At 43.6% G+C, this 71448-nt stretch overlaps 2 protein-coding genes, 1 long non-coding RNA gene, 1 other non-coding gene and 3 pseudogenes across 17 annotated transcripts; 4 read left to right on the forward strand and 3 right to left on the reverse strand.

Moving 5' to 3' along the window:
- Positions 1-19407: 19407 nt before the first annotated feature.
- LOC103649323 (guanine nucleotide exchange factor pseudogene) lies at positions 19408-20478 on the forward strand (annotated as a pseudogene). The gene is made up of 5 exons (NR_161406.1): positions 19408-19437; positions 19687-19799; positions 19918-19973; positions 20093-20190; positions 20332-20478. The product of NR_161406.1 is annotated as a guanine nucleotide exchange factor pseudogene (transcript).
- An 81-nt stretch (positions 20479-20559) lies between these two features.
- On the forward strand, positions 20560-21677 carry LOC103649324 (alaS superfamily - Chromosome segregation ATPase superfamily pseudogene; annotated as a pseudogene). Its single transcript, NR_161407.1, has 3 exons — positions 20560-20881; positions 20993-21210; positions 21299-21677. The product of NR_161407.1 is annotated as an alaS superfamily - Chromosome segregation ATPase superfamily pseudogene (transcript).
- A 4306-nt stretch (positions 21678-25983) lies between these two features.
- LOC101202712 (small RNA degrading nuclease pseudogene) lies at positions 25984-27787 on the forward strand (annotated as a pseudogene). Of its 2 annotated transcripts, NR_159654.1 has the most exons (4): positions 26614-26786; positions 26858-26927; positions 27064-27164; positions 27444-27787. The product of NR_159654.1 is annotated as a small RNA degrading nuclease pseudogene, transcript variant 2 (transcript). The 2 variants fall into 2 exon arrangements; NR_159653.1 differs by having other exon boundaries at positions 25984-26927.
- A 1059-nt stretch (positions 27788-28846) lies between these two features.
- On the reverse strand, positions 28847-29635 carry LOC100285280 (ubiquitin-protein ligase CIP8). The gene has a single exon (NM_001372204.1). It carries the CDS (start codon positions 29557-29559, stop codon positions 28984-28986), a length of 576 nt encoding a protein of 191 aa, NP_001359133.1. The 5' UTR covers positions 29560-29635; the 3' UTR covers positions 28847-28983.
- Positions 29636-32265: 2630 nt separating this feature from the next.
- On the forward strand, positions 32266-32338 carry TRNAA-AGC (transfer RNA alanine (anticodon AGC)). Its single transcript has one exon. It is a non-coding gene; the product is annotated as a tRNA-Ala (tRNA).
- A 1137-nt stretch (positions 32339-33475) lies between these two features.
- On the reverse strand, positions 33476-38983 carry LOC100381527 (putative protein kinase superfamily protein). Of its 3 annotated transcripts, none has more exons than XM_008670041.3 (11): positions 37715-38983; positions 36374-36504; positions 36057-36098; positions 35859-35967; positions 35218-35296; positions 34823-35119; positions 34616-34728; positions 34345-34452; positions 34179-34241; positions 33907-34074; positions 33484-33803 (listed from the first exon to the last, which is right to left on the reverse strand). In XM_008670041.3, the coding sequence occupies exons 1-11, from the start codon at positions 38243-38245 to the stop codon at positions 33666-33668; spliced, it is 1779 nt and encodes a 592-aa protein (XP_008668263.1). In that variant the 5' UTR covers positions 38246-38983; the 3' UTR covers positions 33484-33665. The 3 variants fall into 3 exon arrangements, with proteins under 3 accessions (NP_001167827.1, XP_008668263.1, XP_020403419.1); XM_020547830.2 differs by having other exon boundaries at positions 33907-34059; positions 37715-38972; NM_001174356.1 differs by lacking the exon at positions 37715-38983 and having other exon boundaries at positions 33476-33803; positions 36374-36640.
- Positions 38984-40263: 1280 nt separating this feature from the next.
- LOC103647891 (uncharacterized) lies at positions 40264-48990 on the reverse strand. Of its 8 annotated transcripts, none has more exons than XR_004856479.1 (7): positions 47896-48990; positions 47355-47821; positions 46966-47276; positions 42333-42493; positions 42120-42224; positions 41741-41882; positions 40265-40730 (listed from the first exon to the last, which is right to left on the reverse strand). It is a non-coding gene; the product is annotated as an uncharacterized lncRNA (long non-coding RNA). The 8 variants fall into 8 exon arrangements; XR_004856478.1 differs by having other exon boundaries at positions 42317-42493; XR_004856477.1 differs by having other exon boundaries at positions 40264-40730; positions 42120-42493.
- Between the last annotated feature and the right edge of the window lie 22458 nt (positions 48991-71448).

Raw genomic sequence — 71448 nt, forward strand, 5'->3', positions numbered from 1 at the left:
TTATCCTAGAGCTTTTAGCAATGCAACGTCTCAAGGAAAGGATTCATATCCTATTTATAGGCGTCGTGATGATGGGCGTAAGGAAACGGTTCGAGGTTGTGAATTGGACAACAGATGGGTCATCCCTTATAACCCTTACCTCCTCCGGCTCTTCAACTGTCACATCAATGTTGAGGCGTGCGGGAGCATCAAGGCTGTCAAATACTTGTTCAAATACATATACAAAGGCCACGATCGTGCGTCTGTGGCTGTGACAGATGCAAACAAGGTTGATGGTGACGTTGATGAGATCAAGCAGTATAGAGATGCTAGGTGGGTGACCCCTCCAGAAGCCCTTTGGAGGATATTCAGCTTTGATCTAAGTCAAAACTCTCCACCAGTGATGCAACTGCAGCTCCATCTTGAAAACATGCATATGGTGTCATTTCACGAGCGTGCTAAAGTAAATCATATTGTCCAACGTCCAGGTGCCGATAGGTCAATGCTTACGGTATATTTTGAGGCAAATAGGCTACACGAGGAGGCTCGGGGCATCCTTTACCGTGATTTTCCTGAGTGGTACACTTTGCAGCAAGGCAAAGTGTGGCAAAGGAGGAAACGAAACACGGGTGGACAGGTTGGTAGAATAGTCTCTGCTCATCCAGCTGAGGGGGAGCGCTTTTATCTTCGACTTCTCTTAAACCATGTGACGGGTGATACCTCCTATGCGGATCTAAGGACAGTAGATGGTGACACACTACCATCTTTTCGTGAGGCAACACAAAGGAGGGGACTGCTTGAAGCAGACGACACAATAGATGAGTGTCTCAACGAAGCCGCTATTTACCAAATGCCGTCAGCACTACGAAGGTTGTTTGCAACAATACTGGTATACTGCGAGCCGAACGATGTGGCAGAATTATGGCAAAGACACCTTGATTCAATGTCAGAGGACTATCATCGTAGTACTCAAAGCAAAACCCATGTGCAACAGATGGTCTTGATTGACATTAGAAACATTTTGCAGTCAATGGGTAAAGACATAAAGACATTCCCTCTCCCTGCTATCATCGACAAATATGATGATTCACATGGTACTGATAGAGAGATTTACGAGGAGGAAAGTATCGAGCCGACAGCAGAAGACGTTGCTATGAAAGAAACACTAAATGAGGAGCAGAGGTCTGCCTATGATAAGATCATATCTGTCGTTGACACCAATAACGGTGGAGTGTTCTTTGTGGATGGGCCTGGTGGGACTGGCAAGACCTATCTGTATAAGGCACTGCTTGCGGCACTACGCAGTCAGGACAAGATTGCAGTTGCAACAGCTACATCTGGTGTTGCGGCTTCCATATTGCCTGGGGGGAGGACTGGCCATTCACGCTTCAAGATACCATTTACTATTGATGATGGTGTTGTATGTAGCTTCACGAAACAAAGCGGGATAGCAAAGTTGCTACAAAAAGCATCGCTCATTATCTGGGACGAGGCATCGATGACTAAGAGACATGCAATTGAGGCGCTAGACAATAGCATGCGTGATATAATGGGCCAGCCTGGGCTGCCCTTTGGTGGGAGGACTGTTGTGTTCGGGGGTGATTTTAGACAAGTACTCCCTGTTGTACGCAAGGGGTCAAGGGCTCAAATAGTTGCTGCCTCTCTACGGAGTTCTTACCTCTGGGAATCCATGTGCCACCTAAAGCTTGTTCAAAACATGAGGGCACAGAGCGACCCATGGTTTGCAGAATATTTGTTGCGCGTCGGTGGTGGAACTGAGGAAGCGAACAACGATGGTGATGTTCGTCTTCCAGATGAGGTATGTGTGCCATATACTGGTAATGATCGCGACCTTGATAGACTGATAGATGACATTTACCCCAATCTAAATGAAAACATGTCTAACACAAGCTACATCACTTCAAGAGCAATATTGTCTACACGGAATGACTGGGTGGATATGATAAATATGAGGATGATCGATCGTTTCCAAGGTGAGCAGATGATGTACCATAGTTTTGACACCGCGGTGGATGATCCTAATAACTATTACCCATTGGAGTTTCTAAACATGCTGACTCCTAATGGACTACCCCCACACGTTCTGAAGCTCAAAGTTGGATGCCCAATCATGTTGCTTAGGAATATAGACCCTGCTAATGGACTTTGCAATGGCACGAGGTTGGTGGTTCATGGTTTCCAAAAAAACAGTATTGATGTTGAAATTGTCCTTGGCCAACATGCTGGAATGCGAATTTTCTTGCCTCGTATACCCTTGTGCCCCTCTGATGATGAGATGTTCCCTTTCCAGTTTAAAAGCAAGCAGTTTCCGATAAGACTAAGTTTTGCCATGACGGTTAACAAGGCCCAGGGCCAGACGATTTCTAATGTTGGTGTGTACTTGCTGGAACCAGTGTTCTCTCATGGCCAGCTTTATGTTGCTCTATCAAGGGCCACCGCTCGATCGAAAGTGAAGATACTTGCCATTCCAGTCCATGATGAGAAGAAGAAGAAGGGGGTTGAAAGGAACTCAACGATAAATGGCGCAACATACACAAAGAATATCGTTTATAAGGAGGTCCTTATGCCGTAGCTGACATTGATGAATGCATGGCAATTAACAACTTGTAATGCACTTAATTATTTAGGTTTTTAGGTGAAGATGTATTTTTGCCTTTTATTTCTCTATTTTGGCTCCTTTTTAGCTTCCTATTGTTTAGTGGTCATTTGGTTGATACAACAAAGAAAGCAGATGAGCATTGAATAGATGTTATCGGTCTCTTTTAATTATGTTTCATGTATTGTTTAGTAAATATTCTTGGTCTTTGGACCCAACTTAACTAGATATATAGATAATTGCATCTCACTTAAATAGAAGAACAATGTTCGGTATGCAAATCTTGTTTATAAGGAGGTCGTGGAGCTGTAAATGCTTTAGATGCACCTGTAAATATTCTCAGTTATACAATGTGATCATAAATAAAAAAATCTAAGGAAAATCATGGCAATTCTGTAAATGTCATGTGTTCTTGTGTTGATCCTGAAACTGTTCCTTGAGCTATTGATATGGAAAATTGTATTCCTATATGATAGTCGCCTAGAGGGGGGGTGAATAGGGCGAAACTGAAATTTACAAATATAAACACAACTACAAGCCGGGTTAGCGTTAGAAATATAAACGAGTCCGCGAGAGAGGGCGTAAAACAAATCGCAAGTAAATAATGAAGTGAGACACACGGATTTGTTTTACCGAGGTTCGGTTCTTGCAAACCTACTCCCCGTTGAGGAGGCCACAAAGGCCGGGTCTCTTTCAACCCTTCCCTCTCTCAAACGGTCCCTCGGACCGAGTGAGCTTCTCTTCTCAAATCACTTGGGAATCAAACTTCCCGCAAGGGTCACCACACAATTGGTGCCTCTTGCCTCAATTACAATGTGAGTGTTTGATCATAAGAAAGAATCAAGAAAGAAGAAAGCAATCCAAGCGCAAGAGCTCGAAAGAACACAAGCAAATCACTCTCTCTAGTCACTAGGGTTTTGTGTGTGGAATTGGAGAGGATTTGATCTCTTTGGTGTGTCTAGAATTGAATGCTGGAGCTCTTGTAGTAGTTGGGAAGTGGAAAACTTGGATGCAATGAATGGTGGGGTGGTTGGGGTATTTATAGCCCCAACCACCAAAAGTGGCCGTTGGGAGGCTGTCTGCTCGATGGCGCACCGGACAGTCCGGTGCACACCGGACAGTCTGGTGCCCCCTGCCACGTCATCACTGCCGTTGGATTCTGACCGTTGGAGCTTCTGACTTGTGGGCCCGCCTGGGTGTCCGGTGCACACCGGACATGTACTGTTTGCTGTCCGGTGTGCCAGCATGGGCGAGCCTGCCTCCTGCGCACGCTGCGCGCGCATTTATTGCTCTGCAGGTAGCCGTTGGCGCGGAGTTAGCCGTTGCTCCGGAGTTGCACCGGACAGTCCGGTGCACACCGGACAGTCCGGTGAATTATAGTGGACTAGCCGTTGGAGTTTCCCGAAGCAGACGAGTTCCTGAGGCCGACCTCCCTTGGCGCACCGGACACTGTCCGGTGTACACCGGACAGTCCGGTAAATTATAGCCGAGTCGCCCCTGGAAATTCCCGAAGGTGGCGAGTTTGAGTCTGAGTCCCCCTGGTGCACCGGACATGTCCGGTGGCACACCGGACAGTCCGGTGCGCCAGACCAGGGGCGCCTTCGGTTGCCCCTTTGCTCCTTTGTTGAATCCAAAACTTGGTCTTTTTATTGGCTGAGTGTGAACCTTTTACACCTGTATAATCTATACACTTGGGCAAACTAGTTAGTCCGATTATTTGTGTTGGGCAATTCAACCACCAAAATTAATTAGGGACTAGGTGTAAGCCTAATTCCCTTTCAATCTCCCCCTTTTTGGTGATTGATGCCAACACAAACCAAAGCAAATATAGAAGTGCATAATTGAACTAGTTTGCATAATGTAAGTGTAAAGGTTGCTTGTAATTGAGCCAATATAACTACTAACAAGATATGCATGGAATGTTTCTTTCTTATATAACATTTTGGACCACGTTTGCACCACATGTTTTGTTATTGCAAATTCTTTTTGTAAATCCATTTCAAAGATCTTTTGCAAATAATCAAAGGTAAATGAATAAGAGTTTTGCAAAGCATTTTCAAGATTTGAAATTTTCTCCCCCTGTTTCAAATGCTTTTCCTTTGACTAAACAAAAACTCCCCCTAAATGAGATGCTCCTCTTATTGTTCAAGAGGGTTTTGATATACCATTTTTGAAATACTACTTTCTCCCCCTTTTGAACACAATAGGATACCAATTGATAAATACATTTGGAAAGCACTAAGTTTTTTTGAAATTGGTGGTGGTGCGGTCCTTTTGCTTTGGGCTCATACTTTCTCCCCCTTTGGCATGAATCGCCAAAAACGGAATCATTAGAGCCCTTGAAGTACTATCTTCCCCTTTGGTCATAAGTAAATGAGTTAAGAGTATACCAAAGACGAAATCCGGTCCTTTAGCTTTGGGCTCTTACTCTCTCCCCCAAAGACAAGGTCCATTTATTGGAGCGATGGCGAAGGATGAGTTACGGAGTGGAAGCCTTTGTCTTTCGCCGAAGACTCCAATTCCCTTTCAATATACCTATGACTTGGTTTGAAATAGTCTTGAAAACACATTAGTCATAGCATATATGATCGAAAGTATAAATGAGCTATGTGTGCAATCTAGCAAAAAAAGTTGCGAGAATCAAGAATATTGAGCTCATGCCTAAGTTTGGTAAAGGTCTGTTCATCAAGAGGCTTGGTAAAGATATCGGCTAATTGATCTTTAGTGTTAATGTAAGAAATCTCGATATCCCCCTTTTGTTGGTGATCCCTAAGAAAATGATACCGAATGGCTATGTGCTTAGTGCGGCTATGCTCGATGGGATTGTCGGCCATTTTGATTGCACTCTCATTATCACATAGCAAAGGGACTTTGGTTAATTTGTAACCGTAGTCCCGCAGGGTTTGCCTCATCCAAAGCAATTGCGCGCAACAATGCCCTGCGGCAATGTACTCGGCTTCGGTGGTGGAAAGAGCGACCGAATTTTGCTTCTTTGAAGCCCAAGACACCAAGGATCTTCCCAAGAACTGGCAAGTCCCCGATGTGCTCTTCCTATTAATTTTGCACCCCGCCCAATCGGCATCCGAATAACCAATCAAATCAAATGTGGATCCCCGAGGGTACCAAAGCCCAAACTTAGGAGTATAAGCCAAGTATCTCAAGATTCGTTTTACGGCCGTAAGGTGGGATTCCTTAGGGTCGGATTGGAATCTTGCACACATGCACACGGAAAGCATAATGTTCGGTCGAGAGGCACATAAATAGAGTAAGGAACCTATCATCGACCGGTATACCTTTTGATCCACGGACTTACCTCCCGTGTCGAGGTCGAGATGCCCATTAGTTCCCATGGGTGTCTTGATGGGTTTGGCATCCTTCATCCCAAACTTAGCAAGAATGTCTTGAGTGTACTTCGTTTGGCTAATGAAGGTGCCTTCTTGGAGTTGCTTGACTTGGAATCCTAGAAAATACTTCAACTCCCCCATCATAGACATCTCGAATTTCTGTGTCATGATCCTACTAAATTCTTCACATGTAGACTCGTTAGTAGACCCAAATATGATATCATCAACATAAATTTGGCATACAAATAAATCATTGTCAAGAGTTTTAGTGAATAGAGTAGGATCGGCTTTTCCGACTTTGAAGCCATTTGCAATAAGGAAATCTCTAAGGCATTCATACCATGCTCTTGGGGCTTGCTTGAGCCCATAACGCGCCTTAGATTGCCTATAAACATGGTTAGGATACTCACTGTCTTCAAAGCCGGGAGGTTGCTCAACATAGACCTCTTCCTTGATTGGTCCATTGAGGAAAGCACTTTTCACGTCCATTTGATAAAGCTTAAAGCCATGGTAAGTAGCATAGGTCAATAATATGCAAATTGACTCAAGCCTAGCTACGGGTGCATAGGTTTCACCGAAATCCAAACCTTCGACTTGTGAGTATCCTTTGGCCATGAGTCGAGCTTTTTGTTCCTTGTCACCACACCATGCTCGTCTTGCTTGTTGCGGAAGACCCATTTGGTTCCTACAACATTTTGGTTAGGACGTGGAACTAAATGCCATACCTCATTCCTAGTGAAGTTGTTGAGCTCCTCTTGCATCGCCACCACCCAATCCGAATCTTGGAGAGCTTCCTCTACCCTGTGTGGCTCAATAGAGGAGACAAAAGAGTAATGTTCACAAAAATGAGCAACCCGAGATCGAGTAGTTACCCCCTTATGAATGTCGCCGAGGATGGTGTCGACGGGGTGATCTCGTTGTATTGCTTGGTGGACTCTTGGGTGTGGCGGCCTTGGTTCTTCCTCATCCTCCTTTTCTTGATTATTTTCATCTCCCCCTTGATCATTGCCATTATCTTGAGGTGGCTCATCTTCTTGATTTTGCCCTTCATCAACTTGAGCCTCATCCTCATTTTGAGTTGGTGGAGATGCTTGCATGGAGGAGGATGGTTGATCTTGTGCATTTGGAGGCTCTTCGGATTCCTTAGGACACACATCCCCAATGGACATGTTCCTTAGCGCGATGCATGGAGCCTCTTCATTACCTATTTCATCAAGATCAACTTGCTCTACTTGAGAGCCGTTAGTTTCATCAAACACAACGTCACATGAGACTTCAACTAATCCAGTGGACTTGTTAAAGACCCTATATGCCCTTGTGTTTGAGTCATAACCAAGTAAAAAGCCTTCTACAGTTTTACGAGCAAATTTAGATTTTCTACCTCTTTTAACAAGAATAAAGCATTTGCTACCAAAAACTCTAAAGTATGAAATGTTGGGCTTTTTACCGATTAGGAGTTCATAGGATGTCTTCTTGAGGATTCGGTGAAGATATAACCGGTTGATGGCGTAGCAGGCGGTGTTGACCGCTTCGGCCCAAAACCGGTCCGGTGTCTTGTACTCATCAAGCATGGTTCTTGCCATGTCCAATAGAGTTCGATTCTTCCTCTCCACTACACCATTTTGTTGTGGCGTGTAGGGAGAGGAGAACTCATGCTTGATGCCCTCCTCCTCAAGGAAGCCTTCAATTTGAGAGTTCTTGAACTCCGTTCCGTTGTCGCTTCTTATTTTCTTGATCCTTAAGCCGAACTCATTTTGAGCCCGTCTCAAGAATCCCTTTAAGGTCTCTTGGGTTTGAGATTTTTCCTGTAAAAAGAATACCCAAGTGAAGCGAGAATAATCATCCACAATAACTAGACAGTACTTACTTCCGCCGATGCTTATGTAAGCAATCGGGCCGAATAGATCCATGTGTAGGAGCTCCAGTGGCCTGTCGGTCGTCATGATGTTCTTGTGTGGATGAAGAGCTCCAACTTGCTTTCCCGCCTGGCATGCGCTACAAACCCTGTCTTTCTCAAAATGAACATTTGTTAATCCTAAAATGTGTTCTCCCTTTAGAAGCTTGTGAAGATTCTTCATCCCAACATGGGCTAGTCGGCGGTGCCAGAGCCAACCCATGTTAGTCTTAGCAATTAAGCAAGTGTCGAGTTCAGCTCTATCAAAATCTACCAAGTATAGCTGACCCTCTAACACTCCCTTAAATGCTATTGAATCATCACTTCTTCTAAAGACAGTGACACCTACATCAGTGAATAGACAGTTGTAGCCCATTTGACATAATTGGGATACGGAAAGCAAATTGTAATCTAAAGAATCTACAAGAAAAACATTGGAAATAGAATGGTCAGAAGATATAGCAATTTTACCAAGACCTTTGACCAAACCTTGATTTCCATCCCCGAATGTGATAGCTCGTTGGGGATCTTGGTTTTTCTCGTAGGAGGAGAACATCCTTTTCTCCCCAGTCATGTGGTTTGTGCACCCGCTGTCGAGTATCCAACTTGAGCCCCCGGATGCATAAACCTACAAAACAATTTTAGTTCTTGACTTTAGGTACCCAAATGGTTTTGGGTCCTTTGGCATTAGACACAAGAACTTTGGGTACCCAAACACAAGTCCTTGACCCCTTTTGCTTGCCCCCAACATATTTGGCAACTACTTTGCCGGATTTGTTAGTCAACACATAAGAAGCATCAAAAGTTTTAAATGAAATAGCATGATCATTTGATGCATTAGAAATTTTCTTCTTAGGCAACTTAGCACGAGTTGATTGCCTAGAACTAGATGTCTCACCCTTATACATAAAAGCATGATTAGGGCCAGAGTGAGACTTCCTAGAATGAATTTTCCTAATTTTGTCCTCGGGATAACCGACAGGGTATAAAATGTAACCCTCGTTATCCTGAGGCATGGGAGCCTTGCCCTTAACAAAATTTGACAATCTTTTAGAAGGGGCACTAAGTTTGACATTGTCTCCCCTTTGGTAGCCAATGCCATCCTTAATGCCAGGGCGTCTCCCATTATAAAGCATGCTACGAGCAAATTTAAATTTCTCATTCTCTAGATTGTGCTCGGCAATTTTAGCATCTAGTTTTGCTATATGATCATTTTGTTGTTTAATTAAAGCCATATGATCATGAATAGCATCAATATCAACATTTCTACATCTAGTACAAATAGATACATGCTCAACAATAGATGTAGAGGGTTTGCAAGATTTTAATTCAACAACCTTAGCATGTAACATATCATTCTTAGTTCTAAGGTCGGAAATAATAGAATTGCAAACATCAAAATCTTTAGCCTTAGCAATTAAATTTTCATTCTCTAATCTAAGGCTAGCAAGAGAAATGTTTAATTCTTCAATCCTAGCAAGCAAATCATCATTATTATCTTTAGGATTGGAAGTTGAAACAATGCAAACATGAGAATCAACCTTAGCATTTAAACTAGCATTCTCATTCCTAAGGTTGTTAATCATCTCACGGCAAGTGCTTAGCTCACTAGATAATTTTTCACATTTTTCTACTTCTAGAGCATAAGCCTTTTTAACCTTAACATGTCTCTTGTTTTCTTTAATTAGACAATCCTCTTGGGAGTCCAAAAGGTCATCCTTTTCATGAATAGCACTAACCAATTCATTTAATTTTTCTTTTTGCTCCATGTTAAGATTGGCAAAGAGAACACGCAAATTATCCTCCTCATCACTATTATTATCATCACTAGAAGACTCATATTTAGTGGAGGAGTTAGATTTAACCTTCTTCCGTTTGTCGTCCTTTGCCATGAGGCACTTGTGGCCGACGTTGGGGAAGAGGAGTCCCTTGGTGACGGCGATGTTGGCGGCGTCCTCGTCGTCGGAGGAGTCGCTTGAGCTTTCGTCGGAGTCCCACTCCCGACAAACATGGGCATCACCGCCCTTCTTCTTGTAGTACCTCTTCTTCTCCTTTCGCCTCCCCTTCTTGTCGTCACCTCGGTCACTGTCACTAGATATAGGACATTTAGCAATGAAATGACCGGGCTTACCACACTTGTAGCAAACCTTCTTGGAGCGGGATTTGTAATCCTTCCCCCTCCTTTGCTTGAGGATTTGGCGGAAGCTCTTGATAACGAGCGCCATTTCCTCATTGTCGAGCTTGGAGGCGTCTATTGGTTGTCTACTCGGTGTAGATTCCTCCTTCTTCTCCTCCGTTGCCTTGAATGCAACGGGTTGAGCTTCGGATGTGGTGGCATCATCAAGCTCGTTGATCTTCCTCGAGCCTTCGATCATGCACTCAAAACTTACAAAATTCCCGATAACCTCCTCGGGGTCATTTTAGTATATCTAGGATTACCACGGATTAATTGAACTTGAGTAGGGTTAAGGAAAATAAGAGATCTTAGAATAACCTTAACCATCTCGTGGTCATCCCATTTTACGCTCCCGAGGTTGCGCACTTGATTCACCAAGGTCTTGAGCCGGTTGTACATGTGTTGTGGCTCCTCCCCTTTGCGAAGCCGAAACCGACCGAGCTCCCCCTCGATCGTTTCCCGCTTGGTGATCTTGGTGAGCTCGTCTCCCTCGTGCGCGGTTTTGAGCACATCCCAAATCTCCTTGGCGCTCTTCAACCCTTGTACTTTGTTATACTCCTCTCTACTTAGAGAGGCGAGGAGTATTGTTGTTGCTTGAGAGTTGAAGTGCTCGATTTGGGCCACCTCATCCTCATCATAGTTCTCATCCCCTACGGACGGTACCTGTGCACCAAACTCAACAACATCCCATATACTTTTGTGGAGCGAGGTTAGATGAAATCGCATTAAATCGCTCCATCTAGCGTAATCTTCACCATCAAAAGTTGGTGGTTTGCCTAATGGGACGGAAAGTAAAGGTGTATGTTTGGAAATGCGAGGGTAGCGTAGGGGAATCTTACTATACTTCTTGCGCTCTTGGCGCTTAGAAGTGACGGACGGCGCATCGGAGTCGGAGGTAGATGTTGATGAAGTGTCGGTCTCGTAGTAGACCACTTTCCTCATCCTCTTGTGCTTGTCGCCTTTCCGATGCGGCTTGTGGGAAGAAGATTTTTCCTTCTTCTCTTTGTGGTGAGAAGAGGAAGACCTTTTCTCCTTCCGTTTGGAGGAGTCCTTCTTCTTCTCCTTCCTCTTGGTGCGGGACTCTTCCGATGAAGTGCTCCCGTGGCTTGTAGTGGGCTTTTCGCCGGTCTCCATCTCCTTCTTGGCGTGATCTCCCGACATCACTTCGAGCGGTTAGGCTCTAATGAAGCACCGGGCTCCGATACCAATTGATAGTCGCCTAGAGGGGGGGTGAATAGGGCGAAACTGAAATTTACAAATATAAACACAACTACAAGCCGGGTTAGCGTTAGAAATATAAACGAGTCCGCGAGAGAGGGCGTAAAACAAATCGCAAGTAAATAATGAAGTGAGACACACGGATTTGTTTTACCGAGGTTCGGTTCTTGCAAACCTACTCCCCGTTGAGGAGGCCACAAAGGCCGGGTCTCTTTCAACCCTTCCCTCTCTCAAACGGTCCCTCGGACCGAGTGAGCTTCTCTTCTCAAATCACTTGGGAATCAAACTTCCCGCAAGGGACACCACACAATTGGTGCCTCTTGCCTCAATTACAATGTGAGTGTTTGATCACAAGAAAGAATCAAGAAAGAAGAAAGCAATCCAAGCGCAAGAGCTCGAAAGAACACAAGCAAATCACTCTCTCTAGTCACTAGGGTTTTGTGTGTGGAATTGGAGAGGATTTGATCTCTTTGGTGTGTCTAGAATTGAATGCTGGAGCTCTTGTAGTAGTTGGGAAGTGGAAAACATGGATGCAATGAATGGTGGGGTGGTTGGGGTATTTATAGCCCCAACCACCAAAAGTGGCTGTTGGGAGGCTGTCTGCTCGATGGCGCACCGGACAGTCCGGTGCACACCGGACAGTCTGGTGCCCCCTGCCACGTCATCACTGCCGTTGGATTCTGACCGTTGGAGCTTCTGACTTGTGGGCCCGCCTGGGTGTCCGGTGCACACCGGACATGTACTGTTTGCTATCCGGTGTGCCAGCATGGGCGAGCCTGCCTCCTGCGCACGCTGCGCGCGCATTTATTGCTCTGCAGGTAGCCGTTGGCGCGGAGTTAGCCGTTGCTCCGGAGTCGCACCGGACAGTCCGGTGCACACCGGACAATCCGGTGAATTATAGTGGACTAGCCGTTGGAGTTTCCCGAAGCAGACGAGTTCCTGAGGCCGACCTCCCTTGGCGCACCGGACATTGTCCGGTGTACACCGGACAGTCCGGTGAATTATAGCCGAGTCGCCCCTGGAAATTCCCGAAGGTGGCGAGTTTGAGTCTGAGTCCCCCTGGTGCACCGGACATGTCCGGTGGCACACCGGACAGTCCGGTGCGCCAGACCAGGGGCGCCTTCGGTTGCCCCTTTGCTCCTTTGTTGAATCCAAAACTTGGTCTTTTTATTGGCTGAGTGTGAACCTTTTACACCTGTATAATCTATACACTTGGGCAAACTAGTTAGTCCGATTATTTGTGTTGGGCAATTCAACCACCAAAATTAATTAGGGACTAGGTGTAAGCCTAATTCCCTTTCACTATACTATTGATTATCCATACATGAACCTACCAATGTGGGAAAAAGAATGTATGCAACTAATTATTTCAATGTCATACCTTGTAGTCTTGCATAAATTCATAATGCATAACAGTTTATGGCTCACTGATTGCCGCTTTCAAGAATTTGTCAAGCCCTTCACGAGTACCATTGTCAACTAAGAAAATTACAGTATGTCAGAGCTACAATATTATATTCCACAGAAAATGTAAATATTGACTGGTTTGAGAGGAGAAATGGAAATTACCACAGTTTGTTCCAAGCACAGATCTTAAAGCTGCAGTTCAAACAATAACTTTAGCAACTTTTACTTTTACATTTGATAAAACATCAGCAATAGAAAGAGAAGAAAGGCCAGGTAAAGGAAAAGACCTTGCACTTGACAGCCCACACCGCAGAAAAGAAGGCGCTTTACACCAGCTGCCTGCTAAAGGAAACTGTGAAACTCTCTGGATTTATAAACTGGTCACTATAGGATATGTATTGTTATGGTTGGAGGGATGATTGGAAATTTGGAATAGGCTTTGGAACCCACTAGAATGTGGGGCTATTCCAGATTTAATAGGCTAATAGAATTACATTTGTGGTCTTGCCAAGCAACAAATTCAAATATAATTGAACTACTTCTAATTAGACATCAAATATTATAAGGACTAAGGACTATTACAATACAGAATTGTTAAATTAGACATGTACCAAAATTGTAATAGAAGATTAGCAAAACAATTACCAAAAAGCCATTTGAAAAAAAGGTGATGATCTCAGGCGTCTTACCTCAGACTGGAGTACATCTTCTCAAGCATAGAAAAAAGCCAATATGCAGATATGCATGTGTATGTTATAGGCTTATAGCCACTTGCATATGAAGCAACTGTTCAGGGTCAGATTGATTTTTGCATCTTGCATCCGTCTTGATTCAGCCTATTCCAGTAGATGAGGCCAATATGCAGATATGCATGTGTATGTTATAGGCTTATAGCCACTTGCATATGAAGCAATAGTTCAGGGTCAAATTGATTTTTGCATCTGGCATCCGTCTTGATTCAGCCTATTCCAGTAGATGAGAACAGATATTGCCCTAACATCAGGTGTCAATAGTAAAGTTCTTCTATTTGTGGTCATCAAAGAAGCTCCTAAGAAAAGAGCTCTATATGTGTCCCAGTTTGGTCGCACACCATTTGTAACCATATCACTGTAAATTCCTAAGCCCTTATCAAATTCACCATGAATGTTGCACCTGCGAATCAAAATATTGTATGCCACAATATCAGGTTTCAAAATCCTTGCACTGGGATGGCCGCCACAACACGTGACTGCCCGCCGTCACTCCACGCAGGTCACATGAGCAATACAACTCTATTAAGCAAATGAAAAAGGTCCCAGCACTTGTGAGACATGCAAGCAATTAAATAATTGGATCACGATCAACCAACCACCCTTAGCTCTTGGGCTATGCGTTGCTTTGTAATCTGTCCCAATTAGTTGACCTATAATCATTTTTTGGAGCCATTCATGTTTCCTGCCAACTAAATTTACTTTCAAATAATAGTTTCCATATCATATTACATATTAATGCATTATGAAGCTTTATATGCACACAAGCTAATATATTATATGACACACATTACTATCCAATAGTGTAAATGCAGATCTCTGTGGAAAACTTTCACATGAATTTGAAAAAAAATCAATTAACATGTAAAGCAATGCAAGTCTAATTTCCCAATCGGTCCAAGTAACACATTAATATATCAGCGAGAGCCATGATAGTGACCAAAATCTCTAATAAAAGGTGTTACTCTGATCCCTTGTAAAAGTTGGTTATTTTTATATCCTTGGGATAGTGTTTGTTCATAGTGAAAAGTTAAGTTAATATCAATCTAATTTTGTTCTTTCAAATGTTTTGTGCCTGCTATCCTTTTGGGCCCAACATAAAAAAATCACAGTGCAAATATGGGAGAAGCAAATTTGATATGTAGATAGAGAAACAAAAGTCACTACAAGTTACTCGAGAGATAAGAAGCCAAATCATATTCTTAATTGTCAGAGCATTGCAAACTTCACTGTTACTTCCTTTATTCATGTCAATGTATATGACAACGAATTCAGGCTGCAGGGCTAATGAAGTTTTATTCAGAGAGGTCACATGTAGTTTGGCTGTATTTCCCTTCTGCTATTCTGGAATCAGTGAATCTGAATAAATATATCCAGTTCCAAACTGTAGGCTGTAGCCAAAATGAGGGCAACAGTTTCGTGGTGAAAAGGAAATGATCCTAAGAAGCGTTAGTTCTGAAGTAGTGCACATTTGTATTATCAGATATGCCTCACAAACAAAGAGGCGTGTAGTAGAATTTTCATGGAATATTGAAGTGCGGAACTTCTTAGGGCTTGTTAGGTTAGAGGTGGATTGAACGGGATTGGAGGGGATTAAATCCCTTGCTATTCAAATTTGAACAGGAGGGGATTTAATCTTTCTCAATCCCCTCCGATCCGAATACAACCTTAAGAAGTTAAGCATCTTAATATAATTCAGATTGGTGTCACCAACCTTACAGAGCTCATTTATTATTGTAGAATAGCTGATGCAATTAGGAAAGAAACCACTCTCAGTATTCTTCTGCATAAGGTCAATCGCCCCTTGGATCTGCCCAGCCATACAGAACCCTTTGATCAATGTGTTAAATGTCACTGTGTTAGCTAAACAGCCTTCAAGCATGGCTGCGTGTAGAACTTTAGCCTTTTCGAGCTCTCCTTCATTTCCCAGATAATCAAGAAAGCAATTATAAGTATAGCTATTAGGAAGGAAGTGTCCAGCTAACATTTCTTTACCTAGCGTCAAACAAACTACACTTATCTCTTGAATTGGGAAATGGGAACGAATATCTGGATCAATTAATCCTAAATTAATATTAGGACAGCTAATTCTGCCTCTCAGAGATCTGCTGATATGACCTAATATTACTTCTATATGTTGCTAAATTCTGATACCTCTAAATTCAGTCGTAATAATACAACAATATATTGTTCATATTATTTTAGCATTTTTATAAGGAGCAATATTGTATCTTTGCAATAATGCCATGATATACATCCTATAAGATCAATGGCATCGGGTATACTTAATCAAAATAGGATGGTGGCAGGCCTGTGTCCCTTTCCTCCGTAAGTTTATACAATTTCACTTGTCACATCTATTTGAATGAAGAACTTAAGCTAAAGTTCGTGTTTTATTTAGTTTCGTGCTATTTGACGATGTACTTTATATACTTAAAATACTTTTGTCAATAAAATTATGTTTGACACTTTCAATTTGATGGGTACAGACCCAATCACAATGGAGATAGTGGTGGAGGAAGGAAATGTCGATGTTGGCAATACTGCTGAACCATCGTATGAGGTTGTGGCTCTAAGTGGTTGTTCAGCACAATTGTCAACTAATGACATTGATAAACATGAACTAGGTAAGTGCTATTATCAATTACAAAAAACTAAGGTCTGCATAATAAATATTTGTTTGACCCTTAATTCTTCTCTTGTGTGTTATAGCTATAGAGAGCAAGGATAGTAAGGTCAGTGTTGGTAATGCTGCAAAACAATCACACGATGTTGTGGGAGTAGGCATTGACTGTATTTTCAATCATGCTAAAGTGTCAACTGAAGCCGATCTTGGACCACAATCGGGTAGGCTCTCTTATCTACACTCCTAAATGTAAATATTGTCTTATATGTACTCCTAAAAATGCTTTTGTCAATAGACTTATGTTTCATTCACTCCTCATACAGATGTGATACACCTGACATCTTTGGATGTTACAAATGAATCAAGTCAAATAAGTTCTGATGCGGATATGGTAGAGCAGAACAAACAAGATGCTTTGGACACACTTATTAAAATATCACAACATAAAAAACCAAAGAAATTGAATGTAGCTCGAGTTGTCTCTGAAGGTAATTTTTTGTTCTTGCCTTATTGCATCTTATTGGTTTTCGCATATATCATTTGCTTATTAAGTATAATATAATATTTTTCATTGTACAGATTATAAGTGCACCCCAGAAGATGTTTAGCTTATTGAATACATTAAAACATTATCGGGGAAACAAGTTGTGGTGAACATCGACAGCGCATGGTTAAATAGAAATGATATGGAATGTCTTTTTCATGGTGACATCCCATTGTCTGACGAAGTAAGTACATCTGTATGTCCATATTATATACAGTAATAAAGTATATATATTTATAATTATCATATTATACAGTATGGTATACATATTTAAAGCTAGCATGTATATTTGATCTGCTAATTGTATTCTTTTGGTGTACAGCCCTCAGTGCATATATACACTGTATTAGGGGTGAAGAGCATTTACCTCATAGAGAAGGTGGAAAAGTCTTCTTGGAGAACACATTCATTTCCAGTCTGCTTAAGCGTGATGGTGACCCTAAGGTGCTCTTAAATTGTAAGGAAGACACAATTGAAAAAAGGGTGGACAACTATTTACAGTCTGACATGGTTGACCTAAAACTCATCTCATTTTTAATATACGTAATATGTAATATATTGGTGCACAATACTTACAAATTAATGTTAATTTATGTTCTATGAAGGTGTTCCTTCCAATGAATATAGAAAATTTTCACTGGTACCTGGCAGTTCTAAATGCAAAAAAAGTGAGGTACATGTACTCGATTCTATGGGACAACAAATAACGGATCGTCGAGACCTTTATACTACAGTGAGTAATCATTTCTTTTATATTATGATTATTTCCTCATTACATTATTTGTTATCTATAAATCTTGATATGTTTTATATATACACATAGTTAAAAGGTCTAGAAAGACAGATTAAACTTGCAGCAGAACATAAAGAGCTTTACCAAGACAAGTGGTCGAACCTTGATGTTGCATCATGGCCAGTTATAGAGAAGATCACAACACAAATGCAAACCGATGGGTAAAATTCATGTGACCACAACTCTATAAAATTAGTTATATTTATTTTCATATATACATAGAAACTCACCTGATCTGTTAAATTTCATATTAGGGTATCTTGCGGGCTATGGATGATAAACTATATGGAATACTGGACAGGATCCTCCCTATCTGATAACGTAACTTAGGTAGAGGATGTATATTTATTTATAGGAACAATGTTTCTTTTGTTCTAATTTATATACTTGCAGGATGATATAACAATGTTTAGGTTTAAGCTACCTGCAATATTATGGGACTCGAGATTAAACACAAAGAAAAAACATCAAAATCTTGACCACAATGTGGATGAAGATGGAGAGAGTTCAAGTGATGTTCAAATAATCGATACTCCATGTGAGTTATCTAAATCGTCAAATACATCACATCAGATTGAACCATATATATCTCCATATGTTCTACCTGCTAAAGTAACATTAACAAACACGCAAGAACTGATGTTTGTATTATGCACATATATCATGGGGATAGACAACGCCAAATATTTAAAGTAAGTTAATTCTCATTTAATATAGTATATGCATGGTAAATATTCAACACATATGTTCTTGCTTTAACTATAAAAACAAATGTTCATTTAATAGAAAACATTGGATTCAGAGCACTAAACCTTATCCAATTTCTTTAAGTCTTCAAAAACTTAAAGATATATTGGATGTAAATAAGCCGATGGATACAGATTGTTTTAACATGGCTGTTCGGATGATCGCATGCAATGATGCCTTGTTCTTGTTGGAAGACAAATACCACTACATGGATCTACAATTATGTGTAAGTTCAAGTAATTAGTCTTTATTCATATAAGTGTGTTTATTATATCATTATTTTACTAACAAAAAGTAGTCCATAAGTAAATTTGGTCGAGACCCTCGCCTTCGTGCAAAGCCAGATATCAACATGCTGGCAAAATTATTAGAATGTTGGCCTGACATGGAGTACGATGTTTCAGATTGCAAACAAGTAAGCTATACTCTTCATCATTTTTGTAATCTTGTTTTTTCTCTTACTTGAACTAATTTTTTAACTTGCAGATTCTATTGCCCTTTTCTTTCATGGGTCACTTCACCTTATATGTACTTAACATGGACACTAGAAGCATCTATATAATGGACTCCATGCCTATACCATCATGGTTTAAGGGTGATCATCCTAGCATGCATTATATCCATAATATACATTATATTGCCAATAATATGAATGCTGCCATGGAATTGGCCAATCCTACATGGAAAGACGATATTTATATGCGGCGTCGTATAGTACCAACATGGGTTCCAAGAACATTAAACTGGTAATTTTTTTAACCCGAACAACGTATTAATTTTGTCTACATATATGTAACAACGTATTATTTTAATTTGTAGGGATTTATCTGGCTTTCTTGTTATCAACTTTATGCACGATTGGAATGGTATAAGGTTACCCTGCATTTGCACTGTGAGTACCCTATCTGTTCTAATACTTTGTCAATATTGTTCTTCTATAATTGATTATTAATCGAGATCAATGATATGTAATAATGAATGTGCAGAATGGGAATGACCTGAGGACCAAATTCTTAGTAGAATTATTGAAGTACAAGGACAATGAATCCAAAGACAACATTCCAGAAGAAATACAAGAAATTATTAGGCACATCAGATAGATATGATTTTATTTGTAATGATACTCAAGTTATTATCCTAATTAATTTTATTGCCTTTTAGGTTCGTAGTATCGTTAGGAACATTTGCCAACATATATTTTAGTTATATGTTGCAAATATGAAGGCATTTCAGATTTCTATACTTTCAAAGATGCATTGGTGTTTTAGAACCTTCAGCTTATCCTACTGTAGTACTATGCTTAAAAGACTCCTATGGGTTTTCATCTTTTTATTGGAAACGAAGTACCATACTATTGTACTGTACAGTGACTTACAGGTATGGAGGGATAGGGCTCATCGCACCTTCTAGCTTCGTGAGTCAAATTTGAAGACTGGTAAAATCATTTTAAGCCTTTCGAAATAACATACCATGTGTTTTTATTCTTTAAAGCTCTCATGTGACAATTTTTCCTCTAAGTTATTGCAATCATTATCAATTCTCATCTTGGTGTTGAACATTAACAGTATCTTTATCATTTGTGTTTTTCTCAGCACTGTAATCTGTCACCACTGCCAGCATATGAGCCTGCATTTGATTGGGAGAATGAGAGGTCTTTGATATTTGGCCAAAGGGTGCCAGAAAGTATACCAGCAATAAGCAACAGGTTGCTTCAGCCCACAGACTAAACCAATGCATCCATCATTTCTCTCTCCCCACCCCTTCTTCTGGTGATCAATGCTTATTAATTAATCCCATTTTAAATTGTTTTGTACTGATTACAGTGGCTTGAAGATAACTGTCAAGGTACTATCTTTGTCATTCCAAGCTGGATTAGTTGGTGAGCAAAACTAGAATATTTTGTGATTGCTTCTTAACTTCTTTACTGTAATTTATCTCATTTACACTCAACCGCACAATCTTAACTTTCTGTTTTCACGATCTATCATGTGTGTTTAGAACCTTTCAGTGGAACGATTTGCTTGTATAACAGAGATAGAAGAGAAAAACTGTCAGAAGACTTCTACTTTCACATACTTCCAACAGATATGCAGGATGTAAGCTCTCAGCGCCAATTGCTTTCTTCTTCTTGTTTTATATCTGCATATATAGAATATTGTAGCATGTTAACAATGTTAAGTTTACACTAATCAAATTTCTATTCTTACTGATCATTTAACTTCCTCTGGGCTTAACAGGCTCAGGGTTCTTTGGATCGTCGAGGAGTTTTTTCATTGGACACACATTCACCATCAGTCTGCCTTTTGATTCAATTGGAAAAGGCTGCTACTGAAGAAGGGGGAGTAACACCTTCTGTTTATTCTCATAAAGAGCCTGTAAGTTAAAAAGTGTTATTCATTATAATATTAGTGTTGTGCTGCCTACATCGATTGCATGTTCTCATATTATTCCTGCACCCATGCTTTCATGACAGAACTGCCACGTGATAATGAACACAAGATTGTAAACATCAATAAGGAAGGGCACATGTTGACACAACTTACTATGGCTGATACTTCTGATGTTCCTATAGAAGATCCTCTTAGCATCTTAAACTCAAGAACTGATGATAATCATGCCCTAGAGTTGAGGGATAAGGAGCTCCTTGTGTCAGAGCTGCAAAATACGCTTGATCAAAAATCAAAACAGTTGGGTGAAACTGAAATTAAACTTAGTGCCATGATGGATGAGGTTAATTCTCTGAAGAAAGAACTTGAACAAACCCGGGGTCTTCTTGACGAATCTCAGGTTAGTCATAAAAATCTATGATAACTCCACTGCTCTGTGCAAATCGCAATGATCAGCTTCCATATTCTTGTTTCTGTGAATGTGATTCTGTCTCTACATATTTTGATGCAGATGAATTGTGCGCACCTTGAAAACTGTTTACATGAAGCAATAGAAGAGGCCCGAACAAACAAATGTTTAGCTGACAGAAGGGCTGTTGAGTATGATGCTCTGCGGTCGTCTGCTTTGAGGATACATGGTTTGTTCGAAAGGCTAAATAACTGCATCACTGCACCAGGTGTGACTGGCTTTGCAAAGTCACTGCATTCTTTGGCTGCCTCCTTGGCAAGGTGTGTTACTGCCATTCACATTTTTATTGTTCATAGTAAATAGTCTTCAGGGGACAGCTATGATAAAATATCCTCTATTTCATTCCAGCTCTGTAAAGAAGGATGAAGCTGATACCACTGTTCAGTTTCAACAATGCATCAAGATCCTGGCGGACAAAGTTTATTTACTGACACGACAGAGTGCTGAGCTGCTAGAACGCTATTCAGCTATGCAGGCAGTACATGGAGGTATCACAAAAGAGCTGGATGAGAAGAAAGAGCTGATTAAGAATCTCTACAATAAACTTCAACAAGAAAAACAGGTTTGTCTTTTAGCATATGTATCCATAAATCCAGTACCAGTTACTGTTCTTCATCAGATGAACAGCACAAGGCAGTTCATGAGGTTGTGGAAGTTGTGTTGCGTTCGATGCAGCAGGATGCAGGTGCAGAATAAGATTGGTTTGACAATTGGGGCTATGAAGTGATGATGCACCTTCACGGCACATGGTTGCTGATACTCAATTTTGAGTGGCAGTGTTCATGTTAAGATTAATTTCTTTCCTTCTCTGTAAGTGTTAGTTTATCGCAAAGTTATCTTGACTTCTTGAGGCATATATCTATTTTAGGAACCAAAAACAGTAATACTAACCTCATCTGATGCCCACCAATCTGAGCAGCCAAGGCATGCATACCTAACCTCATCCGACATATGAATTTTGGGAGGAAGTGGGGTAGGGTTCGGGTCGAGAGAAGGAACATAGAGAGAAGTAAATCTGATTAGTCTGTTCTTGACATCTTGTGCCTGTCCATCCGGCGCAGTGGGGTTAAAACACCCCTGCTACTTCCGGTCCAGGTTTACAGTTTACACTAAGTCATACGTACGCATACACATAAGGGCATGCATGCATGCATATGCACATACAGTTGAAGGAAAATAGAAGGCTAATACTAGGTTCTCATCTGTAGTTGATAATTGAAGTAAGAAACCTGAAGTCTGATCCACACTGAATGGAACACCCGAACTGCAGAAGTACATTCTTCATATATATTGCACAGTTGACTTTTATTTAGTGCGAGGACATCATTCGCTTGTAAATTCATATCAGAAAATTGCAATAGCCTTTGAGTAGAAGATCAGCAACATCTCACATTAAAATATGGTTCCAGCCGTTTCCCAGGAAGAAGCTTCACATCAATGTTCACTGTAAAAAACACAGGGCTTTTCAACATACAGTATTGAGTGAATGCGAGGCTGAGTGACTTCTCGCATAAGAAATGCCCTAACACAATCATAGTCTGTTATGACACTAACAATCTCTAAAGGTTGGCCGATTTACTGACGATAGCTCCATCACACTGCTTCACCTCAACAATTTTAGGTGGTGGCCATAGATGCATAATCCGTATAGCTACTACATCTTCACCACAGTTCTTGCCCAACAATCAAAGTGCATCCCCAAATCCTTCTTGGACATCAAGGACGAGGGAAGTCAGACAACCATAGTGCAACTCATCAGTTATGTCGAGCACTAGAGAAGTTACCGTGCTCCGTGATCATTCCTTCATACAACCAAGACCCTGGCTAAAAAATATACAGCCTAAACAACCAAATGCTACCTTCAGTATGGTATTTAGCATCATGAACTCCAGGGTCGTATGGTACGCCGTGACAGTACGTCAGTACCTGACCAACCAGAAAATTTTGATATGGGAGGGCTTTACCATCAGGGAACATGTTCACGCATGGTGAATTCAATGTTACAAAGGTTTTTTTGTTGATTCGTAATTCGTTGGTCCCCTTGCAAGGTCCGAGGAATCGGAACCACTAGCAGCTGAAGCGTCAATTTTTCAGCTGTAGAAATTTGGTTAATATATCTTGTTTAGTGAATTGAATAGAATTCTGGCACATGTTGCTGGATGTATAGTTCGTACTGTAACTTGTGAAGGTCCAGTGTCCAAATACAATATCATCCATTTCGCTGAAATAGATACAGTATATTGTTCTCTTCCCTTTGTTGTACCTTTGCTTAAGGTGTGAACGTGAAAGTGGGGTCTCCAGATCATCACGAAGGGTGATAATTTCAGCTGAAGCACACTACCTTTCATTTGGGAAGTTCCTTGAACTTAGTTTTTCAAGCCACTCAACCGCTAGAAGGCTGCCAATATGCGGGCATTCACTCAATACGAATTGTCTGCGCTTTTTTTGGGTAAGCTCAAAACATTAGCTGCATTTCATAAATTATTTCGCTTCCATTGTATTGTACTACCTTTTCTGTTCATTTATTTGGGATGTGTCAACTTCAGGTTGGGCTCCAAAGTTGCAATGTTCCAGTATTCCTCAGTCAAAATTTACAATGCCTGCAAACCACAACCTACTCTTGAGATTCACAATCCCGATATGCACGAGTGGTACGGGCAAGAGATACGAAATGTATGTATCGTTCGTTCCTGGCGGTCGTGGACGTCCATGCTGTACACAGCAGGGTAAGATCTTGCTGGTTAAATTATTAACGCATTGTTCTCCAATGGCATTTGTTGATGGATGTGACTCATCAGGAGCATCGAAGATGTTTAACATCTCTCCTCTAGGAGTGGAGCTCCTGTCCTGAAAGCACAACAAGTATTTGAGATAATGCCCCGTTAAATTCTCCTGCTTCTTTTTTCTTTGATTAATTAATGTGCTCATTACTTATATAGTTTTATAAACAGCTAAACACACTTGTAGATCCTTGCACACAAAGGGAGCATTACTGTGTTTTTCGTACACCAAACTGATTGTTTCAAGGTGATCCACCTTAGGAAGTTCTTTAGCTGTTGCTAAGACACATTTAAGAATATCTGAGGATTTTTGTTATAGAAAGTTACTAAAGGCCCCATCGTGCTGGGACTATCGTTTTAGTTTTCTGGACCTGTTCAGGGAAATTGACACCAGTTAACTTGTCCTAAAGGAATCTTCAGATTTAGATTTATGAAAATCCGATTTTACCTTTTAGAGGCAGTTTGGTTAAACACATACGACTTTTTCCTGCACCAAACTGATTTTGTACCGCTAGATTCTCATTCTTATTGTTTAAGGGTGATCCACCTCAGGAAGTTCTTTAGATGTCCCTAAGACACATTTAAGAATATCTGAGGCTTTTTGGTATAGAAAGTTACTAAAAGTCTCATCGTGTTGTGACTATCGTTTCAGTTTTCTAGACCCGTCACATCGATGTTTGGATGCTTAAGAAATTAAGAAACGGGAACAAAGGGCAGCATGCATGCATAGACGATAGATCATACACCCATGACCTAGGGGGGTCAAGTATTAAGCTGTGATTAGCTGGCGCGTTGATTTGCCACCGAAATTCTCTGGCGTGACTGTACTACTAACATGGGTGCATTCTGTTGTGTCCTAGATGATAGATCATGCATTCTGTTGTGTCATTTAATCATACAACAGTATTAGAGTAGATTATTTTTGTTGGTGAAAGTTCTGAGGATGCCAGGACCTCAACCGCAAATAATGCCATGCTCGGCTTATGACATAATTTGCAGGTTGCGCGTGATTAATTTTGCAGCGAAATGGAGGAGGTACATGTATATTTTCCCTCTTGATGAGGATGCTGACTTGATTTTAGGGGAAGCACAGTCCTCAAAAACACTAGAGAATTCTGAACACAACATAAAGCCTCAAAGCTTTGATGTGGCCAAGGTTGATGAAATTCTCCAACCACTTGCTGGAAAGACATTATCTTACAAGATGTTTGCACGTGATACACAGGCTTCACGAAGTGTGTAAGTTTCATCCAATCACAAGTTCATAACATGTGCATACAAAAATGGTTCTTACAGATTAATCTTAGATGCTTTATTTCCTGATCCTGACATACATGTCTTCTCTGCTGCCAGTATCCCTATCAAATAGGGCACCCATATCCGTACTGAAATTGTTGCCATCCTGGTGCTCTTCTTCGGCAGGTTGCAGCAGCCACACCACAGACAACAGCTATCAGAGCCGATCAGGTTTGCAACGTATCTGCCATTCTGTCTGCCTCTGCTCAATCATTTGACCCAAATGTGACATACTGACATGTGCTGCCACACAGGGATACCAACCGGCGGACGTGAAAACGTTCTGAAAAAGAGAGATAAATCCTGAAAACCGGGGAGCATTCTGGGTGGCAAGGCAAAGAGACAAACCTATACTGATAAATACGAATTTCCTGGGGACGGGGACGTGGATGGGGTGCAGACACTACACCAAAATCATACACTTCCTACGGTTTTTTAACTTCCTACAGCTTTTATAACAAACCGTAGGAAATAAATAACTTCCGAGAGGCAACTGGTAGCTCTAGGAAATAAACATAACTTCCTACGGTATTTTATAAAAGCTGTCGGAAGTTAAAAAACCATAGAAAGTTATATAACTTCCTACAGCCTCCTCTAGGAAGTTAGGTTTTAGCTATTGACCAGTCAAACGAAAAGCTAACTTACTACGGCTGGCTCTAGGAAGTGAGTTGCCTAGCTAACTTCCTACGACCTCCTCTAGGAAGTTAGGTTTCAGCTGTTGACCAGTCAAACCAAAAGCTAACTTCCTACGGCCTCCTCTAGAAGTTAGGTTTCAGCTGTTGACCGGTCAAACAAAAATCTAACTTCCTACGGCCGGCTCTAGAAAGTTACTTAATTTCCTAGAGTAAATGTACAAACTCTAAGAAGTTACGTAACTTCCTACGGCTGTACTCTAGGAAGTTAAATTTTTTATCTTAAATCCCTTCTGAATCTTATCCTCTTCTCACTCTCCTCTCTCACACCCGTGTCTTCCACCAAGAGGAAGCCGCCGCCGATGCCGCCTCCGCCTGCATACCCGCTCCCGCCCGCGCCCGCCGCGCTTGCCGGTGCCCCCGCCCCGGCCAAGGTTTGTGTCGCTACTCGCTAGACTAGAATTCCGCGCGCGGACCTTTGCCGGCCGAGCCGTTCTGCGGCATCTCGACGGGGACAACCATGCGAATTTCCTTGGCGTCCACGTTGACGCCACCTGAGCCACCACCGGTGAAGGCCGGCTGGCCGCTGACCTCCGAGACAGGGGAGGCGCCCGAGCTCCACAACGGCCGCGGGCCTCGACGACTGGGCTAAGGCCGAGCGCTCGTCGAAGTTGGACTGCCGCTGCGTCAGCCCCCTCGACCGCTGCGACACCGACAACCAGCGCACCGTGACGTGGAGCCTATCGTCCTCCGCCACCTCGGCCTCCATCTCGGCGCGCCCGCCCTACAGCGACAACACGTCCGGGTCCACATGCAGCGACGCGATGGCTGCCGTGGTGTCAGGGAACTGGTCCACGATGAGCGTCCGCGCGGCGCAGAACTTGAAGAGGAACAGCAGCAGTGTGTACCATATGATGCACTGGAGGGCAGGCTTGAGCACGCGGCCAGCCTCGCGAGGACGACCAGCTTCTGCAGCGTGTCCGCTGCCAGGAACCGGAGATTCATGGCGTACAGGTCGTTGGTGGAGATGAAGTGGAAGGATTTGAATCAAGGTTCATTTATTTTCAGGCGTGGAAAGTATTGCAGATAGATGTCTCTATTTTCACGTCATCATTAGTTGATGTTCAGGTATATTGTCTTTAACATCTATGTATTTTCTATGAATAAATTATCTCATGGAAGTTATATTCCTTTTCTAGAAATCGTTGGAGAGAATGTTATCCAAAGGAAATATTTTAATTGGCCATAGCTTACATAGAGATTTATGCGGTAAGGTGTGGTTTGTATTTTTTGTCTGATCTATCTGATGTGTCAATCAGATGTGTACTTTGCGTTTAGTTGAACATGTTTCTTTACTGTTTTTAGTACCATTTAATTCAATTGGTCTCATTCTTCTATTTTGCAGCCTTAAAGATTGATTACTCTCAAGTTATTGATACAACATACATATTTAAGTATGCAAATTTACCGACTACTGCATCACCTTCCTTGAACAGTCTGTGCAAGGTATTGGCATAAAGTAACAATAATGTCTGCCTTATCTGCTTTTGTTTTTCGAGTTGAAGAAATTTTGATTCATGGTGCCAGTTAAAACTTAGTTCAAAATAGTGACTGTGAACCCACTTTGTCTTCTCTATTTCTCCCCCGAGTTTATACACAATAGTGCTTGATATAACTATATGTATGGTATTTCCTACTTCTGTTTTAGCGGGGTTAATTTTCAATGATATGTGATTGTATGTAACTATGAATGGTGCTTTAATCTGCTTATTTTTTTCTTCTTAGGCTGTTTTGGAGTATTTAGTTCGAGAAGAAGGAGAACCACATAATTGCTTAAAGGATGCAGAAGCTGCAATGAATCTAGTTCTTGCAAAGCTTAAGAATGAGTTTAATGACCCCATTGAAATTGCTGCAAGTATTGTAAGCGCCAAAAAAAGATGTTCTTAAATCTTACCATTAGTATAGATGATGCCACCTTACTTCTTTGTGGTACCTTCCTAGGTAACTGAATCTGATTTTGTGAAGTTGCTCGCTCATAGAATTCTAGTGTCTTATTATGACTATGGATGAGACTTTTGTGATGTAATTGATGAGACTATGGATTTAAATATTATTATGTGATTGTGTGTAAGATGTTTTATATGAAAATATATTGTGCTATATAACTGTTGATATATTTATTATGTTGTGAAATGTGGTGTAAAATAAAAATAAACAGCATTTGTAATGCTGGTCAAATTAACTTCCTAGAGGTTTATTGGGTCGTAGGGATAACTTCCTAGAGGCTACAGACAGCCGTAGGAAGTTAGTCGTAGGAAGTCAGTCAGTTGACGGCCCTGACAGCGTGAAGCTACTAACTTCCGAGAACCTACTAACTTCCGAGAGACTTTTTTGGCTGTAGGAAGTTAGCTAACTTCCTAGAGGGCTCTAGGAAGTTAAGCTAACTTCCGACAAAAAATTTCCGAGTGCCAAACTTCCGACGGGATGGCTTAACTTCCGAGAGTTTAGCTAACTTCCTAGAGTTTAGGGCTAACTTCCTAGGGTTTAGGCTCTAAGAAGTTTACTATTTTGGTGTAGTGAGAAGCGGATGAGGAAGCAGTGTAGGAGAGCCTATCTTGTTACAGCTTAAGTACCTTATGCTGCTATAGCTGTGTTGCAACTGCCCCTGTACTTGACAGATTTGCATTAGATGCTCAGGCTATAGAGGGTAGGTTCCTAATTGTGACCATGTACTAAATTATATATCTGTTGCTAAGTTATAGTACAGACAAAATAAATTTAGCCTGGCCAACTTGTATAAAAATGTGTTATCGTAACTAAGAATATTTGAATTGCTCCTATGTTACTTTCTATATTCATTCTTGTAACTCCGTTTACTTCCATGTGAATATTGTGTATAGTAGCCATGATATCATGATATGATAATGAATTGTTAAGGTCATTCATCAAATATGATTATGCACCGTCGTAACGCACGGGCACTCTACTAGTTAGAGTAGAAGAATGCACAGCAAATTCCACGCATTATCGACACTACGAGCATGATGAAATTCTCGACAACTACAATCAAAACGGCAGAAGAACAAACTCCAGCCCATCTTCGAGACTTTCTAGAATAGCATCAAAACAGCAGAGAAGCAAACCGCTGCTCATTTTCAAAAGAATAATGCTTAATGGCAATATAAGCATTGATCAACAGATTGAACTCCCGAAATATTCACAAATTCCCCCTTCGCCCATTTCCAGCGTTCATGACATTACTAGTATGTACATAACCTCCTCCGCCATCAAACCAATCTGAAAACCAATGGGAAAGTGATCAATGCTAATCCACATCCTCTATTCTAATGTTCCACGGCTCCTCCCTCTCCGGCTCCTGCTGCACCTCCGCCCGCCCGCCTCCGAACACGAGGTAGCTGACGACGACCGCGGCCCTGGGCCTCCGCCTCTCCTCCTCGCCGCCCTCCGCCGACGCCGCGCTGTCCTCCTCCTCCTCCTCCTTGGCCGGCGCTGGCAGCTCGCGGCGGCAGACGGGGCAGTTGCCGTGCACGCCTAGCCACCGCTCCAGGCAGCGCCCGTGGAAGCGGTGCCCGCACGGCATCTCCTTGCCGGTGCCCTCCACCGCGTCCAGGCAGATGGCGCACTCGCCCAGCGCGTCCTCGCCCTCCCCGGCCTTCACCTCCTTCAGCGCGGCGATCGCGGCCTTCGACGCCGGCGGCACGCCGCCGCCGCCGACCCCGCCCGAGAACAGTTCCCCGTTGACGTCGAGGATGACGTGCTGCACCATCATCAGGCCGCCGCCCCGAGGCAATGCCGAGGCGGGCGCCGCCGCCGCCGCCATCCCCATCAGCAGCCGCAGGATGCCCGCCGCCTCGCGGTCGTCGTTGTTCGCTGAGGCCATGGGGAGTAGGCAGCGGCGATGAGGGAGGGGAGGGGTGGAACCGTGAAAGAATCGAAAGAATCTGGGTGTGTTTTTCGGCGGATTGAATGGTGGCGGGTATATATGATCAGGAGAGGCTAGTGCGGTGAACGTTCTAGAAGATTCCGGAGCTGTCTCCTCCTGTCTCTGATCTGTGGGCCCTAAACTAGGCGGGGGCAGTCGGGTGGTCTGACACGGCTGTGAAATCCAACTTGGGGAAGTTTTATGAGACCTGACCTGTTTCTGTTGGGTTCGGTTGAAGAGCGCGTGTCGGCCTTTGGAGGTACCAGCTGGTTCCTGAAGGTTCCAGAGCGCAGATATTTTGCGTCGGCTGCTGGGTCGCTGATATGCGGGGTACCCGCCGGTCAGAAATAGATCCGGACACTTATTGGATGATAAAATTTTCAATATTTTTATAATTGTAAATAAATAAAATATAATATTTACTCTGTAAATTCTTATTTTTGTTTTTAGCATGAACATGAATACTTGGGTCAGGCACTTTGCTACCGGCTTTATTATCACTAGCTATATATGACAACTTCCTTGATTTATAGAGAGCATGTGCTAGTTTATAAACAACGAATATATAAATAGATGCATAAATTTATTCGTGGATGCCATTTTTTTGATACATTAGTTAATACATATGCAAACACTTAAAATGATGGAAAAGATAACGATAATACTTCTAAAGATATTCACAAAAGTAGAAAAAATTGAATGGTTTGCATTTCAAACTTTACCGATACATAGTATATTATAATTCATAAAAAGAGACCATACAATATAAATATATAAAATAATGGTCAGAGTAGAAGACTTGCGTATATGGTTTGCATTTCATCTATTGCACATTCACCGGAACAGTGCAAAAGGAACATGTATTCAAGTGGAAACTTGCAATTGCAAACATAATTAAGCACAAACAGCGAGAGAAATTGACAAGTTAGCTACGCCTAGATTCCTAGGAACCTATTTAGATCAACACGTGAAAACCTATCCAGTTCCCTGACGTGAAGTACATAGTATACATGCTGACTGTCGAGGCACACAAGTCGTTTTGGCCATTTTTTCTACTCTGTTGCAAATAGGCCGGACGCATGCCCACCCCGTTGAGGAGGTGGATCCACCACTGTTCCTTCCCCTTGACCGTTTCTCAAAAGGTCATCGACCCTTCATCGTTAGCATTGATAATGACATCTGTGGTGCCCACCTTAATAACATCAATGACTGTAGTCCTCTCTAGTTTTTTTTTACAATCGGAGACCGATAACTCAGGCACTTGAAATGCGGGAGTTTCCTCTTTATGCCCCATGTCGTATTGGTCGGCCTTTGCCAGCGAGGATTCTGGTATGCTTGCTGAACCTATGTCTGGGACCAGATCGAGGATCTCTTAATCGATCAAGCACTGAAGTTTGGGATACCCTCATGATGGGTGTTATGGCATCCTGTAGGGATATTGTGCATAGAATATAGGTGCTCCTCACATCTAGTTGAACGCATATGGTGGAGGTGAATATTTAAATGCATAAGGAGGGATAAATTGACGGGTATATAGGTGCGTAATTAGATGGAGGCGTCCATGGTGGTGTTGATTGTGTGTTTGGAACCAACTGTACGATATCTCGAGTCGACTTATTCGGCCTCACCTCTTGTGATGAGTTTGTCTATTTTGCCTGCCTTTTTAGTGGAGGAGAATGAGGTTACTTTATTGGCCGGTTGCGATGAATGACTTTTTAATTGACATATTTAGCTGGTAATTGATTAAAGGTAGGACCGACTTTGATTAGCCGACCAAATGCCTTAGATGTGTTTTTTCATGTACATATTTTGAGTCGTTGGGGCTTGAAGGTACATGGTCGTGGTTGTGGGCGTCTCTGGTCTCCTGTATAATTTGGATTTTGCCCCAGGAAGAGACCCTGCGAGGTAGAAAAGATCATAGGGTTCTTGAGGTCGGCAGAATACCCAAGGTGTCTCTAAACAACGTCGAGCCGAGGAGATGTGAATATTGAGGATATGGAAGAATTATTGCTACTCCTAAGGCATGAATATAAAGGAACTCGTAATGAATTAATTGGATCGATTGAGTCATGCCTCAATCGACCAAAGCCCTTTATATTTATAGAGGGAGGTGTGAACTTATTACTAAGCACATCCTAACAGGTTTCCATGTGAGTAGCTGGATAAGCACACGCGGGATAATTATTCTGGCCTAATTTAATATAATTATGGACCATCCAAACTACACCATAGACCGTCCGAACCACATGTCCAGACCATACAGCCACGCTCATGTGCCAAATCTGGTGTTCAACAACTCCCTTTCTAACATTGCTTTTTTATAATAATGTTGTAAACATGCCTGAAAAAATTGGGACTTTGGATTTCAATAAGATTGAGTCGTTGGGGGCAGACGCACTGCATTACATGGTTTACATGCGACGTGTGTTAAGAATCATGTATGCTGACGCGGATAAATATGCTGCTGGTCTGAGGGCGTTCAGCCAGATACGCTTGCTGACCGCGCTAGCCGTCGCTAGGTGCGCTCCTGCATCTGAACGTGCTATGAACTGACGAGCATCGATCAGGATTTTCTGCACAAGTGCACAATCAATCAGCTAAAGCAGTAGCAGCCTGCATCATCAAACACATAAATAAGCAGCCAGTCATTGACACATCACATGTGGGGATGTAGCTCAGATGGTAGAGCGCTCGCTTAGCATGCGAGAGGTACGGGGATCGATACCCCGCATCTCCATTCTATTTTTGAAACTCTTTTCCCATTTTTTGTTTCTGTTTTCTGAGGCTTAGACTTTTTTCAGTCCATTTCTTTCTGGCTTTTCCTGTGTCTGTTTCTTTAGACCCCTGAGCTATATATAAGCTGCTGTCTTCGAGACACTCACTCCACGCAAGACCGCAGTGTTCAGAGTCTCCGTGCTTTCAGACTTTCAGTGGCTGCACCTGTCGAAGTCTTTTAAGAAACCCAAAAGAAGAAGAAGAAGAAAAAAAAAAAGATCAGTTTGCCAAAGTACGCACACTGCCTGTCTCGATCTGCTACTACCCTCCCGCGTCCGTCTCCCCTCTCTTTTTTCCTTGCATCGCAACGGTAAAAAGGCAAACAGAAAAGCACCAAGACGGTTTCACCATTTCATCCGCCGCCCTGCTCTCTCCAAGCACAGCACACCAGGACACCAACACTGAACAGTGCGGCTGTCCGTTCTAACAAGCCTCGTCAGGGTTTGCAGGACCATACAAATGCATCCGAACAGAACAGGCAAGCAAACAAAGCTCCAGCCATGGGCCATTCAATCCGATCCAAGCCGTGTAATGTAATACTGAGATTGACATTTTACTTTGCATGGGAGAAGGTTGTTCTAGCTACGACAAGTTCGAGGGTTTTTTTGTTCATGTCGACGCATCAATTCACATGACATAATGTCATGCGTAAACAACAGCATATATAAATATATAAACTTTGCCCTGTAGTATTATACTCCTACTTTTTTATATATAAAACTAATTCATATTCGGGCTATGTAAAATGTGAAATTTTCTTTCTTTCTTTCTTTCTTTCTATCTAGGGGGTAGTTCGACTCTTTTCTCTAGCACGGGGAGAGGTTGGGTGCCCGGCCGTGTGGTCCTCCTCCTGCCGCTCTGGCTGTCAGTGCCCCCACCCCACCGGCCGGACCCGGCGTCTGATCTTGATCGGACCTGCTCCGCCTCCGCCATACGCACGTCGGTCCGGGACCAGCGCCGTGCCCCCTCCCGAACCACGCGCGGTGGCGACACCGCTGCATCCACGGCACCGTACTCGTACACACCACGAGCAAGCAAGCAAGTCCACCAGCACGCTGCGACGCTCCTGTTCTCTGATGGCGCGGACAAAGGAGAGCCAGACACAGCTACTGCAGCTGCAGGCAATGGCAATTTGGCATTGACAAACAGCAGCCGCAAATCTTACGGCCCTTCCAGTCTTCCATCATGTTCATTTCTTTTCCCTATCCTCATCTGTACACTCGTCTACACAACAGCTTTACTTCAGTACAACTACAACAACAACGACGATGGATGGATGGTGTACAATGCTAGGCCTTTGGGATCGAGCGCGACGAGACCCCGTGCAAGAGCTTGATGAACCCCAGGAAGCTCAGCTTCCCGTCGGCGTGTCTGACCCAGTCTTGGAGGACAACGTGGAGAGGCACTGACGGGCCAAGTCCGAGCTCCTGGCAAACCACAAGACACGAACATGAGCGATGTTCAGCGAGCAGCTAATACCATGCCATGCATGGCCACCAGTTGCCTGAACAGATGGGGTCGTACTCATACCGACGCAAGTTCCTCGATCACAATGGGCCGGTTTCCTTCCTTGTCGAACAGCTCGTACGCGCGCCTCGCGTGCTGCTCCCAGGTCTCCAGGGCTTCCATCTGGTAGACGCTGATGGCGGAAGCGGCGAACTCTTCGAAATCCAGTTTCCTGTACTGAAGAGCGCACACCTAGAGCATCGTGACAGGCACCCCCCCCCCCCCGTGAGTGGTTTGGGATTATCTCATTACCAACAGTAGAGCAAATACTAGAAGGTAGTCCAGTGGCGGCTTACGGTGTTAACAAAATCGACAACCCTGGAGTCCTTCATTGCATCCGTGGAGTTCTTCGCTAGAGCCTGCACGTTCCATTTACCTTTCAGCAATTGCACGGTGAGAGAGAGAGAGAGAGAGAGAGAGAATATATGTAGTGAACTGCAAAAGGTTACACTAGTTACTAACCGATTTCAGATTTTGCAATGAGATGTAACCATTCTTGTTCGGGCCCAGCAATTCAAACTGCTCCCTCACATAAAAGAGTTGGTCCGTCGTCAGCGTCTTGGCTAGGGCCTGCGAAATTCATAGAAATAATTAGCAATATACAGTTTACTAAGCCGTACATATACCATCAGCTCAAGGTATGCAAAGGGAACATTCATCTACTACAGACCAGAAAAAGGAACCCTAGTTCCTAGGCATATATACTCTTTCCAAAGTTCGATTATGTGCATACCCTCAAAGCAGACTTCCGCAGCGAAGACGAGCTGATGTACGCTCTCATTAGCTTATAGATTATCATATCCAAAGGAACCTTCACTTGTTGAGAATTACGGATCCATGGATGACCTGCAGTTGTCATTTATTCGAGAAAGGCGTTAGGCATCTTCGCAGCAGGATAGCAGCGTGCGACAGTGCAGTGCGAAGCTAATCTTGCACTTACTGAGAGCTTGTGCAGCCGTCATTCTCTTGCGGTAATCCTTGTTAAGAAGCCTTTTTACAAAATCTTTAGCTTCAGCCGTGAGAGTGGGCCATGGGGCCTCATCAAAACTCGGTTCCGCCTTCAAGACAGCTCGGAAGATTCCCGACTCCGTGCGCGCCCAGAAAGGCCTACTCCCACAGAGCAAGATGTAGGCAATTACTCCAATGCTCCACATATCTGCCTCGGTGGCATAAGATCTGTGGAGGACCTCTGGAGCAACATAGTATGCGCTTCCAACAATGTCGTTTAGTCTTTCATCTGCATAACATATAATGGTGTTATGACCCACCGCAGCTATTTAATCTGGCAAGGGTAAACAGCACACTTGAATCCTCGTGTAACTAAATAAGACTAACCTGGCTTCACAAAGTCAGACAAGCCAAAATCTATGACCTTCAAGGGAGAGTTTTCATCCTTTGAAGAGAAAAGGAAATTCTGCAAAAGGAATGCACAAATACATAACTCACCATACATGAGAGAAAAAAAAAGAACTGCACTGACTAAACAATATTAGTACTATGGAATCAATAACAAATATACAGGACAAACGACATACTCCCTCCAGTCCATTGTCTTAGGCGAAAGACGTAGAAAAACAAATACCAATGCGCTAGGAGTAACTCCCCTAATGGGCGCTGCAATCGTATGCCTCGTCTCGAGAAAAAATGGTTAGAGTTCTGTATTTTGCATGGATACCTGCATGGCAAACCAACTACCACCGGATGGATCTCATGCATCAAGCAAAGGAATCTGAACTGTGCTTTAACTACAGCATGCAAACAATGCTTAGGCTCCAGTTGGACTCTTCAGTAACATTGTATGTTGTATAAATAGGACTTTTTTCTAAATCCCGCTAATGCCTAACAAACCGGAGTGGAGGGAGTAATAGTCATGGTATCCAATGCTAGTCTATGCTCAGCACCAGTGTAACATAAATAAAATTCCAGGTCAGTGATACAAATATGCAACAGTTTGCCAAAGTCTCCTAGCAACCTACCTCTGGTTTCAGATCACGGTGAACAACACCTTGAAGATGGCAAAATGATACAACACTCAAAATTTGTACCATAACGACCTTCGCATCCTCTTCAGAGTACTTTCCACCTCTGCAATGAAAGAAAATTCAAATCACAACCCTAGCAGAATAAATCCTTAGGGCTGTTGAAAATTATTTTAATGTTGTCTCTATAGGTACCTAGCCAATATCCTGTCCAGCAGTTCACCTCCTTTACATAATCTGAAACATAAGAAAACAGCTGAGTAGGCTCAAGATGATTGAGTAACCAGAATCGCATGTGTGCACCATATTATTAGCCTGAACGATGACAATGGGCCAAAATGACTGGACTATGACCAAACAATCCATCAAGAGGATCTACATCTACAGAACATGTCTCTAAAGTCTAAACATACCAATATGTACAAGAACGAGAGCTTCAGCAAATGAATATAATAACAAACGGGTACAGAAGATAAAAAGCATTCAGTAATAAAAGAAGGGTGCAAACTTACTCCATAACTATATACACGTTATCTTCATCCTCGAAAGCATCGTAGAACTGCACTAAATTACTGTGGCCTGTCAGAGAACTCAATATTCTCACTTCTCTTCTCACATCTTCAATGGCGATAGCTGTTGTCATCTGACAGAGGATTTATTGAGTGAGAATGTTGAAATGCTTGAGCTTAAATATGGGATTACACAAGATGCAGAAAACAATTAATTAATGGTAAACAGACAATCCAAGCGTGATTTTGTTGCATTCATTTTCTACAAAGAATGAAACAAAAACCAGTGTTGCTGCCATCCTATGAGGCTATGACTGACAAACAACACGAGAACATGGAATGTAAATAGCTGTAGGTGGGGGGCGTGGGGCATTACAGCATTACATATGCAAGGAGGACTGGCAGCTTTGCTCATAAAAGCAACGGCCTGGCTGGGGATACTGAGCCTCTACAGGGTCTTAATTGAATGACCCCTCGTATAATTGCAGGGAGGCGCATAATGAGTGAACTCTTCAAGGGGAATTAAAAGCATCGAGCTATGATTCAATAGCTTTGCTCCCTTTTGACCTACAGATCTATCCAAGGGGGGTCATGTGCTTACTACCTGTGGATGCAACATGAGAGAAGATTGGAAGGTGGTGGTTAGTCACGGCAGGAGGAGGGAAAATGGCAGGTCTCGGCAGGAGGCAGCTGATGGCGCCATGAGCATGACATGAAGACAATCAATGCAGGAGGCAGTCCACATCCAGATGGAGGAGGGCAGGAGACTCCTCCCCTGTGATGGAGGTACCACATGATTGTCATACAGGCGCGAAGAGGTCACCCTGCCACCAGCTATCACGAGCACCCCGGGAGATATTAGAAACCGAAGGGTTCGTAAAGTTTCTCCTTTCCATTAATTTGTTAAGCGTCCTTTAACCCAGCTTGATTAGTAACATTCTACCAAATTGTGATGACACACATATCCAGCTTTTATGAAGTTCCTAATTCTACTGCTTGAAGCAGCAGTGTGACGGAACCGAACTAGGATCCAAAACCACAAGCAAGGAGGTGAAAAAAATGCAGATTCCAAATGCTGAGTCTTGGTCAACACATAGAGAACTGCAGAGGAATTAAAAAGTCTGGATGATGACGACAAAACTGAGCATAGCAGCATGGTGTATTGGTGTAGTGTAGACATGCAAAATGCAACTGGACGGGGACAGGACAGCCAAAGAATGTGAAGTGCAGAGACGAACTCCAATGACCAAATGATACAAACAGCTCGAGAACGGGACATGAGTACATGACAATGGGCAATGGTATGGTATGAACCATGAAGATGAGTGCGTGCGTGTGTCGAACCTTGGCCTTGGGGATGACCTTGACGGCTACGTCCTGGCCCTTGTGCTCGCCCTTCTTGGCCTTGGCGGAGCACGTGTAGCCGAAGTGACCGCGGCCGACCTCCTCGCCGAGGTCGTACTTTGCGAAGAAGTGCTTCGAGAAGCCGAAGCTCTTGTCCAGGCCGAGCTCCGGCTCGCCGCCCTCGGGGATGGACGCCTCGTTGGGCTTGACCGAGCCGTGCCGCCGCGCGAGGAGAGCGCGGATGTGCTTGGCGGGCGACGGCGGTGGGAAAGGGCGCTTGAACCCGCCGCGCGCCGGCGTGGACGCGACGCTCGAGTTCGCCGGCGAGCCCTTGTAGCTGGACGGCGGGAGCGGGCTCGGCAGGTAGAACGGGAACTTGGGCTGCTTCGGCGTGCCCGGCTTCGCCGTGGGCGCGGCCGCCGACGGCGAGGTCGGCCCGTCCCCACTGTCACCCGCTCCGGAGGCTACATGGGGATCCTCCTCCGCCTCGGCCTCCGGGATTTGCGTCGGCTTGCCATGGCAAAGCCCCATGGACCGAATCAAGAGCTGGAGGAGAGCTCTAGCTCAACGACGCCCAATTGAAGCAAATTTCCTCCAAGAAACCAGGCAGAGGTGGGTCACAGCGGCATATTGAATTCAACAGCACGAATAATCGACCAGAACTGGTCGCAAGGGACCCCCACCATGGCCTCCAAATTCTTTTCTTGGACTTGTAGGGAGCAACAAGAGTCGCCAATACCAGAAAAGCAAGGAACCTCCTTGAGGCTAAGATCTCGCCCGAAATTTTGGAACCCCAAGAAGACAGAAACCAGGCCAAAAATCCTCCCCTTGCAGTGGCCACGCACAGAGCGCAAGCACACCGAAATGCCACGGGAAGAGGATGGGGAAAGATGGATCAGGCTCTCTATCGCGCACAGCGCAAGAACTTATTCCTTGATTCCCGAAGTGACCAAACAATTGCAAAAGCTGGAGGCTTTGAGCGAAAGGCTCGGATCAGAGCGGAATGGGGGCGGCACTAAAAGAAACAACTGGGCGGGCGAGTGAAGAATCCTGTGTGAATTGGGAGGGGAGAAAAAGGGGCGGAGGAGGCCTCGCCTTGCTTTTGAGCTCCTCTCTTTTTCTCCAGTTTCTTTTGGTCGTCTACTTTCTCTTTTCTAGGAGCCCTGCGAGTCTGTGTATTGCGCTGTGCTGTGCTTCGGTGAGGAGGAATGGGGTGGTGGGGTTGGGGTGGCACAGGCGCACATCACAGCACAGCCACAGCCCTTATCCATGGTGACATGCACCTCTTTTGTTCTTGGCTTTGTTGCCATCTATTTGGTCTGATCAGGTCATCACTTTACTGCAAACCTAACAAAACATACCATAACTATGCCATGTGTATCTGTTTACCTGAATTCCCTCAAAACTGCTGCAGTCCCTCAGAACGTTGCCATGAAACATGGTCAGACACAAGCAGAGGCAGGGAAAATTATTTACCACTACAAAATTTCAGCAAGAATGCCAAAACTTGTAAATGATGGTTCTGAATCCTAGTAATGTTCTCTTGTGTCATTGCTTGTTTGTTACAGAAATGTACAGGGTGAGAATCTGTGGTGCTGTCTGATCTCACTGTCACTGTAGTCTCACCAGTCTGTCACCCCTCAAACCTCCATCCCCGAAAAGGCCACGAGAACAGGCTGTCTTTGTGAGCTCCTCCTCGGCTCCTCCAACCTACTAAGGGCTGGTTTGGTGCACTGAGAAATGGAGGGATTCATAAGAAGAAATCTCCATGCTGTTCAAGCCCTAAAGAACTGAACAGGGGTGAGTAATGGAGGCATCAATGCTGCTTGCTCAATAAGCCAGTACGCCACCACCTTTCCTTTCCTTTTGGTGCTTCCATCCATCCATCCATCGCCCCCGCCTCCGCCTCCGCGAGGCAAGTTGGGAGACATGGGTTTGGGATCTCCGATTCGCTCTTTTCTTCTTCTTCTTTAGATCTGACCTGGCCGCCTTCTCCTGTCACTGTAATCGTCAGAGTCTTTGACTGAGGAAGCTGCCATCTTTTTACTAGACACTAGAGACTACCGGTTCCTCAGATTTTGCTAACGAGGCAGGTAAAAATTTGGAAGATTTGTATAAACTTCTCCAGACGTCAGACGGATTAACAACCACTGAGCCACGTTTTCGATAACTCCTGTGGTGTTTGTTTGCTTTGCGTGCAGCTATCGTCTTCATGCATGGGCCATCACAGTGATGTGCACGATAAGAAATTCAGTTTTTTTTACTAGCTTATCAGTTTTATACAGTGGAATAATTTATTTTGAAATCTATAACAGATGCAATAATCAGCTTTTAACTCAGACACTGTCAGATTAAGGACTTCTAATCGTCCTATGAAACAGTGTGCTACTAGTACATTCTCTCCACTCATTTGATTGTATAGCAGTGCCAGTGCTTCAGCTTCACCTCCAAACAAAAAGAAGGAACAGGCAGGTTCAATGGAATTGTCCAATCCCATTGTCCTCTCTGCTGCACTGCACACTCGCATAAAAAAAAGAGGTTGGAGTCAGTATTATATGCATGTTGGGACTAGGGTTGCCACCTGCTTAATTTCAGGTTTCGGTCCATCCAACCAGCACCGTCAGCCCATGGCATTCAAACTTTCATGCTGCTACCTGACAGTTTCCCGAATTTTGTTTTGCTCGATAGCATGTGCAAGTACTGTATAATTACTAGCTGCACATCCGATCAGGCACTAGAAATCAATGGAGTTACATGGATAACTGAAACAAGTGAGGAGCTAGGTGCTTGTTGCCATTGCTGGCATGGGGCACTGTGGCACCACATTCACCGAATCCCAAATGAGCCAAGCAAATAGGGCCCCTCTCTTGCTGTAAACAAAACAAGCAACCAGATAAGTATATATAACTACCAACATTGCTTTCATCACCCACTAACTGCTCAACCAAATTGCTCCATCAATTTGCCACAATGCACTTTATTTCTGGACATCCACCTCGGAATTGCCGACTGGAAACTGAAAGAGGCATATTTCGTGGACAATTCAGTTGTTAGGAAATGAAGAGAACAACTATATCAGTACTACAGACATACATATACATATGTAGCAGTAGTGCGCTAGAAGCTACGTACACAAAAATTCATGACTTTTGTTCTTGTTTTACACTCTGCATTGATCCTTGGTCCAGCTGATCATAAGATATCAATTTGGCACGGTCCAAGGTATAGTATTGCTCAGTATTAGACTGTGTGTGCTCTCTCTGTGTGTGTGGGCCAGCACCACTTTTGGGTTGCTGGTCCATTAGCGTTAGAGTTCTAAGTCTATATATATGTACCTTATCTGCTATGCAATAAATCAAGCAGTTCACAATCTTACATGGTATCAGAGGCGTTCACTTCCTCTCCTTCCTGCGAACTCCTAACCAAACCCGGTCACCACCGGCTTCCACCCCGCCGTCCCTGGGAAGCTCCTCCATCACTCCCAGGGGCGGCCCCCATCCTGGCCACCGCCCTCTCCTCCTTCCCTCCCCCAAGTTGCCTGCAGAGCCCTTTCCAGAGACTGATCGCGCGCGCTAACGGAGCACGCCGAGGAGGAGATGCACGTTGGAGGGCTCGAGCTCCAGGCGTGGCTCCTCCCATCGCTGAGCCTCCCGTCACCGAGCTTCCTCTCCCTTGACCGTCCGACCGCTCGCCCGTCATCGACCCTCACGTAGCAGGCTACTGTTGAGTTTGTGATCCAAATTCTGAAGAAGACGACCAAGTTGGCGAGCGAAGCGGAGGCCCGTGGCTGGAAGGCTTGGGCCGGATACGGTGGAAAGTTTAGTTCCACGTATATAGTATAGGAGCAAAAGAGCTAGCTTAAAATTGATCACTTCTTACCACACTTTGAACAGAGTCGTAAGAGAGAAGTTATAGTGTGCTTGCTTGGTGTTATAAATATTTATGAATGGTTAAATATAAAGAAAGTTTGACTTAAGACAGCTCTAAAAGTTGATTTATTTAGTTACAGAGGGAGTATTATGAAACCTTTTGGAAACCCTGCAATGGTGCTTCCCATCCCTTCAGCTTTCATAACATTTTTGTTTGAATAGCGCGGCAGGAGACTTGCATCTGCGGCTGCTATCATTTTGCTTGCATGTATCTGTAATTCCTCTCAATTTTGTCACACCTATGTATAGTATGTATTTTCAGTCAGTGGCGGAGGACAAAATAATAATGAGGTATAGCTGAAGAAGGACAAAAAAAAGAAAAACATGAACACCTATGTATAGTATGTATTTTCAGTCAGTGGCGGAGGACAAAATAATAATGAGGTATAGCTGAAGAAGGACACAAAAAAGAAAAACATGATGCAACACATAGAACTCGAACCTGGAACCCTTTGATTGAAGGCAGTTGAACTTACCATTACACCAAACATGATTTTTAGGTATTGCTCAAGCCATAGTTAGCCATAACGGGTGCTCCGCCACTGTTTTCAGTATAGATTTTTTTCTACCGTATGAAAGACCTTGCAAGAGAAGCAAAGGTGTCAGGAAAGGATATCCCCTCTCCCCCTTTCAGAAAACAAGGTAGTTGGCCAAGGATATAATAAAGATATACAGGAACATGGGCTAACATGGACCAAGGGCTACTTCCATCACATTGCAATTAATCCCTTTTGCAGATGAGCCATGCAATCCTTCTCGATTACACATAAGGTCCTCCTTTGCCTTTGGTTGCAACTATTTCAATACCTATCACCATCTGTGTGACATTACCTGCTTTCATTTTCATTTTCTGTAGGAGAAAAAAACAGTTGTTAGATGGTCCAAACAGGAAGCAAGCATGCAGCAAAATTATGTGCTAGTGGTTCCTTGCACAAAGCAGATGACATTCTAGAGTAGAAAGCTACCCACTCCCTTTCAGTAGACCAGAAGCTATTCAATGTATTTTTAATTGTAAATGTCATCTCCAATGTGAAAGTACTGGCTGTAATATATATTCCATCCGTTCTAAAATAGTAGTCGTTTTAGCTTTTGGTTTCCATGTCTATATTCAAATGAATGATGATGAATTTAGGCACATGCATCGAAAATTGCATGAACCCACTAATTCTCTAAAACGACTATTATTTTAGAACTGAGTGAGTAATTAAAAACTGTGGCACTACAGTTTAGCAAATTTCTCTCTTTTGAAGGCCTGCAAGTAGTGAATGAATTTCCACTGATATGCAAAACTGGTTGCAACTTGCAACTAACTGATGGAGTCCAGTGACTAGCAGTAGCTGATGACATATAATTTGATATTTGGTCTTCACAGCCACATACTATGTGCGATACAGTTTGAGAGTCAATGTCTCTACACTACCTTACTACCATAAAACGCGTTAAACAGCTAATAACAATCTTTACTACCAACCAATGGGCTAACCCATGTGTAGATTAAACAAGAGAGAGAAGCATGCTGCATGCATGACCATGCATTAAAATCCCAGTTCAGACGACCTAGCAATCTACCTGTAGCTTTTCTCTACTAAGGGGGTGTTTGGTTTCTAGAGACTAATTTTTAGTCCCTACATTTTATTCCACTTTAGTTACAAAATTATCAAATATAGAAACTAAAACTCTATTTTAGTTTCTATATTTGTCAATTTATATACTAAAATGGAATAAAATGAAGGGACTAAATATTAGTCCCTACAAACCAAACACTCCCTAAAAAGAAAATCTTTCTTTTCGGTGTTGTAGCTGTACAACTAGGGTACTTCATCACAGACACAGAGGAAGCATGGTAGCTGTCCATTCTGTTGGACATGTACGCAACTACGCATACATAGGGCGGGACAGCTCATATGAACTTGCACTGGGGACCCATTCAAGTGACGAATTGAAGAAGCTTTTTAAGTTCCTCCAGCCAGTCCTAAACATGCATGCTACAACAACTCAACCCATTGACCTGTTATATTTTATTTGCAAGCTGGCCACTGCCGATGGTTGAGTTGAGCACTGCACTCACTGGTGACTACCAAACTGCCCAGAACTAGGAAAGTAACCTCATGCCGGCTGCCGCCATGTCAAACTCTATCTTGAAATTCAGTGGCTTTGTTAGTTGCGCTGTTAAGCTTAAGCACAGCAATTAGTGCAGTTTCTGCCACAACAAACGGCAAAGAAAAAAAAACAATTTTCAGGTACTTGTATATTGTTTGAGCCCCACAGGTCGGCAGTGTGAGGTCACAAGTTTATCATCACTGTGGCGTCCATGTCATGCCACTACCACCTCCAACAACAGCTTACATCCGAATCATACAAAATTTCCAGTTCCTCCAATCATCTTTTCCGAATTATTTGTCTATGCCTCCCAACTTTTCCATCCAGAGGGCACTGATACAGGAGCAAAGACCGAGCCTATCAGCCTTTTTGACCAACCGGCGGGCCGCCGGCGCCGGCGAGCCGGCCGGGGCCAGTTGGATTTTGTCCATGCCGACCTCACCTGCAAAAAAAGTATGCGTTGTGGTGGCCTGGGCTGGGCTGGAGCTGATAGAACAGCAGGGATGGTGTCACCGGCACCTCATCCAGTCACCTGTTATTAATACATCTCATAAATTGACAAGCAACCAAAAGATCTCGCCTGTGTCGTTGATCAGGTCAGATCAATCAGTTGGTATTTGGGCAGCAGAGTTTGGTGCATACTTCTACTAGTAGCTGGCTACTGCGTGTACGTACAGGCAGGGATTCTATGTGCCTGTATATGTTATCCCAAGGTAAGAGGAGGCTGTGTGGCCATTGGGCGAGACAACTCTGCGTGCAACGTAACAATGCATTGCATGGATAATGGCTTTGTTATCATCAGGCAAGAACTGTGCTGCACCCTAAACAACATGCATGTTTGCTATGGTCTTATGGAGGCAGGCATGTGCCTTGCATAATGTAATGGCATGGAATTCTTCTCTCATGTATGCACCCAATCATTGCCCAACCAATCAACCTCTCTCTATGTGTTTATATGCAACATGTTTTGGGCTTTTCGCAAGGGAATCTCTGCAGCCAGACATGGAAAGCGAGTAAACAATGGAAGGAACCTGAAACCCTACTATGCAATGCAATGGAATGGAATTCGATGCTGCAGCTGCAGAAGGCTGTTTGCTTGCCATGGCACCCAACTGGTGTGTGGTGAAGATGAGAGACCTCACGGTTGCTTCCTTCCTCTTTTTTTTCATTTCACTTTTGCTTTTTAGGCTCAGTACCCTCCAGTAAATTTTGCTCTTCTTTTTGTGCACACTTTTTCCCTCCTCCTTTCAGTTGCTTGGATGGATGCATCCCTCTTTCTTGGCATCCTCCTTCCTCTGACCTCACCCTCCCAGCATCGGATGCGCTGGAAAAAAGGAGAGGCTAAAAGAAACTAATCAGCCATGATGCCTTTTCTTGTATGATCCTGAAAAGCACAATTCTATGTTCAGTGAACCTCATAGTAAGAGGCACTGTCGGTCACACTAGAACAAACTAAACCCAAAATTACATTGCATAGTTTTATCTGTGTGTGTCTCTTATTCTTGCTGAATAAAATTTGCTATGAGCTAGCTACTCGTATTATTATTGACGCCCTACGTCCACTGAAACATTACACGGTCTCTAACATGACTCCCGAACTACTGACATCAATAAAAAATTATCTGTGTTTGATGGAACGGGTTTATACTTGATTTTCGTATTTTATTATGAGATCTAGTAATACCAACCTAGTGGTATGTTATTCCCGATGATCATGAACACTAGAGTTATGTGTCAACAACACCTGGCAGTTCCGGGATATAGACCTTGCATCATCGCTCCATAAATTTCGACGTTGTTCAGGCCTGTTCAAACTGCAGCTAAAGCACTGCAATGCATGCATCACTGACAGCTCTGATCCATACAGAACATGTCCATCTGGTTTCAGGCTGCGTCCAGGAAAGCCGATAAAACTGTGTCCCGACGCCCAAGTGACAAGGTTGCGTCAGGGAGGTCTTGACAAGCTGTCTCGGCAAGCTTACAGATCGATGTAGCAAAGAACCAAGAACAGGCTAGAGAACAAGGCGGAAAATTGGTGGGTTGCTGATGGTTTCTGTTCGATTAGTGTTTTACATGTAACATGGTACTGCATCAAGCACGAGCTCATGGTAATCCAGAGCCTTTTTCAGAATTCAGACGAGCATCTGCAACTCATACATGATGCCGCTGCTTTCGGCAACTCTTTGCCACAACTTCCAGAGTCTGGTCATCTCACCGATAGATAGTCTGAGAAAGTTGTAACATCACTGCTAGTGAATTGACGATTGTTATATCTTATATTAGCTAAAAGGATGAAGTGGTCAAACAGTAGAAGGCCACACCAAATCGGCATATCAATCAAAAACCATCACTGGGTAGTGTTCTTACTGTGACAGCGAGGTAGTGAGTGCTTCCTCCTCTACAGAGATACAATACAACTGCCACATCTCCAGCTCACCATAATGCGGAACTTCGAATTACCCGCATTTTGACAAATAACCACCCAAGCATTTTGACAAAGGCGAGTCAAAGGTCAGAGTGTCATTTCAGGGTAATGTCAAATATGACTCCTCCAAGATTTGAGATGGTTGTTCTCGTTCCATTCACTTCTTCAAGACACATTCCATGCTTTTCGGCTTCCTTGAGTAATGTCAAATAATACCCGAGTTTGTTACAAGTACAATATAGACAAACAATTGCATAATATCTCTGACAAACACGCTGACAAAGGAATGGGTGACATACGAATTGTTTGCCTGTGAACCACAAGGACTTCTGCGACTGTATATGCCATTCGTAAGTAAAAATTTGGCTACAAAGTACAAACCTCTTCAATGTTTAGATCCATGAGATCCATGGTTTATAGATTCATATAATGTCTCAGTTAGTTGGAGATGCTATGTACTTCTCCCTGCCTTTTTTCTCTGAGGTACTCAGGGACATGTACAGATTACAACTTTCTAATCTAACTGATGCATAGCCTGAAATTTTTTACAAATGGGTATTCTCATCTCAGCTACCTTTTTCTGTTAAGTGGTTCAAAACGCTGTCTTAAGGACTCCTGGGGAAAGCCTCCCCCAAAATATTTATTTAATAACCGAAAATCTCACCCACAGGGTCATGAAAAGGCCACAAATCCTAACTCATGGAAAGTATGGTAAACAGTATTTGCTGACAATTTTTACGTGTAAAAAAAAGACAACTCATCTGTTCGAATAAAAATGGGAGGACGAAAATACATACACTTTAGTTCGGGATACATAAGCCAATATGAATTTGCATTTACCAGCTTGAATACGAAAAATCCTCTCTGGAGTATCAAAGAGGCAGGAAATGCTAGATTGTTGGAAGCTTTCTGCGAGTCAAGGTCCACAAGCTGCAAGGATTGCTATATAACAAATGAATAGAAGACAAAGGCCAGAGCCTTAAAATAAAATAAAAAAACAGTTAAGTATGGAAATTTCAAGGATCAAGATCAAATCCACCAGGACGTTTTTCAATAATACCGCTTAAATGATCTGAGTTTCCCCACTCTAGTTTCTCGGATGTCAACACTGCAATAGAACTACAATTATAGATCTCATTATCAAACATATTTGAATGTAGAAGTTAAGGGGTGGCAATCCTCTAACCTGCATGTGCATTCTCAGAACATGACTGCAACTCTATATTTTCCCTTATAATCTGTGAAGTTATTATATTCACTATAAATATGTGCGGCACTTGAATTGAATAATAAGGAATGATGCGAGTATAAAAGGTAACTGCATCATTTATGATTTACCACTCTTCTGGCGCTTCATTCAAGACATAGACAGTACAGTGGACAGAAAGGTACGCAGCGACTATTGCCATACAGATTGCCAAATGTCCTTTTCTATCTGTTGTAAACTGTATGCATTTACCTATATATACAAAATGGCTAAAACTAAAGCAAAAGTCTCAATGGTACTTTGTTCTATAATTCCTATATGAAAGTGAAGCTGAGGTATCAGTGAATGAATTCCTAAACAATTTAACCTTGCCTCCAGAACTTCATCATTGTGATCAGTCAAGACAACCTCCTTGCAGAAACGGCTGCACAATATGCCAGTAATGCCTACAGCAAGTCATAATATAGTCAGCTTTCATACAACCAAAGACTGGAGTGAGCCTGGCAATGAATTCTCTCACCAATCCCAGATCCTAGCTCAATTACTGAACATCCCTTAACAATTTCAGGGTGTTGAGTAGGTAGTTGTTCATCAGGACTGCCCCTGGACACACTAACTGTTCAGTAGGATCAAAATAAGCTGCACCAATCATTAAAATGCCTGTAAGTGTCGCTGACATGGCAAGATCTCAATAGGAACAGGCATACTGTGAGGAATCCACCAACAGAACTAATGCTGTGGCATTGAGGCTTAAATAAAATCATCCATATCATCACAGAACTGGTGGTACAGAACTTTAGAAGCCAATATTTATCTTTATGTTGACAGTTGGCTATAAAAGACAACATGAAGGGATTGAATAAGACATAACAGTCATCTAGTGACAAGAATTTATAACAAGGCCCTTCATTTGTTTGGTCACGAGGAACTAGAATGACAGGAAAGATTCTCATATAAGATAAGGCAAAAGTGGTCCTATGTCACATGAATGTGTAATGAACATCCAGTGTTGCTGCTATAAGGCCAAAATAAGAAAATGAACAAAAACACCTGTCACAACAATCTGGAGCGCCACTGCATCTAGTAAAACAAGGCAGCAAGGCATGAAGCACACACATACTACAGACTCCAGTAACAGCTGATTCAGCAAATGAAAGAGCAAGCACAGAATTTATCACCGATAACTGCATCCACTGTACAAGCACTGCAGGATCAAAGAGAACACTTGTGTTGCAGGTAGCGATATAAAAAAAAGCGAACATATTGAGCAGTAAAATACTGCATTCAATCAACCATGCCCGGCGATCCTTATGCTAGGTCCCCACTCCCCAGTACCCTTTGTACTAAATCCTCAGTTCCTCTTCATCAGCCGGAGGCTGAATTTTTTGTAATAATGAATGGTTGAGTGCAAAACTCTCGAAGCTGAAAATTTACAAGCACCCTAGTTCAAGAAAGTAACAATTTACCAGAAAAACAACTGCATCACCCATTTTCCGGAACACAAATCCATTAATCTCAAAGGAAAGAAGCCTATGACGAGCAAGAAGCACTAACTGGAAGCGGCACGGAGGCAGAGGAGGCGCAGCTCGTGGGACCCGAAGGTGAAGGTTGTCATTGTTGAGAACTACGTTACCACGGATCACCAGATCCGCTTCATTCCCTCCCGTCAGCAGTAGAGGCGCAAGAAGATGTAGAGAACTCGTCTCCCTTTCCATAAGCACGACAGAGGAAATACACGAGACACTGGATATAGGGTTGGGCCTCTAGCCTCTTTCTGATCTCTGTAATATGAAGGGGTGTACAGGTTCCTTATATAGAGATGTGAGACCCCTCAGGGGCAAAGCAGATATTTGCCCACATAACCCTAACTAGGGTTACTTAACACTCCCCCTTGGGCGAATACCGCGACCAACACATGCCTCGTTAAAACTCCGAAAAACCCAGTGGGAAAAATATGGAGAAAGAGAGCATGGTGATACAAATTGCATTTGCACTTTGTTGCCTCGTTAAAAACCTCATGTGAGAAACTTCGAGAAAACTCACAAAGGGAAAAAGAGTACAACAGCTGTCATCGGGACAGATTTCGATCCTCTGAGATCTAGATTCTATCGAATCTTCTACAAGGGCTAACTTTTAGAAATGTGCTCCTCCTGATCCTTGCAAAACCGTATCAATAAGGCAAAACATCTTCTTCTAGAAGTATATGCACATAAAGATTTAGCAAACGAATTGCATATCCTTGCAAGGACTATTTCAGAAACTTTACCTCTACTCACTTCTAGGATATACGAGGTAAGTGCACGTATCAATACAAATAAGCCACTTTGATTGATGGTGTTCGATCGACTAGATCTATATATTTGATAGAAAGTTCCATAAAGGTTCACATATTGATCATCAAGCTCACGCCTTCAGGGCATAGAATATGACATTTATTGTCTCACGGTTGTGATCAATATAAGCATTCGCTCCCCCTGACGATGACATCTGTCAAAGTCTTTATCCCTCATAACTCAAGCATATTCTTCAAGATATATGTCTCATTGTTCATCTGGAATAACGAGAATGAATGAGGTTGGGGTGCTATCATTTTCTATCTTACACCACAATTTATACATAGTTGTGCAAAGCAAATAACATGTCCTTCAATAGGACTTAGGGGATAATATAGTTGCAATAGTACATATTCTAAATATGACACATCGCTCGAGGCGTTCATCCATTGCAACATCTATGATGGTGTAACAAAAGTCCATCTAAGATCGTAATCCATCAGAGATTTTTCATCGATCAGATACATCGTTATAGTCTGTCATTCTGGCATAATGGGGATATTTTGCCAGTAACACCTAAACCTTATAGGTTTCTGCCATCAGGGCTTTAGAGGATACCGTAATTCCACATCTAGTGGAAATTACCATGAGTAAAACTCATGGAATGCACATGTGCTTATTCGGTGAACTTCAAGTCCTTTGGTACCTCATCTTATTCCTTTTCGGGTCTGTATGGGTCTTTATCCCTTTATAGGGATTATCAAACTTTGGTGTTCAACACAGACTTTGTTTCTTCTGGATAGGTTCCATCTAGGAACGATAGTCTCAACTACGAGATATTCTCCCTACATAGGAGAGTGATCATTCATCAGGAATGTATTATTCGGTATGAGATTTATATGTTGCATATTTATAATTCAAATATATGAGTCCTCCTAGGATCTCATGACGGATCTTCAGAATCCTATTAACTGCATATTTTAATTCAATGCATTTGCCAGATATATTACATAGCGGAACAATGTTTATTCAACACATACGTGGGATGGGTCTCTCACAAGACCACTTGAACCATCGCATTCACCACACATTATTTCAATAGTGCCCATAAATGTCCGAACTTCAAGCTCGTGACTTTCATTTTGCGATTATTGGTTCAGCCTCGATTGCATTTATCAATGACCCGATAAGAGAGCTTAAAGCACTCATGCCTAGGACTTTGTTTTGGATCCATTTGCAATCTAGAGGGGCAAGATAGGTGTCGACATATTTGTCTCCCACATTTAATAATGATCTCTGTTATTTCCCAAAACAAAAGATTCATTGTTCTGTATTCCCAGCATAATGATATTGCGCGCATTGCTAGGAATTTCATCATCAAGATGAACCTCTTTGTGAGGCAAATCACCATCAGGGTGAATTAATCGGAGGAGAGTTATCACAGACCACGTGAATCTGCAATCAGAAACATATGCTTTGACTAAGGTTGATGGATCATATTCGCAGGCGTCCCCGAGAATAGATCAAATGCTAATAAGTCAAATGTGGATATGATATTAATCCCGGGTATATCCACATCTACATCAGGTAGAAGCATTCAGACCAATATGGTTACTCCTCAACGATTTCTGGCAAACTCCATATACACAGGAGTACACACCGAACGACATATTCAGTTTGACTTTTGTGCGTTTAATAGAATATTGAGGCATTACACTATATGGGCATTCCTCCCCCTAATGCCGAGATGTTCTAAAAGCATACAAATAAAATCGCCAACCACAATCATCTAGTTGTGGCCAATGTATGCTATTGTGGTGATTTATTTGGGAAATCTTACGCACATTACAGATAAGGGTTTTATGCAATGAGCATTGGACTTAGATTAATGTAGTGGCATGAATACTACATCTTTTTCCTTCAACATGAAGGGTTAGTCTCAACATCCAGCGAGACACACAACAACAAGTTGCTTCAGGTTACAATTCCGCAAACTTATTGTTATTACTACCAAATGCATAGTCAATCATTAAGATTTAGACTGATATGTGCAACACTATTTTATCCATCAGGGTCCTTCAGGGGCTCATGCATATTATTCGTCGTTTGGAGCTATTAGTTGACTTCAGATCAACAAGTAAAATGACCATCAGGGTCTAGCGCTCACAAGGACATTCACTGGTTGCATTGTGCTTTGAGGCACATAGGAAAAATGTGTGTTTATATTGGTACTAAAGTGCACGACATCATGCCAATGCTGCCAAGCAGGGACTTTTATATGCAGAGATGTATAGTCCAGCTCGTTTTATTATTGCCCATGGTTTACCCAATTACTCATACCGTTCTGAAATTGGGTATCGATTTATGCAACATTTTTAGGTACTATAATTTTGAGAGAGAATTTATACCAATAGTCAAATATTTGTTGTGTAAGCTGCCAAAAGGCAAACTTTTCTCCTCATATTATACACCAATTTGTTCTATAAAGCATTATTTCGATCTCTTCATTGTTCAGCAAAAAGAGAAGCTTTGAAATAGAACATACAAGGCCAAAAAATCGTTTTATCTAGGAAAAATCACCATATAACTAGCTTTTGATAAAGCAAATGATGATATCTGCTTGGCAAGAACGAAACAAGATCGGTATCCATCTGGGACCAGACCTTAACAACAGATAATACTGCTCTCATACGAAGAAATCATCAGGAGTAGAGAGGATACAATAGGTCTCTACAATATCTTCATATTTCTATCACAAATTACCAACACCAACAACTTAGTGGTCAAGAATTATGGATCTTTCGGTGCCAAGGGCCAGTGACAGATTAATGCCCAATTTCGCTTAAGCTCTATGGTGATGTGGGATTTCATGGCTATTTTCTACTCTTCTTACTTCTGGTAGATCAGAGATAGATTACGGTAAGCATGTCAAAGAGTAGAATCCATTATAGTTCTACTACAAAACCCCAGTTATATGTCCATTCAGGACTGACCGTTATCATTTGACTTATAATGTATACCATACTCGTGAAGGGACTATCTCGAGTCAATTCAGCGACCATGAGTATTTACAATTCTGAGAGATGTATGCAACATAAGCATAAAGGTCCTAGACAGGATGAGCAAAGTGGTTCGACGGGAACACACAATAGTTTCACACCAACAACTTAGTGAAAATCTTCTCAGAATAACCTCTCGGTATACTCGCAACTTCGTGTTGCTAGCGACTACATGTCCTTTTATCTCATAGTTTGCTTCATGTCATTCAGCGACAAAGAGAGCAATGTGCTAACATCTGGTTGAGCAATGTATGACTGAGATTTTTGGTCATAAATTATTTGGTAAGGTCATATTGCTTACTAATAAAATCCCAATTTATGATGTCTTATGCCAAAAAGGCTTTCATGTATTATATTATATATCTTTGGGTTACTTCGGGTAAAACTTTATGCATGAGGAGAGAGCAGAGAATTATTTATTTGTGTTTCATAGGTATTTCATTAACTTCCCAGATCTTACAAGCACCATAGAGCTTGTCAAAGTTGTTATGGCCACTTGGTGATATATATAAATATATTAAGCCACACAACACATGTCAAACAAAATATAGAGCCAAACGAAATTATTTACGAAGGATGCGCTATGTTGTGACTTCAGGGGCTCGGATAACCCACCATATTCCGCGAGTACAAGCTCCAGCGTATCTGGCGGCAACACGGTTGCGGCCATCAGGACTACGACAGTATAGCAAGCCTTCGTAATAAGCGCAACAGGCACAATTATGGCTCGGTAATTGGGGTACACGATAAATCCACGCAACGTGCGCAACAGGCGCAATTTTGGCTCGCGTCAGACAGACAGTGCCTACAGGGCATGCAAAAATTACGCGACTCAGCGATGACGGTCTGACTCAACGGGAGCAATCCGATTAATGGAGAGCGCGACATAGCAATCACATGACGCAGCCAAGTTCGAACGGCACAAATACTGCGTCGTTTTGCCAGGGCGCAGCCAGTGCTCAACCAATGCCATAACTCAGTCGATTAATAACGTAGTCTGATCGACGTGTCTGAGTACACACTATACAATTTAATCGCTCTGAAAGCATCTAGGCCCCTGGTTGGTTTTAGTGATTAATGACAACATAATATTACATGTGACTAACGTATGTTTTGCAGAGACAAATGGTAAGTTAGGTCGCATGTCAGGTAAAAGCACTACAATGTGAAAACAATCCCGGAGATAAGAACTCGAAGCGACGGCTAAAACGACGGAACAAAAGGTGAAGGTCTACGGAGTCCGAGTGTCAAGGAGATGTGGACACTCGCGTTTTAGTTAGGTCTTTTATTCTCTTTTAGCCGTACTATAAAGAGGGGTTGTCGATGAGTAGTTTGACCAAGAGAGTTCTAGTGTAGTGTTGGTGCACAATCACACTCATATACAGTGCTAGGTGTCACTCTAGAACTCACACACAAGTTAGAACGAAAACCGAATTGAAAATCAGCTGAAAAACAAGAGTTAGGGTTTCTGGCTTAGGGGCACCGGACTGTCCGGTGTGCACCGGACTGTCCGGTGCACCCTCCGCCAGGTGGGGCCAGGCTGGTCCTCAGCAGAGTGTTCCCAGTTGCAGAAACCCGAGAGCGCGGACTTCGGAGATGAATTTTAGTGGCACACCGGACACCGCACCGGACTGTCCGGTGTGCACCGGACAGTGAACTGTTCACTGTCCGGTGCGCCATGAGTCCAACGGCTAGCTGTCAGAACTAGCCGTTGGAAGCAATGTTTTCAGGTCGCCTAATCGCTTCTGATCGCCAGAGGACCGACCAGAACGATTAGAGCGATTAATCGGACGATCAGTCCGATTAATCGGCTTCTGATCGGTTGATCAGAGCTCCTGATCGTCCAGGGCTGGGAAAACCGACCAGAGGTCAGGCATCAGAAATTCTTCAAATAACTCCAGAACTCTTCCACAGAACCAATGGAGCCCGATTTGAAAACATTGAGCAGCCAGTACCAGGACTGGGACTGCGGAGAAGAAGACAGTGCTGCAGTGCGGAGAAGAAGACAGTGCTGCTGCGGTGCTGCCTGCTGCTATGCGTCGGTGGCGCGCTGGGATTGGGGAACTGGCGAGGTGGGGAGGGACCGCGGAGGGGGCGCAGGTCGCCGGTGGCGCGCCGCCGGCCGCCGTCGCCCGTGTGGAGAACTGGACACCGTCTAGGGTTTCGATGGGAGTTGGCGTTGGCGATTGGCGAACTGGCGACCGTGCTGCCTGCGTGCGTGGCCGTGAGTGACTGAGTGTGAGTGGGCTGTACTGAGTGAGTGACTGAGTGGGCTGTACTGCTGTAGTGGGCTGGGCTGTAGTGGCAGTGAGTGGGCCGAAATGAAAGTAACGAACAGTGAAAAACGAAGCGGGCCAAACTGATCGTCCGCGATCTAGTCGGACGACTAATCGCGATTAGTCGACGACTAATCGGACGATCAGGTTTCTAATCGCCCTGATCGCGTCGGTACTCCTTATCGGATGCGTGATGCTGATCAGTCGATTAATCGCCGATTAATCGCGATTAATCGGACGATCAGAAAACGTTGGTTGGAAGTGACCGTTGGCGCACCGGTGGCACACCGTTGGCGCACCGGTGGCGCACCGGACTGTCCGGTGCGCCATCGCGCAGCAAGTTTCCTGTAACGGCTAGTTGGTGGGTGAGGGCTATTTATACCCCTTCCACCCACCATATTCAATGTCTTGCACTCCACATTTACTCCAGCACCTTGGTAGAGTATTGCAAGCACCAAAAGCCTAGTGAGGAGATTAGAGAATCATAATCCGCGCTTGTTCCTCATTAGCGCTAGTGAGAGCCACCTAGAGCACACACCACTTGCATTAGGCTTCTCTTGGTCAAGCGAAAGTCTATGGCTTGTTACTCTTGGTGATCGGCATCACCTAGACGGCTTGGTGGCGTTGGGAGCTCGGTGATCACCGTGAAGATCTTGTTGGTGACCCGACTCAAGTTTGTAAGCGGTCTCGAGGGATCCACCGCGCCGGAGTGGCAAAGGATCATCTCGTAGTGAGCACTTCGTTCTTGCGAGGACCAAGGGGGAGCGATACCCTTGCGCGGGTGCTCCAACGAGGACTAGTGGAGAGTGCCGACTCTTCGATACCTCGGGAAAAATTGGAGGAGTCTTCTAAACTTTGCTTTACATTCCGCACTTAATTCAAGCTCTTTACTTTGTGTATTTGTTTAGCAAGTATTTGAAGCATTGTTTTAGCCTTGTTACATTTCTAGTATTATTTTCTTAGTGCTAGTTGTTGGGGTGAAGTTGGGCTCTTGTTTAGCTATTGCTTAGGTTTTAATTAGTGTTGATTTTTAGAAAAGCCCAATTCACCCCCCCTCTTGGGCATCGTGATCCTTTCAATTGGTATCGGAGCCTTGTTGCTCATAGATTAGCTTAACCGCTAGAGTTACGATGTCCGGTGGGGATGGACCTCCTCCCGTTTTTGATGGTGACGATTTTCCTTATTGGAAAATTCGTATGGAAGCATACTTAGAGGCTATAGACATCGGTGTCTATAAAGCCGCCACACAAGGGTTCCCCGAACCTAGAGACGCCACAAATCTTGTAGGTGATGAGTTCAATTATGAGAAATGGAATGCTAAGGCCAAAAACACCCTTTTTAGAGGCCTTTGCAAAGATGTGTTCAATAGAGTAAGGAATCATAAAAATGCTCATGATTTGTGGATGGACATTTGTGCTCTACACGAAGGAACTAGAAGTGAACGTGAGGAAAGATATCACATAGCCATGCGAAAGTTAAATACTTTTGAAATGCTTACTAATGAAAATGCAAATGCTATGTACTCACGACTTAATATTCTTGTAGAGGAAGTCAATGGATTGGGGCTTACTCAAATCTCACAACCGGATGTTGTGAGGAAGATTCTCAGTGTCCTCCCAATAGACAAATATGGACACATTGTCACCGTGCTACATCAAATGGATCTTTCGGTTACCACACCTACACAAATTTTGGGAAAGATCAATGCTCATGAAATGTACATGCACATCAACGACAAAGAAGAATCATCTTCCAAAAGAAAGGATTTGGCTCTCAAAGCAAATCATGAAAGAAAAGGAAAATCAAAAATCCAAGTTGAGGAAGAATCCTCAAGTGATGATGACCTTGATGCAAACATTGCCTTGATGGTAAGGAAGACCACCAAGATGTTGAAGAAGCTAAATAGAGAAGGCATCAAATTTGATTCAAGAAAGAAGAAGTTCTTTTCCAACAAAAGAAAGCCCATTTCTGAGATGGACTGCTACAACTGTGGTGAGCTTGGTCATCTTGCTCATCAATGCAACAAGCCCAAGAAGAACAAGTTCAAGGGCAAGAAAGAAGATGACAGCGATGATGAAAAGAAGGAAAAGAAATTCTTCAAGAGAAAGGATGGGAAGCAAAAGAGGTTCCACAAGAAGAAGAATGGAAAGGCATATATTGTTGGCGACTGGCTCACCGACATCGAATCATCAAGTGGGTCTTCTTCAAGTGAAGAAGAAAATGATGAAAAGGTTGCTGCCATCGCCGGGGACTTCTCTTCACCACCACCATCGCCATCATCCACCTCTCACCTATGCCTCATGGCTAGGGGTGAACAGAAGGTACAAAATGATATTAATATTGATGATGATAGTGATAGTGATAGTGATGAAGAATTTGCTTCACCTTCATATGATGAGTTAGCTGACTTACTTAAAGAATATACTCAAATCATTAGAAAGTCAAAAGCTAAATGTGATAGGTTGAAAAATGAAAATGAATCCTTAAATGCCAAGTATGACATAGTTATAAAGGCTAGTGATGAAATAAAAGAAGAAAATAAAACTATGTCTTCAACCATAAATGAGCTCACAAACTCCCTAAAAGATGCTAAGGAGAAATATGACAAATCAAATGAAGCTAATAGGGAGTTGCAAAATAGACTAGTTAAGATCAAGGAAGACTATACTCAAATTAAATTTGATCATGACAATCTTCTTGTTGAAAATGAACTTTTATCTTGCAAAACACATGAGGCTATTAACCCTGTTGTTAAGCTTGATGTAGCAACCTCATGTGATGATTTGATTCAAGAAGAGCAAACTAGTCTACATGTTGAATTGACTGAAAAAGTTGAAGTCCTGACTTTAGACAACCAAAAATTGAAGAATTACTTGACTGATGCAACTACTAGAGGAAAAGTTGCTATTGAGAGCAATGATTTCAACAATGAGTTGGCAGTGGATAATCAAAGGCTTAAGAATGAGGTCAAGAAACTAAAAAGTGAAAATGAACATCTTGCAACAAGTGTGCAAAAGTTCAACAAGGGTCAATACCTCCAAAATGAGCTGCTTATGAACACTGTTATGAAAAATAACAAGAGTGGTATTGGATACAATGCTTTTGTGCAAAAGAAAGCTATCACTCAATACAAGCCAAAGCAGACTCACAAGCCTATCAAATGCTTTGAGTGTGGAAATGAGGGTCATTTTGCCCACAACTGCAAAGCTAAACCACCAACTCCCTTGCCTAAGCACTCAAGACCATTTGCTTTCAATGCTCACTATGTTCTAAGAAAAGTTGCAAATGGAAAGATTAAGGTTACATTCCTAGGTCCACCAAATAAGAGTAGACCTAGACAAATCTGGGTGGCAAAGTCCTTAATTGAGAGAGTCACTGGTCCTATGCAATATAGGGCTCTCAAAACTCAAGCTTGAATTGTCTGTGAATGTAGGTGAACTACAAGACCGGTGGGAGCCATTGGGTTATTGACAGTGGATGCACACAACATATGACAGGCAACCCACGGATGTTCACCTCATTAGATGAGAATGTTGATGGTCAAGATAAAATCACATTTGGAGACAACTCAAAAGGAAAAGTACAAGGACTTGGCAAGGTGGCAATCTCAAATGACTTATCAATATCAAATGTTCTCTTAGTTGCACCCTTGAGTTTCAATTTATTATCAGTGGGATAACTCTGTGATCTTGGACTTCAATGCTTATTCACTCCATCAGAGGTTATTGTAACAAAAATGGATGATGAATCAATGGTATTCAAGGGATTTAGATACAACAACCTCTACTTAGTGGATTTCACTTCAGAAGATGCAGACTTAAGAACTTGCCTCTTCACCAAAGCTTCTCTTGGATGGCTTTGGCATAGGAGGCTTGCACATGTTGGAATGAGCACACTCAAGAAGGTATTAAAGAAAGATATGGTTAGAGGATTAAAGGATGTGGTGTTTGAAAAAGACAAGCCATGCAGTGCATGTCAAGCTGGAAAGCAAGTTGCAAATACACATCCTACTAAAGCTTTCATGTCAACATCAAGGCCACTGGAACTACTTCATATGGATTTATTTGGACCTACAAATTATGTCAGTGCCGGTGGCAACCTCTACTGTCTAGTAATTATTGATGACTTCTCAAGATACACTTGGGTGTTCTTTCTTCATGACAAATCTGAAGTTGCATCTATATTCAAGAAGTTTGCCAAGAAAGCACAAAATGAATTTGATTGCAAGATTAAGAAGATTAGAAGTGACAATGGCAAAGAATTTGACAACACCAACATTCATGAGTACTGTGATGAAATTGGGATCAAGCATGAAGTATCTGCCACATATACACCTCAACAAAATGGAGTTGTTGAAAGGAAAAACAGGACCTTGATCACCCTTGCAAGAACAATGATTGATGAGTATAACACACCGGAGAGGTTTTGGGCCGAAGCTGTCAACACTGCTTGCTATGCATCAAACAGGCTATTTCCTCACCGGCTACTTGCAAAGACTCCTTATGAACTGCTAAATGGGAAAAAGCCAGACGTCTCTTTCTTCCGGGTATTTGGGTGCAAATGCTACATCTACAAGAAACGCCATCACCTAGGGAAGTTTCAAAGACGTTGTGATATTGGTTTTCTTTTGGGTTATTCATTAAAGTCCAAAGCATATCGAGTATTCAACCATGCCACTGGTGTGGTAGAAGAAACATATGATGTGGAATTTGATGAGACTAATGGCTCCCAGGGAGCACTTGAAAATCTTGATGATGTAGGTGATGAGCCACTTAGGGAAGCAATGAAGAACATGCCTATTGGAGCTATCAAACCAAAAGAAGATGAAGAAGAGGTGCAAATCTTTGACATGCCTTCTTCATCAAATGTACCACAAGATGATGAAAAGGATGAGAGGCATGCAAATGAAGATACATTTGTCTCTCATGAACAAGCAAGGGTACAAGCCGAAGATGTTGATGCTCCAGGATCTTCTTCCCAAGTGGTTGACAGAAGAAACTCATCACTACTTCAAGCTCATCCTCAAAACCAAATCATCGGGAGTCCTTCACAAGGGGTTATTACTCGATCACATAAACATGCTAATTTTATTGAACATCACTCTTTTGTTTCTTGTGTTGAGCCTACTTGTATAGATGAGGCGCTACAGGATCCGGACTGGGTGAATGCCATGCATGAAGAACTTAACAACTTCACCCGTAACGAAGTTTGGACCCTGGAGAAACCCCCACAAGATGCAAGAATCATTGGAACAAAGTGGGTGTTCAGAAACAAACAAGATGATCAAGGTGTGATTGTAAGAAACAAGGCAAGACTTGTCGCAAAGGGATTCTCTCGAGTTGAAGGCTTAGATTTTGGAGAGACCTTTGCACCAGTTGCTCGACTGGAAGCCATCCGTATCCTACTTGCATATGCATCATGTTATGATATAAAACTTTATCAAATGGATGTAAAAAGTGCATTTTTAAATGGCTTCATAAATGAACTTGTATATGTTGAGCAACCGCCTGGATTTGAAGACCCTAGATATCCTAACCATGCTTACAGGTTGTCCAAGGCGCTATATGGGCTAAAGCAAGCTCCAAGGGCTTGGTATGAGCGTCTTCGCGACTTCCTCATCGAAAAGGGCTTCAAAATCGGGACCGTCGACACAACTCTCTTCACAAAGAAACATAACGGTGATATTTTCATTTGTCAAGTATATGTTGATGATATAATCTTTGGCTCGACAAATGACTATCATTGCAAGGAATTTGGTGAGTTGATGTCGAAGGAGTTCGAGATGTCAATGATTGGTGAGCTAACATACTTCCTCGGCTTTCAAGTCAAGCAAATGAAAGATGGTAACTTTCTCTCACAAGAGAAGTATACCAAAGACTTGTTGAAAAGATTCAACATGGAGAAGAGCAAACCAATCAAGACCCCCATGCCTACAAATGGACATCTCGACTTAGATGAGGGAGGTAACCCGGTTAATCAAACTCTCTACCGTTCTATGATTGGTAGTTTATTATACCTTACCGCATCTAGGCCCGATATTATGTTTAGTGTCTGCATGTGTGCTAGATTTCAATCTAATCCTAAGAAAGCTCATCTTCGCGCTGTAAAGAGAATTCTTAGGTATCTCAAGCACACCACAAGCGTTGGTCTGTGGTATCCCAAAGGAGCTACTTTTGATTTAATTGGCTATTCCGATTCGGATTATGCCGGTTGCAAAATTGATAGGAAAAGTACTTCTGGGGGATGCCATCTGCTTGGTAGATCACTAGTTTCATGGACATCTAAAAAGCAAAATAGTGTTGCCTTGTCAACTGCCGAAGCGGAATACATTGCCGCAGGTGCTTGTTGCACACAGATTTTATATATGAAACAAACTCTTCTAGACTATGGCGTAGTTCTAGAAAAAGTACCTTTGTTGTGTGATAATGAGAGTGCTGTTAAAATTGCTAATAATCCTGTACAACACTCTCGCACCAAGCACATTGATATCCGTCATCACTTCCTTAGAGATCATGTTGCTAAAGGAGATATTGTTTTAGAAGGAGTGAGATCGGAAGATCAATTAGCGGATATTTTCACTAAGCCTCTTGATAAGACCCGCTTTTGCATGTTAAGGAATGAACTAAATATTCTTGATCTCAGAAATTTTATGTGAAATGTCAAATGGTGTTGTCACTTGCATTGCATAGTTAATTCCTTGTATTGCATCTAGGGCTTGTCTAACCTAGTTGAGATAACCGCCAATAAAGCGAGTGAAAAAGCTTAACTCGGGTCAAACTTGACAAGTCTTAGTTTTAAGCTTTTAGCACTTAAATTCTTTCTTTTCATGCAATTATTGGTTCTTGAAATATGCATGAGGTACTGCACTTAGGGGGAGTATTCAAAACTCAAATCACTCTTGAAAACCCCTAGCGCAAGCCCAAATGCAAATTTCACCATTTGCCTATTTTCTCTAAAAATTATCTAGCCTATGGCAAAATATTTTGAAAAGTATATGAGGGTGCCAATACCTGTCCCAACAAGTGTTCTTTTGTGTGATTATAAGTTGGGATTTGGTTTGGTTAGGAGTTAGATAGAAAAATTCAAAATTTTCCAAACTCCCCTCTGTCTGGGCTCACCGGACAGTCCGGTGTGCACCGGACACTGCACTGTGCAATGTCCGGTGCACCGCCAGCCGCGCGCAAAGTTCCTCTTTTCCTGTGCGCTGTCCGGTGGTTCACCGGACATCTACTGTGCGCTGTCCGGTGTGCACCGGACAGGTACTGTAGACTGTCCGGTGTGCCCATATCGCGTTTTTAAAAATGCCTCCAGCCCGCAGAACCGAGCCAGAGGCACATCTGCTCTCTGTCTCACGGCTCTCTCTCTCTGCTCCTGGCGACTCCGACTCCCCCGCCGGCGATCTCCACCGGCGTCCTCCGTCTCCGGCCGCGCTCCGGCGATCTCTTGCGGCTTGGGCTCGTCCTTCCCTCTCTCTCGGTCAGCTTCTCCCCTGTCTCTCTTTCTCTCTGTGTTCTTAGCAGTTCACCACCCTTTGATGCATTTCCAAATCTTTTTGAATTCCTGTCAATTCCTGTGAATCCAATTGGTGGTATGAGTTTCAGTATCTCTCTTGTGTATCCCTGCAAATTTTTAGCTCCTTCGGGAGGGCATTCCCACCTCAAATGGCCATATACCTAAAACCCTAAATCCCCGCCCACCAAGTGTTCGGTGAAATGCCTAAACCAGCCAAACTTGCTCCAATTGAACCCAAATTTTTCAGGCACCTTCACCACACTTCCAGTAACCTACTTGCAAAATTTCACGCCAATCCGAGATCCCAGGCTTAAATTTCACCAAAATTCCCGATTTGCGCGATCGTTTCCGAGCCGAGTGCCCCAAACCCTATTTCTTCGCCTAAATTCAAACCAAGCACACACTTCACTCATATTGACCTATATAAACCTATTCGTGAAGTATCGGCTCAATCCCATATCGTTTTGTGCCTCAATTTGAATTCCAATCATCATATGTCTCTATTTGTCCGTCAAACGTCATTTTCACGGCTTTTGACTTATCGATCGTCCCGTCTCGTGCCATATCTCTTTGTGTATGTATTTATTCACATTTCATATGCTTATGACTATGTGACTAATACGTGCTCACCTCTTCTGTCATTTCAGTGACCTTGTGTGACCGTGTGCCGTCTTCCGTTCTGCCTGGATCGTCACCTCCAGTGTGCGCTTTCCAGGTAGACATCTCACTCTTTGCTAAATCTATCGGTCTTTTTTGCTCTGTGCTTAGTCTCTCTATCTCATTTGCAGACTTTAGTTCAGGATGCCGCGCACGAAGAATGCGTCGGCATCAGGGGGTGGCGACGATGAGGACCCTCGTCGCCCCTTCAGGCAGGTGAAGGGCAAGACTGTGTATCTGGAGCAGCAGGAAGGCCGCAAGAAGCGGCGTTCAGACAGAGAGGCTCGTGCAGCAGCAGCAGCAGCTGCAGCAGCCGCTGCACAGGCAGCACTTGGAGATCAGCCGGATGTTCCATCAGATCAGATTGCTTTCCGTGCTCGTCGTCTCGCCTCCCGGTCTCGCTCCTCCACTCGCACCTCCGCTTCCACTCCGCCACCCACTCTGCCTGCTCCAGTCACTCCTATTGCTCCATCCACCTCCACCGCCATACCCACTACCAGCACCACGCCAGCTTCCACTGCTTCCCCTGCCCCCGCTCCCGCTTCAGCTCCACCTGTCCCTCCACCTCGCTTCCGGGAGCGTGATGAGACTGAGGTCCGTCCTCTGGCTTCAGATCCTCGTCTTTTTGATCTTCAGCGTGCTACTGCAGCCCGGGTACGTCGGTTCAGGTACGTACCCATGGAGTCTTGGCTGCCAGCTCAGAGAGACCCAGCAGCAGGAGTTCTTTTCAGCACACGGATTCAGGAGTCTTTCTTCAGGGCTCAGATGTCTGCTCAGATTGCGCTACGAGTTCACCGCCTATTGGATCTTCCAGCCTTCTTGCTAGCAGCCGGTGCTGAGTCTGAGGCGCATCTCACCTATTTGCCAGGCCTTCTGTCCTTTCTGACTATCAGCGGCAGATATGTTGAGGAGTGGGTCCGCGTCTTCTACGCCTCCGTTTGGATTGACCCGGATCATCATTGGATAAGGTTTCGTTTTGAGCGCGAGGATGTCACGATCACTGCTAGTCAGATCTATCAGCTTTTTGGATTCCCTGATTCGACGACTCGCCTTCACAGTCTCTGCTACGGCACTTCAGATCCTCCACGTCGCCCTCACGGCGGTGTGGCTCCAGGGACAGCTCACGTCGCGGCTCTGTTCCGCCCGCCTTTCTCAGATGGGTCGCGACGTTCTCCAGCCGACTTCACTACTGCAGCGAAGTACTTGTATGAGCTCGTCAGACGGACACTCCTGCCTAGGATGGGATACAGGGAGGCTACCACTCACATTCAGCTTTGGCTCCTTGGTGCCCTGGTATCCCACTCTGAGTTTGATGTTGTTGACTTTCTGATCTGTGAGATTGAGGATACTGTTCTGGATGGGATTCGTGCTCGACGGCAGCTACCGTATGCTCACTACTTATGCCACATCTTTGCGCAGCTGATCCAGCCACCTCGTTTTCAGAGCACCCTTGAGGCCTCACGCCTTGTGTTTGGATCTTACCGTCCTGCTCCTGAGATTCCAGTGCCAGCTTATGCTCCTGTGTTTGACTCTCAGGCCGAGGATGCAGCTCTACGTCAGTTTGACACTCAGGGTACAGCTGCTGATGATGATGATGATGATGATGATTTTGGGTTCCTCTTCCGCCTCCTATGCCTCCACGCTCACATGATCATGAGGCTGGGAGTTCCCGTGCTGCCCCTGCTCCTCCTCCAGCTTTGGACCCTGCCCTTGCTTCGATTCTTCAGACTCTCACCCAGCAGCAGCAGACTCTCACCCAGCAGCAGCAGACCCTCACCCAGCAGCAGGCTCTCCTGGCAGCCGAGCAGGCCCGTTTATCCGACAGGATGCTCTCGATGTTTCAGAGCATGCAGGACAGGCAGGATGCACTTCAGCAGCAGCTTATTCAGGATAGGGCAGAGAATAGGGCATTCATGGCCCTCATGCTTCAGCATTCTAGTATCTCAGCACCTCCGGTTCAGTCTGCTCCGCCTTCTTCGCTTCACGCTCCAGTGGTGCCTTCGATCTTGTCTGCACCCCCTGCTGGTACCTCTCCGCTCCGGCCGGTCACCTTGGCGTTCACTTCTCCGGTTCTCAGCTCTGTCTGCCCGCAGCCGCCAGTGCCACCAGCATCTGCTGTTACCACTACTGCTGTGGCAGTATCTGTGACCGCTTCTGTTCCGGTAGCTCCTGCAGCGCTGCCTGCGTCCGAGTCAGTACCAGCTCCAGCTTCTACCGCAGATCCTGGATCCGAGACTGACTCTGACCCTCCGTCGGCGTTCGCTCTGCTACCTCGACCTCGACCGGATGCGCCTCCGCCGCCTCCTCCTGCTTCAGATGTTTAGATTCAGGTCCCTTTTGGTGTTTGACGCCAAAGGGGGAGAGATATGAGTTGTGAGAGCTAGGGGGAGTTAGAGAGTTAGTAGAGAGTCAGAGTCCTTTTGATGTAATATATGTGTCTGCTACTCTCTGTACTAGCTTGATGTTTTTGGCTCACAAACTCGTCATATACTCTCGTTGCGTATGATTGACTGTGTGTTTTATGTTTTCACTTTATATCATATCACCAATCTTCTAGCTCTTGTTTCATTAATTTACCTTCTCTTTTATATGAACAAGAAGCTTATGATGTGTATGCGCTCACTCTTATTATTATGGTACACATTCTTTCTGTCAAAGATTACTGAGTATAACTAACCATTCTTTCTATTGACAGTATCTTCAAAACAAACTACTCTCACAAAACTTGTAGGGTTGTCATCAATCACCAAAAAGGGGGAGATTGAAAGCATCTAGGCCCCTGGTTGGTTTTAGTGATTAATGACAACATAATATTACATGTGACTAACGTATGTTTTGCAGAGACAAATGGTAAGTTAGGTCGCATGTCAGGTAAAAGCACTACAATGTGAAAACAATCCCGGAGATAAGAACTCGAAGCGACGGCTAAAACGACGGAACAAAAGGTGAAGGTCTACGGAGTCCGAGTGTCAAGGAGATGTGGACACTCGCGTTTTAGTTAGGTCTTTTATTCTCTTTTAGCCGTACTATAAAGAGGGGTTGTCGATGAGTAGTTTGACCAAGAGAGTTCTAGTGTAGTGTTGGTGCACAATCACACTCATATACAGTGCTAGGTGTCACTCTAGAACTCACACACAAGTTAGAACGAAAACCGAATTGAAAATCAGCTGAAAAACAAGAGTTAGGGTTTCTGGCTTAGGGGCACCGGACTGTCCGGTGTGCACCGGACTGTCTGGTGCACCCTCCGCCAGGTGGGGCCAGGCTGGTCCTCAGCAGAGTGTTCCCAGTTGCAGAAACCCGAGAGCGCGGACTTCGGAGATGAATTTTAGTGGCACACCGGACACCGCACCGGACTGTCCGGTGTGCACCGGACAGTGAACTGTTCACTGTCCGGTGCGCCATGAGTCCAACGGCTAGCTGTCAGAACTAGCCGTTGGAAGCAATGTTTTCAGGTCGCCTAATCGCTTCTGATCGCCAGAGGACCGACCAGAACGATTAGAGCGATTAATCGGACGATCAGTCCGATTAATCGGCTTCTGATCGGTTGATCAGAGCTCCTGATCGTCCAGGGCTGGGAAAACCGACCAGAGGTCAGGCATCAGAAATTCTTCAAATAACTCCAGAACTCTTCCACAGAACCAATGGAGCCCGATTTGAAAACATTGAGCAGCCAGTACCAGGACTGGGACTGCGGAGAAGAAGACAGTGCTGCAGTGCGGAGAAGAAGACAGTGCTGCTGCGGTGCTGCCTGCTGCTATGCGTCGGTGGCGCGCTGGGATTGGGGAACTGGCGAGGTGGGGAGGGACCGCGGAGGGGGCGCAGGTCGCCGGTGGCGCGCCGCCGGCCGCCGTCGCCCGTGTGGAGAACTGGACACCGTCTAGGGTTTCGATGGGAGTTGGCGTTGGCGATTGGCGAACTGGCGACCGTGCTGCCTGCGTGCGTGGCCGTGAGTGACTGAGTGTGAGTGGGCTGTACTGAGTGAGTGACTGAGTGGGCTGTACTGCTGTAGTGGGCTGGGCTGTAGTGGCAGTGAGTGGGCCGAAATGAAAGTAACGAACAGTGAAAAACGAAGCGGGCCAAACTGATCGTCCGCGATCTAGTCGGACGACTAATCGCGATTAGTCGACGACTAATCGGACGATCAGGTTTCTAATCGCCCTGATCGCGTCGATACTCCTTATCGGATGCGTGATGCTGATCAGTCGATTAATCGCCGATTAATCGCGATTAATCGGACGATCAGAAAACGTTGGTTGGAAGTGACCGTTGGCGCACCGGTGGCGCACCGTTGGCGCACCGGTGGCGCACCGGACTGTCCGGTGCGCCATCGCGCAGCAAGTTTCCTGTAACGGCTAGTTGGTGGGTGAGGGCTATTTATACCCCTTCCACCCACCATATTCAATGTCTTGCACTCCACATTTACTCCAGCACCTTGGTAGAGTATTGCAAGCACCAAAAGCCTAGTGAGGAGATTAGAGAATCATAATCCGCGCTTGTTCCTCATTAGCGCTAGTGAGAGCCACCTAGAGCACACACCACTTGCATTAGGCTTCTCTTGGTCAAGCGAAAGTCTATGGCTTGTTACTCTTGGTGATCGGCATCACCTAGACGGCTTGGTGGCGTTGGGAGCTCGGTGATCACCGTGAAGATCTTGTTGGTGACCCGACTCAAGTTTGTAAGCGGTCTCGAGGGATCCACCGCGCCGGAGTGGCAAAGGATCATCTCGTAGTGAGCACTTGGTTCTTGCGAGGACCAAGGGGGAGCGATACCCTTGCGCGGGTGCTCCAACGAGGACTAGTGGAGAGTGCCGACTCTTCGATACCTCGGGAAAAATTGGAGGAGTCTTCTAAACTTTGCTTTACATTCCGCACTTAATTCAAGCTCTTTACTTTGTGTATTTGTTTAGCAAGTATTTGAAGCATTGTTTTAGCCTTGTTACATTTCTAGTATTATTTTCTTAGTGCTAGTTGTTGGGGTGAAGTTGGGCTCTTGTTTAGCTATTGCTTAGGTTTTAATTAGTGTTGATTTTTAGAAAAGCCCAATTCACCCCCCCTCTTGGGCATCGTGATCCTTTCACGCTCGACGTGAGTCCAAAAGCTCAACATATCATAAATATTTAGAGCGACATAAAAATGTGCAACCTAACGTTTACATGTATTTCAAATAATTTTCTGCTACTTACTACCGAAAATAAAGCAGAAAAATAATACTAAAATTAATACATGAACATAAGCACATCGAGTGCAAAAGGTATTTCCTCATTTTGAAGCATGTATTTTTCTACTAATTATTTGCAACAGGAAATAATTAATTAATGTAAAAACTGTAACAAAAAAACCATGTTTTATTCGCACAAGAAGCGGACATCTAATGTCAACAATAGGCTCGGATTCATAGCTCAAAATGCATACGACACATCCATAACGTCAGTTGTTACGGAGACTTTTGGCTAAGTGTTTCTTCAAATAATTAAATGAATGGAATAATGAAATAATAGAGACACTGCATGGGATCATGCACATGCGCACGTCAATGAAAATCCGCTGGCATTAATCGTGCGTCATAAAGGGACGTCAACAAAGAGAAGCCGTTTTTTCATTCTCAACTGCTTCACGGCTTCACGCATGCATCTTTCACACCCCAGCCGACGCATGCACCACATCTGGCACCGCTTTGACCGGGCAACTATTTTGCTTTCACACTTTCGTAGCCGGTCGTGATGAACGCCCCCACGAGAATGCCGATCTTCGATCCGGTTTCTTGGGAGCGCTTATGGAAGCTTTTTTTTTGCTCCTCCCAACCTGTTGACCCTTCACTGCAGGGATGGTCGCGTGTTTTCGTGACGTCGTGTCTTGTCTGTGACGAGCGGCGCCGCATGGGATATTCTGCCTAGCAGATCGGATCCGCTGGTCCGTGACGACAACAGGACGGTCCAGTGGGATCTCCATACCCGGTCGTTTTCCAACGGCGATGTGCCTACCGCTTCGGGGGGGTTAAACGGGCTCGTGCGGGCCCGTGAGTGTCCCTGGTCGCGCTTGGCTAGGTTGCGCTAGCAGAAACAGAGTTGCCGCCGTTGTGCTTTTTTTCATCCTCGATTCAATCTAGAAATTACATACCATTTGATTGTGAAGAAGAATCGAAGCATGTCGCGTAGGACAGTTCGGCTAGGCCGGAGACCTGCCGGTTTGGTGAAGAGTTGATGCAGATCTGATCACGCAGCAACGTTGAGATAGAGCGTGCTGATAACGTGTTGAGAACTACGTTACCACGGATCACCCGATCCGCTCCCTTCCCTCCCGTCAGCAGTAGAGGCGCAAGAAGATGTAGAGAACTCGTCTCCCTTTCCATAAGCACGACAGAGGAAACACACGAGACACTGGATACAGGGTTGGGCCTCTGGCCTCTTTCTGATCTCTGTAATATGAAGGGGTGTACAGGTTCCTTATATAGAGATGTGAGACCCCTCAGGGGCAAAGCAGGTATTTGCCCACATAACCCTAACTAGGGTTACTTAACAGTCATCTCGTAGCTGCCCGCATCGACGAACCCAGCAAACGGAACTAATCCTAAGCTCTCCAGTCTCCACCACGCCAGCGCATAGAACGAATAACGGACGACGCGCATACCTGCTGTCCACGAAGAAGGACGGATCCAGGCACACGATGTCGTCCCCCTCTTCATTCTCCTCCCGCTTCCTTGGGCTGCCAGAGTCCGCCATCGTTCGCTGAACTTCTCGCCGCCGCCAGGCGCCGGCAACAAGGACTACTGCAGTGTGGCCAGTGGAAGTCGCCGCTGTTGAGAACTACGTCACCACGGATCACCAAATCCACTCCCTTCCCTCCCGTCAGCAGCAGAGGCGCAAGAAACTGTAGAAGACCCGTCTCCCTTCCCATAAGCATGACATAAAGTACACAAGACACATGGTGTAGGGTTGGGCCTCTGGCCTCTTTCTCTTCTCTGTATTATGAGGGGTGTACAGGTTCCTTATATAGAGATGTGAGACCCCTCAGGGGTAAAGTTGGTATTTGCCCACATAACCCTAACTAGGGTTACTTAACACTCCCTCTTGGGCGAATACCGCGACCAACACATGCCTCGTTAAAACTCCGAAAAACCCAGTGGGAAAATATGGAGAAAGAGTGCATGGTGATACATATTGCATTTGCACTTTGTTGTCTCGTTAAAAACCTCATGTGAGAAACTTCAAGAAAACTCACCAAGGGAAAAAGAGTACAACAGCTGTCATCGGGACAGATTTTGATCCTCTGGGATCTAGATTCTATCGAATCTTCTACAAGGGCTAACTTTAGAAATGTGCTCCCCCTGATCCTTGCAAAACCGTATCAATAAGGCAAAACATCTTCTTATGGAAGTATATGCATATAAAGATTTAGCAAACGGATTGCATATCCTTGCAAGGACTATTTCAGGAAGTTTACCTCTACTCACTTCTAGGATATACGAGGTAAGTGCACGTATCAATATAAACAAGCCACTTTGATTGATGGTGTTTGATCGACTGGATCTATATATTTGATAGAAAGTTCCATAAAGGTTCACATATTGATCATCAAGCTCACGCCTTCAGGGCATAGAATATGACATTTATTGTCTCACGATTGTAATCAATATAAGCATTCGCTCCCCCTGACGATGACATCTGTCAAAGTCGTTATCCCTCGTAACTCAAGCATATTCTTCAAGATATATGTCTCATTGTTCATCTGGAATAATGAGAATGGATGAGGTTGGGGTGCTATTATTTTCAATCTTACACCACAATTTATACATAGTTGTGCAAAGCAAATAACATGTCCTTCAATAGGACTTAGGGGATAATATAGTTGCAATAGTACATATTCTAAATATGACACATCGCTCCAGGCGTTCATCCTTTGCAACATCTATGATGGTGTCACAAAGGTCCATCAAAGATCGAAATCCATCAGGGATTTTTCATCGATCAGATACATCGTTATAGTCTGTCATTCTGGCACAATGGCGATATTTTGCCAGTAACACCTAAACCTTATAGGTTTCTGCCATCAGGGCTTTAGAGGATACCGTAATTCCACATCTAGTGGAAATTAACATGAGTAAAACTCATGGAATGCACATGTGCTTATTCGGTGAACTTCAAGTCCTTTGGTACCTCATCTTATTCCTTTTTCGGGTCTGTATGGGTCTTTATCCCTTTATAGGGATTATCAAACTTTGGTGTTTAACACGGACTTTATTTCTTCTGGAAAGGTTCCATCAAGGAACTATAATCTCATATAGGAGATATTCTCTCTAC

The sequence above is a fragment of the Zea mays genome, chromosome 2 (assembly GCF_902167145.1).
Source record: "Zea mays cultivar B73 chromosome 2, Zm-B73-REFERENCE-NAM-5.0, whole genome shotgun sequence".
NCBI classification, from domain to species: domain Eukaryota; kingdom Viridiplantae; phylum Streptophyta; class Magnoliopsida; order Poales; family Poaceae; genus Zea; species Zea mays.

Excerpts from the sequence above, each read along its gene's own strand:
- LOC100285280 (NM_001372204.1), bottom strand. The coding sequence starts at position 29,559 with ATGGCCTCAGCGAACAACGACGACCGCGAGGCGGCGGGCATCCTGCGG.
- LOC100381527 (XM_008670041.3), bottom strand. The coding sequence starts at position 38,245 with ATGGGGCTTTGCCATGGCAAGCCGACGCAAATCCCGGAGGCCGAGGCG. Across the intron at positions 35,968-36,056 it reads CTGGACAGGATATTGGCTAG|AGGTGGAAAGTACTCTGAAG; the intron begins GTACCTATAGAG and ends CTTTCATTGCAG. Across the intron at positions 34,729-34,822 it reads GACGGCTGCACAAGCTCTCA|GTCATCCATGGATCCGTAAT; the intron begins GTAAGTGCAAGA and ends TGACAACTGCAG.